This window comes from Perognathus longimembris, chromosome 3, assembly GCF_023159225.1.
Source record: "Perognathus longimembris pacificus isolate PPM17 chromosome 3, ASM2315922v1, whole genome shotgun sequence".
Lineage (NCBI taxonomy): Eukaryota > Metazoa > Chordata > Mammalia > Rodentia > Heteromyidae > Perognathus > Perognathus longimembris.
In genome coordinates this window covers 96,085,778-96,156,237 of record NC_063163.1, presented here as the reverse complement: position 1 = coordinate 96,156,237, position 70,460 = coordinate 96,085,778, and the positions used below count along the sequence as shown (strand labels likewise).

At 53.2% G+C, this 70,460-nt stretch overlaps 1 protein-coding gene across 1 annotated transcript; it reads left to right on the top strand.

Moving 5' to 3' along the window:
• The first annotated feature begins 22,791 nt into the window (after positions 1–22,791).
• On the top strand, positions 22,792–51,994 carry Rtn4r (reticulon 4 receptor). The gene is made up of 2 exons (XM_048343509.1): positions 22,792–22,978; positions 50,022–51,994. The coding sequence occupies exons 1-2, from the start codon at positions 22,957–22,959 to the stop codon at positions 51,407–51,409; spliced, it is 1,410 nt and encodes a 469-aa protein (XP_048199466.1). The 5' UTR covers positions 22,792–22,956; the 3' UTR covers positions 51,410–51,994.
• The last annotated feature ends 18,466 nt before the right edge of the window (positions 51,995–70,460 follow it).

The following is a 70,460-nucleotide window of genomic DNA, read 5'->3' as shown; positions in this document are numbered from 1 at the left end:
AAGCCCAGGGGTTCCATCTTTGAAGCCCTAAGGAAGTGAATGGGGAGGGGTTGGGGAGACAGAGTTCACCCCGAGGCTGAACCGTGTCTGTGGAGATGCATCGCATACAAATGCACAATTCTGGAACAGAGCCCTGGAAATCCCCTATCTTCCAGCACATTTATTGAAAAGGTTTTCCTTTTTCCCAACACATGTTCTTGGCAAGTTTGTCAAAACTCGGTTGGCTGTAGAGGTGTGGGTTTATTTTGGGGCTGTCAATTCGGTTCTGTTGGTCTATGTGTCTGTTTTTATGCCAGCACTGTGCTGTTTTGGCTATCATAGCTTTGTAGTTTATTTTGAAATCAAACAGTGAGATGGCTCCAGCTTTGTTCTTGGGTGTGTATGTGTGTGCTGGAACTGAGGCTTGAATTCAGGGCTTTGTTTTTTTTCTTCAAGATTGCTTTGGCTAGTCTAGATCTTTCATGGTTCCATAGGAATTTTGGATGCTGTCGTCTTACTATTGAACCTATACCCAAAAGAAATGAAATCAGTATGTCACCAAACATCTGCACTACCATGCTTACTACAACACTACTCATAACAGCCGAATACACAACCAGTCTAGATGTCCATTAACAGATGAATGAAGGAAAATGTGCAGTGTGTACACAATGGCTGAATTATTATTCAGCCATAAAAAGAATGCAATACTGTCATTAGCAACAATTTAGATGACCCCAGAGCCAGACACAAAATGACAAATACCACAGGGCCTCACATGTGGAAGCCTAGAAAATAAAAGCTCTCTTATAATTAGAGAATAGACTACTAGTTACCAGAAGAGGGCAAGAACAGAGACTTGGGGGGTTGGAGAGAAGTTGATCGACAGATATTAGTTATAGTTAGTTAAGAGGAGTAAGTTCTGGTGTTCTGTTGTCCAGTAAGATGACTGTGGTTAATTTATAGTGTGTATCTGAAAATAACAAGATGATTTTGGATGTTTTCAAGTAAAATGATAAATGAGGTGATAAATAACACTAATTACCCTGACTTGATCATTACACAAAGTAGACATGTATCAAAACATCACATTATACCTCATAAGTATGTACAATTAGTATGTGTCAATTAAAACTAAAGTAAGCCAGGCACTGGTGACTCACACCTGTAATCCTAGCTACTCAGGAGGCTAAGATCTGAGGATCACACATTGAAGCCCAAGTCCATGAGATTCTTATCTCCAGTGAACCACCAAACGTCTGGAAATGGAACAGTGGCTCGGGAGGTAGAGAGCCTTGAGGGGAAAAGCTCAGGTACACTGCTCAGTCCCTGAGGTAAAACCTCAGTACTGTCATAAGGAAATAAAAATAAAATAATTAACAAAATAAGTAAACAACAAGAGTCCTGAAGTTGGTCTCTCAACCCCAATGTACCTACCACCCTTGACCTTAACCCCTCTTCCAAGGTTTCAGAAATCCCACACCAGACTGCCTGGCCCCTATTCGGCTTCCCAGAGGCCTTTGTGGGCTCTGAACATTGCCTGATGGTTTTTTTTGTTGTTGTTGTTGTTGTTGCCAGTCCTGGGGTTTGAACTCAGGCCTTGAGTTCACTGTCCCTGGCTTCTTTTGCTCAAGGCTAGCACTCTACCACTTGAGCCACAGTGCCACTTCTGGCTTTTTCTGTATATGTGTGTACTGAGGAATCGAACTCAGGGCTTCATGTATGCTAGGCAAGCACTCTACCACTAGGCCACATTCCTAGCTCCTGCCAGATGCTTTAAAGATACTTCTCTCTCCCTCCCTCCCTTCCTCCCTTCCTCCTTCCCTCCCTCCCTCCCTCCCTTCCTTCCCTCCTTCCTGTCCCTCCCTACTTCTCTCCCTCCCTTTCTTCCTTTCTTCTTTCTCTTCCTTCCTATTTTCCTTTTCTTCTTCCTGCTAATACTTGGGCTTGAACTCAGGGTTGCATGCTTTCCCTTGGCTTTTTTGCTCAAGTCTACCACACGAGCCATGCCTCCACTTCTGTCTTTTTGCTTGTGAATTGGAGATAGATGGTTGTTGAAGAGGGTTTCAGTGTAACATGTCAGTGTTTGAATACAATGCCTCGTGACCAATGTCACCCCTTTCATCATTCTCTCCTACGTAGTTTCTTTTGTTTGGGGTAATGCACGTTTGCACACACGTTGTGCATCTGCACAGTTATGCGCATGCTCATATTGACCACAAGCTCATATAAGTTTGAGGCATTTTGCCTGCCTCAAGTGTATATGTGTGATATGTCCATATTCACTGCCCCACGTGGAAGACAGGCACAATTTACACAAGGGTTTCCATCTGAGATCACGTGTCACTACCTGGGCAGTGCCCTATGTTTCATTAAAACCTTCCTGAGAATCACAGAATGGTGACACAAAGTGTAAACAAATGCAGCAGTGATACTCACTAGACTCTTTGTTGGAAGTGAACTATACAACCTTGGGGGTGGGGGGAGTGGGGAGGGAGTGAGGGGGGAGTGGGGGGGGAGTGTTAGGGAAGTGAAAAAAAACAACTGGGCCACAACCAGAGAGAGGGTGAGGCAGTTCAAAAAGAAATGTACTCAATACCTGACCAATACAGCTGTAACCCCTCTGTACCTCAACTTTACAATAAAAAAATAAAAACAAACTCTCCATGAAGCTGGGTGCTGGTGGCTCACGCCTGTCATCCTAGTTATTCAGGAGGCTGAGATCTGAGGATCACAGTTCAAAGCCAGCCCAGGCAGGAAAGTCTGTGAGACTCTAGTCTTCAATTAATCACAAGAAAACCGGAAGTGGAGCTGTGGCTCAAGTGGTAGAGCCTTTAGCAGAAGAGCTCAGGGACAGCAACCAGGCCCAGAGTTCAAGCCCCACAACCAAGTTTAAAAAAAAAAAAAGCAGAGGGAGAGAGCTGGGGTTGGGGAGAAGGGGGGGATGGAGAAAGGCTCAGCACAGAGGTTCCCTTCCAATCCTGGGCCCACAGGGTTCTTCTCCAGAGCCTTTTGAGGCCTCCTGGTGAGGAGAGGCCCATAGGTAGGAGCCCAGCCTCGGCTCCACTCCAGCCCCTGTTCTCTGCGTACAGCAGGTCATCCACAGGCACTGAGATGGCCAGAGGTAGATGGTCAGCCCCCATCATGGCTGTACAGTGAGGACAGGGCAGCCTGCAAGAGGCATCAAGCCCCCAGAGACATGGATTGAGAATGTGGCCACCATTCCATTCACAGTACTTTCCAGAGTGGTATCAGGGTCGGCGCCCATGGGAATCACCAGAGCACTCGTTTATCCCTCTATGGAAGGCGCAAGCTCAGGGAGTGCACAGAGCTCACTCAAGCCCAGCAAGGCCAGTCACAGGGCCGGTGGGAGAAGGGGTGGGAGGGAACTCAGGCCTATGCCAGATCAGTACTGGGGCCTGAACTCAGGGTTTCATATTCTCACTTGGCTTTTTCCACTCAAGGATGGCACTCTATCACTTGAACTACACTTCCACTTACTAGCTTTTGTGCTGGTTAATTGGAGATAAAGCATCTCACAGACTTTTCTGCCCAGGCTGGCTTTCAACAGTCATCTTCAGACCTCAGCCTCCTGAGAAGCTGTAATTACAAGCACAAGCCACCAGCACCCAACCAGAGCTTTATTTCTAACCTCCGCTTTCCCGCATCCTACTTGTTTTAGTCCCAGCCTCCCTACTCCCAGCCTGGCCAAATTCTGGCCTCCTCATATTCCAGTCTCCTCAGTCTGAGCCTCCCAAAAGCCTTGGTCTCCTATTCCCTGGGCTCAGGTCTCTAAGTCCCTTCCTCCTCACATCCTTTGTTCTAGGTCTGGTCTTCTTGAGATCCCTGTTATCCCAGCCGAGCCTTGTTTCAAGGCCTCCATATCTGTTGAGGGACTAAAAAAATCCCTAGGTGGGCTTGAGTCTTGGTGAGGGCGGAACTCCCACGGAGTGTGACAGATGCAGGTGGGCCTTGTTCAGGCTGCAGTTGTGGCACACAAGGCCAGAGCAGGAGGAGACCCTTCCCTAAGCACAGGGCTCAGCATGGACACTTTGTTTCCTTCAAATACCCTCACAAAGGATTCCAACCCATCCTGCCTCCTGCCTGAATAGCTTCTGTGTGGGGCTAGGCAGATGGCTGCGCCTGCAGTGACAGAGGCGGCTGGCAGAGGGCAGCAGAGAGCCATGGAACCTCAGAGCTGAAGAACCAGTTTTTGTTAGGTACCAACTGCATAAAGCGCATGCTGTGTACAAACACACACACACACACACACACACACACACACACACACACACACACACACACACACACCCCTCTACTGCCTGTCCTGTGGGTCACTCTCGTGGCCAGCCAGAGCCGGGTATGGGTCTCCCTCTGCATGTGAGTGTCAGACCTAATGTTCCCTGATATCATGTTTCCCCAAAGCACCTTCCACAGCATAGGGTGTGGAGACCCCCGTTTTGGCACATGGGTCAGCAAGATCATCGGTGATATCCATAGATATTCATGACACAGTCCCTGCAGGGCGGTGATCTGTGCAAGCCTGTAGCCATTAGCCAGGAGCCAATATCTCCCTGGAGGGGCCTCCCTACAAAGGTAGCTGGGATGGGGATCACATGAAGCTGCCTCGAGCCCAGCCCTTTAAGGGTCTCATGGCATCAACTAGTGGTTGGTTGGTCCCTTGAGGTTGTCCAGTGATTAGGAATTCATATCTCAAGGTTCTAGTTCTAATTTCTTCCCATCAACTCAGGCTCTGCTCTGCCAAATCTCTCTCTCTCTCTCTCTCTCTCTCTCTCTCTCTCTCTCTCTCACACACACACACACACACACACACACCCCGAGATGAGAGGTTTCTTTAGAATCTGTCTTTGAGACTTTCCCAAAGCCATTGCCATTCTTTCTCTGGTGATCACATCCCATGTCTCAGCTGGGTACCCACACTGGCTACTAGTGAGGCAACCCCCTCCCCCCCATTCCTTTTCCAGATCAGCCAGTTCACAGACCTCCTCTCTGCCCAGACCCTCCACCAGACGCCACACCTGGCCCTCTGCCTTTCACCTGTCTGAGGACATAATTACCTGTGTTCCTTCATGGCCCTGCTCCTACACTCTCTCAGCTTCCCCACCCATCCACTGGGCTTCCGGTGAAGAAGCCCCTATGGCCAGGCTCTGGTGGCTCCCATCTGTCATCCTTGAGGATCACAGTTCTAAGGTATCCTGAGTAGGAAAGTCCATGAGACTCTTATCTCCAATTAACCACCAAAAAGCCAGAAGTAGAGCTGTGATTCAAGTAGTAGAATGCTGGCATTGATCAAAAGAAGCTCAGGGACAGTGCCTAAACCCAGAATTCAAGTCCCAGGATTGGCGCAAGGAAGAAAAGGATAGAAAGAGAGGGAGGGAGGGAGGGAGGGAGGGGAGGGGAGAGGGGAGGGAGGAAGAGAAAGCCATCTTGGCCTCCTTGCTCACTCACTTCTGTGGAACCCCCTAGGACACCTGCCACACAGAGGATCAGCCCTGCCCCCATTCACATCTGTCTCTGCCACCTGGTGGCTGTGTCTGGTGTGAGAACCCTACTGAGGCCTGGGGCCCGGGCAGATCTTCCTGTCAGCACAGACTGAATCCTACCACAGGGTGGAGGGAACCAAATAGAAGCCAAGCCAGCCAGGCTGCTATGGCCTACCATAGCGTGGGATCCACCCAAGTTGGTAAAATGAGACTCAAGCCTACAGTGGCGGATGAGCAGCTGGAGCGAGGGGGCAGTTGAGGCTGCCCAGAGGGTTAGGTGGCCCCCAGGGCTGCATGGACAAGGGATCCCCAAGGAGCGGAGCTGAGCCCAATGCAAAGCCCGCCCCGGGTGTCTTCTCGTGAGTGAGTCTCCTTGCCTAGCTCGCTCCATTTGTGGTGGTCTTCCATCTCCCACAGCCCCGACTCACTCTGTGTCATACCTACTGCTCCTCTGATTCCTGCTCATTTGCAAAACTTCCTGTTCCCATAGGGTAGCAAGCAAGCACCACCCCACCTACCTCAGCCTGAAGTGTACCCCAAGACCCCACCAGGCCTGAGTCATCATCACTCTTCCCTGTCACAAATAGCCAGGATCTTTGCTGAATGCTGGTCGTTGGTTATTTATCCCTCACATCTGCCTTGCCCTGAGGGCGGATGATACTTACCTTTCTTTTGGCAAGAGGCCTAGCCAATCTTCCTGACCCATCCCCCTGGATCTCCTTTGGACACCCTACCTCCGGGGACCTTGTACAAGGAGGCTAAACTAACCCGTGAGCCTTCCTCTCCCCAGAGGAAGGGCCATCTGGGGCATAGGTCTCCTGAGCTGGAGCCCAAAGTTTGAACTCAGAGGTTCCCATGTACCCCATCCCTACCCATGCCAGTCCCCAGCCCAGGACTGGGGCAAAATTTCAACATGGAGTTTGCCTACTCCATGTCCAGATAGGGCAGAACTCGCTGGTTATAAGTTCCTCCCTGTTCCCTACTTTTTTGTGCCAGTCCTGGAGTTTAAATTCAAGGCCTCACTCTCTCACTTGGCTTTTTCTCTCAAGGCTGGAGCTCAACCACTTGAGCTACAGCTCTACTTTTGGTGGTTAATTGGAGATAAGTGTCTCACACACTCTTCTGCCTGGGCTGACTTTGAACCATGATCCTCAGATCTCAGCGTCCCAAGTAGCTAGGGTTCCAGCTGTGAGCCAACAGCGAGGGGCTCGCTCTCCTTTATCTCAAGTCTGGGTTGTGTTGTGATTAGCCCTGGAGAATTCTGACTTTTGAAAAGAAAGTACTTACATTGTCTTTCTTTCTCTTCCTTTTTCTCTGCCCAATTAGGAGGAAAGCGATTTGGGAGAGAGTGTGGTTGCTGCCTCATGCCTGTAGAATGGATTGCAAATATCCCTATTGAGGAAAGGGCTGCTAGGCCACAGTAAACCAAAGCTTAAGCATGAGTGGTTTCCTGAGAAAGAAGAGAGAAGAGGCTCCTGGGAAGTTAGGGCACAGATCTCACTTCCGGGGTCCCTGAGGCATGTATGGGTCTGCCCCTTGGTGCCTGGCTCCCTCATTCTGTCACTGGGGAACATGCTACCATCACAGGCAGGCAGCAACACAAGGGGCTCCCAATTAGACACAGATTCAGGGGGCCACCTAGTCTCAAAGTCCTGGCATGCTGAATGCACCTCAGCGCTTGGCTCCACATTGAAAGCCTAGCTTCCCAATTATGTGCAATCGCCCTGCCTTCAGAATAATTGGCTTCCTGCAGCTCAGAGAAAGATTTCGAGGAAGATGGTAGGCATCAGGCTGGAGAGTGAATGATAAACCCAGACCTGCCCAGTGCCACCAAAATCCCTGTGCTGGCTCACGATAGGGCTCATCAAGAGGGGCAGGCTGGTAGGAGTACACCGCCACCCTTGAGGTGCTCTTTGAAGGTCATTGTACCCCCAGAATAACCTGCTTTCAAACCTAATCCCCAGCTCAGGACTCTGGAGAGACATGAGCCGGAGACACTGCAGACCCCTCCCCCCAATCCATCACCTAGGCCAAGCAGCAAGTCCCCACAGGTTCCCTTGCCCAGGGGGCTCCGGGAGGTACCAGCCATGCCCACATCTTCACTAGGTTGCATAGCCCTGTCTTCAGTGCCTGAAAGTCTCCAGGAGCCCACACCAACCATCTGCAGCAGATGCTACTCCAGGAAGGCAGGGCAAGCCCTGACACGCCCCATGTGAGGCACTGGTCCAAGGCCAGGATGCATCTTAGATGACTGAGAAGCTGCCAAAATGGACTTGATAGCTTCCTTCTAGAAAGCAGCATCCATCCTCTGTGGAGCCTGCCTCTTTTCTCAGGGCTAGGGCACTCACCCTAGCCACTGGGGTGCCCACACCTACTGCCCATCCAATGACTGTCAGTCTGACTCAGGAAGCAGCCTGCACCTCCCTGTGTTCCTTGGTCATTGCAGGTATCAGTGCGCGTGCCACACGTGTGTGTGTGTGTGTGTGTGTGTGTGTGTGTGTGTGTGCTGGTACTGTGGCTTGAACTCAGGGCCTGTTCCTTAGCTCTGTTTGCTCAAGGCTGGTGTTCTACCTTTTGAGCCATACCTCTACTTCTGGCTTTTTGCTAGTTCACCAGAGATAAGAATCTCACAGACTTTTCTGCCTGGGCTAGCTTCAAACTGTGATCCTCAGACTTCAGCCTCCCGAAAAACTAGGATGACAGGCATGAATCTCAGGCCCCCAGCCTAGGCCCTGGCATTTCCGGGCCATGTTGATTCTGGGCACCCTCCCCAGGAGCAGAAGGGTGAGGGCAGGCCAGGATGGCATCACAAACAAACTCTGCAGGGACCATCTCAGTGAATTCTTCTTGCTGCTTCCAGATGCAATGTTTTCAAGGATGAGACATTTTTCTAATAAAAGAGAGATGATGAAAAGAAGCATTTTTTTCCTATCACTTTCAAAAAGTTAGAGCCACTACCACGTGCTGCAGCCCGCAGAACCACAGCCTCACTCCCTCACCCCTTTTCCACCACCCACACCCACAGGCTGCTCTGGCCCTCCTGATCTCCCCCGTCCTGGGGAGCAGCCCCTACGACACCCTCTATTTGAAGTACAAGAGATCATTGATGCTTTTTTGTCCCCTTCCTTTGGGGGCCACTCCTATCTCCAGCCATTGGGAATGTCCTAGGCAGAGAGACTGCAGGGAGTTCGGGGAAGAGATCAGAGCAGGTGCTGAACCACTGTCTCTATCAGCATCCACTCAGGGAGACACCTTCCAGAAGGTTCCTACAGGATGTAGTAGCTTGAGGCCACATTTGTGCCAGGGAACAGTCTATCTGCACAAAGGCTAATGGGGCATGGCAGGCCCTAGGTGGCTTAGAGAGTGCCTCTGTGTTTGGAAACTGAGTCATGAGTGTGAGGAGAGATCAAGAAGACGAAAGGAGACAAAGAAGGCAGAGAGCTCAGCTGAGCAGGAACAGCTTTAATCATGGCTGCAGGGAGACTCCAGGTAACACCGAGCAGGGTTGGAGAAACAAAGAGTGAGGAGTGTAAAGGCTTTTAGGTTTTTGTACATTCTGGGGTAAGACTCTTCTTCGGCATTTCTTTGTCCTGTCTTGTTGGGGATTTATTGTCCGAACAGTCTCATTTGGGATCTGCAGTGCAAACAGTCCGCGCGGGGTCTTCTGGTAGGGGAGTCCTCTGGACATAGATGCAGATAAGGTGCTGTCAGATAAGGGCAGGGGTGAGGCTCTCCTGAGAATCCAGAGGGGCCCCCGGGGGAGGGTGGTCAGTGGGCCATGGGAGCCACATGGAGTGATGAGAACAAAGAAGATTCCCATTGCTCTGACTGTATTTGTGGGTGAGCAGAATCTGGGTGTCAGCCATGATGTGGACACTTTCACAGTCAAGGTGGCCTGACCCGAGTTCTGCCTGGGCCTCTGCAACTCCCAGATGTTGGACCTCGAACTTTTTTTTTTCTTCTCTGGAATGCAGTTGAGGTAGGGTAAAATGAGAGCTCCCCCCCTCCCCCCCCCACCCAGAGCACTGTATAAGAAAAGGCTTAAGGGTGTGAAAAGGGTCAGTGGCCCCCCAAGAAGAGCAGAGCACATGTCTAAGCTGGAGCCCCAAAGCAGGGAGGAGGATCAGGAAGGGAAGAAGCCAGAGGCAGCCTGCATCCTGTGTTACTGATGATGTGAACTGTGCGGGTACCTTGGGAATATCATCTGGGCTCCCTAGGCTGGAAATCACCCATCTTTGGAATAGAGGGGCCACAACCATTCCACAACAGAACCCACAAGAGGAACGGCTGCCCTGCCTGCCTCCACCAGCCGCTTCTTGCCATGAGCAGCTCTGTCTGTCAGACTGTCTCTCCCTCCCTTTCCTCTCAGCCCTCCCTCAGAACCCCAAGTTGAGCATGTCAAACTTCAAACTGACCCCAGTAGACAGTCACAGGGAGAGAAGCAGAGGTGGTTGTGAACTTTCTTTCTGTCGGTCGTGCGGCGGTCTCTGAGCTCTTGTGTTGCTCAAGGCTAGTGCTCTACCTCTTGGGCCACAGCACCACTTTCAGTTCTCTGGTGGTTAATTGGAGATAAGAGTCTCACTGACTTTCTGGAAAACCCCAATCCTCAGATCTCAGTCTCCTGAATAGCTAGGATTACAGGCGTAAGCCACGAGTGCCTAACAGGGTATGAATTTTCCACTCATGCTTAGCCAGCTGATGACTTGGAGGCGTCCCCAAAGGTTTGGGGATCCTTAGGCCACCTAGTCTAGGGGATGAGATGGAGGAGATTGGGGATTTCCTATAAGCCACCTCAGCCGTGGGCTTTGGGTCTGAGGAGCTTGGAAGTGAGTAGCCTCTAGCAGTCCCCAGGCCTCCCTCAGCTTGGAGGCAGAGGATGCTGAGCTGGGTGGACCCGTGTTTAACCAGAAATGGCTCCCTGCTATACATTTCCAAGGACAGGAGGTGGATATACTGAAGGAGGGCCAAGGACTCTGTAGATAGGTCTAGGAATCTTGTTTCTTTTTCCTTTCTCTCTCCCTCCCTACCTCCCTTTCTCCATTCCTTCCTTCCTTCTTTCCTTCCTTTTTCTCTTTCTTTCAGTGTGTGCCACAATTAGGGTTTAAACTCAGGGCCTGGGCACTCTCTCTTCACCTTTTGCTCAAGGCTGACATTTAACCACTTGAGCCACACACAGCTCCACTTCTGGATTTTTGGTGGTTAATTGGAGACAATAGTCTTATAAACTTTCTTGTCCCAACTGGCTTTGAATCATGATTCCTAGATCTCAGCCTCCTGAGTTGTTGGGACTAGGGGTATGAGGCACCACAGTACACAGGGTGTGTGTGTGTGTGTGTGTGTGTGTGTGTGTGTGTGTTTCGTCTTTAAGGCTCTTCCTTAGGACATACTGCCTCAGCATCCCAACAGACTTCTATTTTCTTAGTATCTTCTTGGGCCCACATTGTGACACTTAATCCTAAGCCATAGAAATCGGGGTGTGGTAGGGGCTCCCTCACTCTGGGGAGGATTCTGGGGTCACTTCTCAGCCTGGGTACATGTTGAACCCACCCAGCCTTGCCATTTACTTGCCTACATTCTGTCTAGGTGGGTTAGTGGTGGGATTGGTGGGTACCTGCTTAGGGCGGGGCCTAGGCTACAGGATGGTGTGGGGGGGGCGGGGGGTAAACACACAGTCAAGACCTTGGCCGGGCCCTGGATGTGGATTCAGCTCAGCTTCCCAGTTGCTCCCTCCCCATAAATAAAAGGTTCCTTTCCTCCTTCCAGCCTTGTTCACACAGCTTACTGGCCCAACCCTTTATGCCCACACGTTGTCATGGAGATGAGCCATTCAAAGGCCTGGTACTTCAAGGCTTCCCTCCTCTCCTGGCAGGCCAGGGCAAGAGTAACTGGGCTGATTGCCAGTGCCCAAGCAGGTTCTGCCTCCTCTCTCCATCTAGTTAAATGCCTCCCTCTGCCAGGGTTAGTGTAATACACTCACTAATTCTCACTCTGGTGTGGATGGCTGCTTTTGAGCCCTAGCCTGAGGATGGATGAGCTTTTACAAGTCTCTCACACAAAGTTGAATATAATAAGGAAAAACAGGAAGCATTCAGTCCATGCAGGAAGTCCATGGATTCCCTGGCTTATCTTGGAGGGGAGTGGACAGAGGCCACCAATGAGTGACCATCAGGTGTCCAGCTGACCTAGAGATCCCAGAGCTCCATGTGCCATTTCTACACAGGTCAGCTTCCTGCTGGTACCTAAGCTCCAGGATGTGGCCTATTCCACCCTTCTTTCAGGGCCCCTGTATGGGCCATCCAGGGGAGGCAGAGAGATTTGGGGTGATCTGTGCTTGCAAGGTGTTCCTAATCAAGCCACACAGTCCTCCATCTCCACCGCTCCATGTGCCTAAAAGGCAGGAGCTGCCTGAGTCACCCATCTGAAGCCTACTGGGGTCTTTGAGGCTCTTCCGCTTCCTCTCCATCCTGTGTGCCACTCACACTGTCTATCTCCCCACCCTAGCTTTAATCATCACCTCAACTCACATAACTAGAAAAATCTACAGCAGGATTTCCTGGGTACAGCCAGCCCCCTCTCCTCGGCTCCAGGGTAGGAGAAGAAGAGGCAGGCATTTGGGATGCGTCACCCATGAGGATGTGTCACCCACTCGTGGAGGCCCTTGGGCCAAGTCTAGGGCCACTTCTCTCACACAATGAAAGAAACTGACAGTGTGTGTGTGTGTGTGTGTGTGTGTGTGTGTGTGTGTGTTAATGGGAACTGAACTCAGGTCTCACACTTGCTAGGGAAATGCTCTACCACTGGAGCCACATCCCTTGTCTTTTGGCTTTTTGTTTGTTTCTCAGATAAAGTCTCTTACTTTTGCCAATGTCAGCCTTGAAACTCAATCTTCCTACCATCATCACTGAACTACCATATTTGGCCTTAAATGCCTCCTCTCTCTCTCTCTCTCTCTCTCTCTCTCTCTCTCTCTCTCTCTCTCTCTCTCTCTCTCTCTCTCTCTCTCTCTCTCTCTCTCTCTCTCTCTTTTGCTGGTACTAGGGCTTGAACTCGGGGCCTTACACTCTTGGTTGGATTTTTTCTGGCTCAATGCTGGTACTCTACCACTTGAACCACACCTCCACTTCTAGCTTAATTCTAGCTTGATTAATTGGATATAAAGATCTCTCCAATTTTTCTGCCTGGACTGGCTTCAAACCATGACTCTCTTGAGTAGTTAATATGATTTCAGACATGAGCCAGCAGTGCCCGGCACCTTATTGCCCGTGTGTGTGTGTGCATGAACACGCACATACGTTTGCATGCATGCACACGTATGCCTGTCCTGGGTCTTGAACTCAAGGCCTGGGTTCTGTCCCTTAGTTTTTTCACTCAAGGCTGGTGCTTTACCACATGACCTATGCCTCTACTTCCAGCTTTGGGGTGGTTAATCCTATGCCTCTACTTCCAGCTTTGGGGTGGTTAATTGGAAATAAGAATCTCACAGACTTTTCTGAAGTGACTGGCTTTGAACCTGTATTCTCAGATCTCAGCCTCTTGAGTAGCTAGGATTGTAGTGGCCCAGCTTACTGTTCCTACACTTAATCAGTGCCCACAGATACCTGGGAAACTGACCTCTATCCTGGGCCCAGGAATAAGACATTTGTTTGGGGGCTGGGGATATGACCTAGTGGCAAGAGTGCTTGCCTCATATACATGAGGCCCTGGGCTCAATTCCCCAGCACCACATATACAGAAAATGGCCAGAAGTGGCGCTGTGGCTCAAGTGGCAGAGTGCTAGCTTTGAGCAAAAAGAAGCCAGGGACAGTGCTCAGGCCCTGAGTCCAAGCCCCAGGACTGGCAAAAACAAACAAACAAAAAACAAACAAGACATTTGTTTGGAGAGAGCCTGCTTTTTCTTGCTTCACCCAGGAACTCTGGTGAAGGTGGCTTCCGGGTCCCATGGCAGGCCTGTCACTCATGTGGGTCCATCTGGGACTTCGCAGAAAGTTCACAGGACAGAGGAGAGGGAGCCAGGTGGCAGAGCTGGCTATGTCTCAGACTGGCCTCTTAGAGCCTGAGTCCTGTGCCTCGTGGGCAGCGAGGCCCAGGGCAGCCCTCACTGTCACCCTCTGCACAGAGGTTGCTAACATTCTGGAGTGAGGAATACCCAGGACTCAAACAGATCGGGAGATACAAGTACAGCCAGCAGACAATGTAGGCTATGGGCTGTTCAAAGCCCAGATTTGCTGTTTCCATTCGACTTTCCAGTGGTGGATCCTCATTTCTGGCAGGGGGCTGGGGACAGATCGGGCTCTCTTTTTAGCAGGAGGGAGATCCATCACTAGGCAGCGTTGTGAGACTCCAGGCTAGGCTGTAAAACCCAGGAAGTTTTAGTGGATGTGTGGGTCTCAGTGCTCCCCGTGCAAGGGGAAATGGTACACATTGGCAGCCTCAGCCGAGTCCTTGGGGCCCCTGCTCATCTGCCTACGTGCTTCTTCTCTGCTACAGTAGCCTCCAGCAGGCCTGCTCCAGACCCAGAGCACATCTGGAAGCTGGAAGGCAGGCACTGACTAGGAAGTCCTGGCAGCCTGCATGGCAGGGCCTCACACGTAGCAGATTAGCCGTGCAAGAGAATGAATGACCCTCCCTGCTCACCTTTCTCTGGACTCCTGAAGATGAGTTCCAGGGACCAGGCCTAGTAGAAGCACCCCTGTAACCGAGGGGCCCTGCCTAGCCCCTCTTCAGATGAGAGCAACTGGCCAGGTACCATTGCCCACCTGGCCCCTTCTCCCCCATCCTGCAAGGGAATTGGATGGCCAGTCTCTTGTTGCCCACAGTGAGAGCAAAGAAGCCGAGAAGGACTCTGGCTATGGAAGGCGTGTGAATCTGGCCTATCTGACCTTAAGATCCCACCACACAGGGATCTGTGAAAAATAAAATGGAATAAAACCAGAGGCCAAGGGGTTACACCACAGTCACATTGGAAAGGACTCAGGTGTGAGGCTGGGTCCTGCCTATCCCTGAGCTTTACAAATGCATCTTTCAAGGCCAGCTGGGAGCTGTGTCTCACACCTGCAATTTCAGCTACATGGGAGACATAGGTAGGAGGATTGCAGTCTGAGGCTGGCACCAAGCAAAAAGGTAAGACTCTAACATAAGCAAAACAAAACAAAAAACACCTAAAGTGGAAAAGGACTGGAGGCATTGCCAAAGTGGTAGGACAATTGCCTATCAAGTGTAAGGCCCTGAGTTCCTCCTCTAATCTCTGCCAGGAAGGCCTAGGAACTAGGGGGCTGAGGGGAAGGGAAGTGTGTGTGTGTGTGTGTGTGTGTGAGAGAGAGAGAGAGAGAGAGAGAGAGAGAGAGAGAGAGAGAGAGAGAGAGAGAGAGAGAATGTGAAGCAGAACTGGTTGACTGGAACCTTGAGGAGAGGAGAGGAAGCTCAGAGTCAGACGCTGGGGCTGGGGGGAGAGCAGGGCAGGGAGGCCTCCACATACCCCCTGCTGAACTTGGCAATGAGAAGCAAGACAAGAGATTAAGGGACTAATTAATTACGGCAGGATTCTGCTAACAGGGCTCTAATGAAGACAGAGGGTGAGCAGGCTACTGTCCACACTTGGTGTGGACTTTTGAGCAGATGGGACAACAAGGGGAGCCCCTTCCACTGTGGCATCCCTAGTGGCAGCAAGAGGGACAGGGTGTCCCTCCCCCCTCCCTCCCTCCTCCCTCCTCCCTCCTCCCCTCTCATCATCCCTCCCCCTCCCCGCCCCGCTTAAACTCAAGGCACAGCCAGGCATTGGCCCTGAGCTTTTTTGCTCAAGGTTAGTGCTCTACCAGTTGAGTGATAGATCCAGTTTCTCCTCCTCCTCCTCCTCCTCCTCCTCCTCCTCCTCCTCCTCCTCCTCCTCTCCTCCTCCTCCTCCTCCTCCTCCTCCTCCTCCTCCTCCTCCTCCTCCTCCTCCTCCTCCTCCTCCTCCTTCTCTTCCTCCTCCTCCTCCTCCTCCTCCTTCTCTTCCTCCTCCTCCTCTTCCTCCTCCGTCTTCTTCATCTTCCTCGTGTTTAATTGGATATCAGAGTCTCATGGACTTTTCTGCCCAGGTAGGCTTTGAATCATAATCCTCGAATCTCAGTGTCCTAAGGATCACAGGTATGAGCCACCAGTGCCAGTTTTTATTTTTTCCCTTTTTTTTTTTTTTTTTGCCAGTCCTGGGCCTTGGACTCAGGGCCTGAGCACTGTCCCTGGCTTCTTCCCGCTCAAGGCTAGCACTCTGCCACTTGAGCCACAGCGCCGCTTCTGGCCGTTTTCCGTATATGTGGTGCTGGGGAATCGAACCTAGGGCCTCGTGTATCCGAGGCAGGCACTCTTGCCGCTAGGCTATATCCCCAGCCCGCCAGTTTTTATTTTTATTTATAACATATACATATATTGTACCAGTACTGGAGCTTGAACTCAGGGTCTTGTGCTCTTGATTGACGATTTTGCTCAACGCTAGCACTCTACCACCTAAGCCACACTTTCACTTTTGGCTTTTTGCTAGTTAACTAGACATAAGTGTCTCTTTGATTTGCCTGCCTGGGCTGGCTTCAAACTTTAATATTTGGATCTCAGGCTCCTGAGTAGCTGTGATTACAGCCCTGAGCCACAGGTTTGTCCGTTTTGTTTAAGTTCATTCCTGTTTCGAATGACTGCTGTCCCCACATCCATTCCCAGCCACAGGACTCTGTAGCAGTACCTGCAGAGGGCACCTCCCTACCCTGTCGTTGTGTGTCGTTACCCGCCCCCCCCCCCCCACCTGTGGTTTCTTTTCTTTCTGCACCAGTTTCCATCAGAACCTCTACCCCCCAACCAGCCACTAGAGGGAGCCCCCACCATGATGAGTCCTGTGACTCTAGTGCTTGCGCTTGCTGGCTTGCACTAGACCTCTCTCTCTCTCTCTCTCTCTCTCTCTCTCTCTCTCTCTCTCTCTCTCTCTCCATCTGTCTCATGTGAAAGCACTTGGTGGGATGTGCTGCATCTCATTATAAATGTGCATCTTTCTTATTTTGAGTGAGGTTCAGCACCTATTGCAGGAGTCATTTCATGTCTTTGCCCATTTTTCTTTTGGATTGTTGTTCTTTCTCTTACTGATCTCTTTGCATAACTCCAAAAGGCCCTTTGTGAAATGAATTGCCGATATTTTCATGTTTTATCGTTTATCTTTTTTAGTTTGTTTTCCTCTCCATGTATCTACTTTTTATTTTTATGAGGTTGGATAGATCCATCTTTTACTTTATGCTTCTCAGTTTTGTATACGTCTTTAGAAGGACACAAGATTATAGTTTTTTATTCTATACTTGGTTCTGATAATTTTATGGCTCCATTTGGAACGTCTTTTAATATGAAGGATTGAGGAGGAACCCAAAAGTTTCTCCTAACAACTTAGTCGTCCCTATCTTGATTGTACATTTAGAATTATTTATTGAATAACCCATGTCTTCTTCCCATATTTGACCTGTCCTTCACTCATATTTGTATTTTATCCACCTTCTAGATTTTCTTTCCCATCCACTGACTGACCATGTTAACGATTGTGGTCTTGGAATATAAGATCCAATACGGCCAATCTCTCTCCTTATGCTTATTCTTTCATGTGAACTTCAGAATTTCCTTGCACAGGGTTTGTCATTCATTTAAAGACCAAGCGGTCAGACTTCTTTCATGTAGCTTCCAGCATTGACCTCTCACTTGGCTCCACGGTGTAGAACACACAGATGTGATACTGTCCAAGATTCTGGACTCTGCCTCTATGCCCACCCTTAGGATAAAGGAGTGGTTCAAGGCAGTGCCTAGGTGGAGAAGGGCCTTCTCTCTGAAGGTTCTCTGCTATTCTCTCCTGGGAGACACCTGCTAGGAAGATGGCTGTAGCTGCCAACCCTAGATCGGGACTCTTGGTGGGTGGGAAGGGCCTATGGACCCTTAGAATATAGAGCCTGAGCATCAACCAGAACATCTTAGAACCGCAGCCCTCATTCAGGGTGGTTGAGAATGGCATCTGGGATCTCAGGGTTCAGGACACGGACAGCCCATAGCTCCGAGTCCAGGATTCCCCTTGCCTCTTCTCAGCCGTACCTCAGGGCCCAGGCTCGGTCCCTACAGTGGCCAATGTCTTGGGAGAGAGTTGCCTGAGCTAAGCCTGCCACCTGGGCAGAAAGAGCTGAGGCTGGAAAGCGTGTAGGATGCCGACGAGGAGTGGGGTGGGCAGGGTAGGCGGGCTCTGGATGTCCCAACTTGCTGGGCAAAGCACCTCCGAGACTGGCAGCAAACCTCAGCCGTCCTGGGTTGTCAGCAGGAATCCTGGCTAAAAATACCCCCGACTCAGAGGCCTGCCTGCTGCAGCAGCCTCCTCAGACCCCTCCTCACATGAAGCGCCGCCCATGTGCCTGCCAGCCTTCCTTGGCAGGCTGACAACAGGGCGCAATGGCCATAAGAAAACTCAGGCCCTGTGCTTAGTGCATCTCAGCTCCAGAACCCAAGCCCAGGAGCAGCCCCAGGGGCCTCTGAATCACCTCCAGGCCTGGTCTGACTCCCACTTGTGACCAGAGCAGGGTCCATGTGGGCAGGAAGTAAAGGCTCTTCCGGCCCCACTCTTTCCCATGGCTGTCATGGGGCAGAACTACTGAGTGGGGAAACAAGCCTGAAGGCTTGGTCTGAGTTACCCTGGAAGAATATGGGGTACTCTATTCTTTGAACAATGACGAAGCATGGAGCTAGTGCTTACTCAGACTCAGTTTCCTCATTTATATCCTGCAGGAATGAGGGGAATCAATGCTGGACTGACTAAATGACTGGGGAAGAGGGCAGATAAGGGTGATGGAAGAAGGGTGCACGTGTCTTCCAAGGTCATCCTCTGGGTTATGCTGTCCCTTCTGTGTCCTCAGCAGTCAGTATACACTGAGGACAAGCTTTGGCCTCTTCTGCTGAAAAAAATGGAACCGTCTGCATGCTCCGTGGGTGGTGGTAGCCCAAGTAGAGGGCTCTAGGGCGCAGGGCGCCTAGAGTGGCCCAATCTTATCCCAAAGTGTGGAAGCCCAGGGGATTCTCCAGCCCCACTGGAAACAGAAGGGGCAGACCCAGCCTCGTAGTGCAGCAGTGTTGTCCCACCTGGCCTTCATCCCCTGTTGCTCTCTGCTCAGGTCCTCATTCCAGAGGCAGGCCACAGGGGCCACAGGGGAGGACTGACACAAGGCCAGGGGGTGTGGCCTGGCAGGGCACACCCCGCACTGCAGAGCCCACCCTATGGAAGAAGGCCCTTGCTTAGTGAAAAGGTCAGAGCACTTAGAATGGGTGGACACAGAGGGATTCTTGGGGACGCTGCTAGAAGTCGGGCAGATGGCCCCTTCCCTGCACTCACTCCAGTTGCTGCTATGTGTAGCTTTGATGAATAAGAGATGAAGATGCTGATTAGTTATGGCTTAATATGCACCAAAGTTGGGCAAAGGCACTCATCAGGGTGGGATTCCTTAGGGAGTACAAAGCTGATAATGGCTAAAGGCCAGGACTCTCTACAGCCCCAAGGTGGGAGCAAAGGTAAGAGGTTACAGGAGGGAGTAAAGTCTGCAAGTGGCCAGAGAGGGGTTTCTAGAATGTTCCCCTGTCTAAACCCCCCTAGACTTCTCTGTCCTGTCTATAAAATGGGTGGCAGTTGAGATGTCTCCATTGCAGGACCAGTGGGACCACGCACTTAGCAGGCCTGGCACAGAGTCTTCTCAGGTCTTGGGCACACTGCCACCCTCCATGGTGAGAACAGATGGCGGCTGGCGCCCCCCAGATCTCTGGCACCGAGACCACATCCCCAGCCACCCACTCAGGTAGGTCACATTGGCACAGCTTTGCTGATTGACTTTCCAGCTTTCTTCCTGGTTTCTCCTTGTGCTTTCCCACTGTGGCCCAGATAGTATGCAGCCAAGAGCAAGTTCCTTTGCTTCTGCGCCCCTCCTGGAGGGCGTCCCTCTCCATAGGAATATCCAAGAACAAACAAACAAACAAAACTATGGCACTACGGCAGGCTTGTGACCCCTGGACCCTTGAAAGAGGCAACCTCCCGAAGGTCAAATCATGCTGCTGTCAGCCCAAGCTGGTCACATCGAGATGTTTTCTTATGCCAGGCTGGATTCTGAGTTAAGCTGGAGGTGTGGGCTAAAAACCATGTAATCCCTGTCAGTGTTCCACATAGTCCTTGCAAGGGGAAAAGAAAGTGGATAAAGAAGGGATCCACTGGCCATGCCCAGAGGTCTTAAATGCTGCCCTGGCCCGCAAGCATTATTGAGCTCAGAGTGGCAAAAGGGGTGGACTGAGATCACACAACCAGGCAGGGTCCTTTCATTCTTAACATGCTGGCTTCTGGGCTGAATCTTGGGGTAGGGATGAGAGGTGAGGGAGCCCCTCACTACAGGGGAGCTGGGGAAGGGGACTGGGCAAAATGGCGGGAGTCCATGCCCCAGGGGAGTGGGGAGTGATTCAGAGAGGTGCCAGTGTGGCCCCACAGACCCAGCCCTGGCGGGGTATGACAAGCGTCCTCAACTCTGAGGGCAAAGCTGTCTTCAGGCTCCAGAGTCTGCCCTCTCCTGATCCCCAGGGCCACATGTCCAGAGAGCTTGGAGAACTCAGACTTGCACAGTCCGAATGGTCTGTCATTTCAGTAACCCTGCTGGGCTTCCCAGACGCAGAGCGTGTAGAGTTTGTCAAAGGGACAGCGCATGGCCAGACTCCCCTGAATAGGTTTCTGGTGCGTTCCCCTAGGAATTGCTTCCTAGGGCTGGCTGAGCTGCTGTCAAGCCCTCCCCACTGGCCCTCACTAGCTGTCAGCTGCCCTCCCTTCCTTGTTTCTGGGAGGAGGAATGGTGCTATAGCTGTGGGGGGGAGGGGGTGTCTCCATTCCCCTTGTTGCCCAGCACCTGCCCACCTGATAAATGTACTTCGACAAACCCTCCCACATCCTCAGCCCTAGAAGCTGTCCTGCAGGCAGGCTACCCAGACACTCAGCCCTCTTCAGCTTTCCCTTTGCTGCCCCCCCACTCCCCCATCTCCCTTCAGTGCTGGCCCCACCCACCTACCTCAGCCCCTACCCACTTCAATCCATACCCGGGCATTGGCTCAGGGGCTGAGCCTCCAGAGAAGAGGGTTCTGGCCAAGGTGCTAAGTACAGTGAGAACTAGGAAAACTGCCTACAGCCCATTGCAGGTGCAAGCCTCAGCCCCGTTCCCACAGCATAGACCTGTAGGCAGGTGCAGGGGGTGGGGTGGGGAGGAGAGTGTAAGGCCCTAGCCCAGAACTGATAGGAACATCCAGGCTTGGTGACTAGAGAGAGAGATCCCTTGCCAGAGCGTCCATACTAGCACTGGCTCTCTATTACTTCCCGTGCCCACTCCATGCCCCAGAATGGCTGCCCCAGCTCCTACAGGTAATGGGGGTGGGGTTATGAACCTGTGCAGGTAGAATCACCATCTTAGGTCATGGTAGGTAGTCTGGTAATAGATAATTTTAAAGCCACTGTGCAGGCTCTGAGTTTGACCTTGGAATCTCTGTCTAGAAAAGCTGACAACCCTCCATGTGATAGGGAGAGAATTCAATCAACCACTGTGGTGGCTAGGTAGCACTAAGTGACCAGCACTCATTGGAGAGGGGGCTGTGAATGCCCACTTGGCCTTTGAGGGGACCATGAAAAGAAACTCTGGGATGTCTGGGATCCACCTCCTCTCCTATGTGGCTGGGAGTTACATGCATGCCAGTGACCTGGAAATCCAAGGCTAAGCTGAGGACAACAGGAACAAAGCAAGCAGAGGTGTGGTGAGGGCCACAGAGCAGGAGCCAGGATGGTCTAGGCAGTGCAGCGTGCACATCAGATGAGAGGACCAATGCATCACAGGCACCACCACTGGTCCCTAGCTCACAAAGCTGCCTACCAGCTGTTGGGGGTGAAAGTGCTGGATTTGTGGAAGGTCTCTCCTTCTCCTGGTGAGAAAGGGTGATGTGCCTGTCTCCCCCAGGGCCACCTCAGGTCATGGGGCTGGGCCTAAGGGAGGTACAGTGCATTGGCTGTCCAGTCCCCAGGTCTCTCTGCTTCATAGCACCAGTTCCCAGGCCGCCCCCTCCACCCCTCCACCCCCTCAGCCAGGATTCTCCAGCTGTAGGGAAGGACTGGGCCCTAGCTTGGGCAACGAGTCTGGCAGACTGGCTTGGCTGGCAAGGTCTCTATCCAGATCATCCCCTCACCTATAAGGCTGGCTCCAAGAGATCCAGACCCTGGAGAGGATCCAGGCCTAACTAACCCATCTTCTTCTGCTCCTGTGTGTGCAGGCACTAGCCTGGCAAACAGCTGCTGATTGCAGGACACTCTCAGAAGCTCATCTGTGTGTCCAGGTAGATCCCCAAGCAGAATCCAGACTTGAGACACCTGTGCATGTATCTGGGGAGGATGTCATTCGTTTTCTGGCTCCACGTCTGAGGCGGGCTTAGCCCAGGGTGGGAGAAACGAAGCAGGTGGGTTTGGAGGACGTCTTCAGACTTTGGAGACCCCATTCCAAGGAGGGGAGAGACGAGGGGCACCCGCAGAGAGTGGGGAGCAGGATCGGGACTGTGTCCCCTGCCTGGGGTGGTACAGAGAGCTGCAAAGGCGGACGGAGGGACTCCGGCACTCTTTTAAACGCTATGCCTCAGTTTCTTACTGAATGGGGGCGGGGGGGGGGCGAGTCTTGCAGCAAAGGGCTTGTGGGAGCAGTGATCCAGAATTTTGTGGGAACAAGGCAGGGGTCGGCTGCGCAGAGGCCTAGTGCGCACCCTCCTACCTCCAGAATTCGGAACAAAGGTCTGGCCGGATCGGACCAGGCCAGCCTGGGCCGCCACGCCCTCCAGCCCGCGCCCACGACAGGTTGCGGGCCGCCATGCCCGTGGCCGCCTGCAGGGGCCGCCGCCTCTTCAGGAATGCGCCGCCTTTGTCTGGGGCCGCGCGGTGCGGGAGCGCCGGGTGACTGAGCGCCTCCTGCGGTCCGGCCCGGGCGTCCCGGCCGGCCGCGACGCCCAGGCCCCGCGGGCGGGCTCGCCCTCCAGCCTCCGCCCGGCCCCGGCCGGCGCCCAGGTGAGCGCCCCGCCCGCCGCGAGGCCCCGCCCCGGCCCGCCCCGGCCCCGCCCCGCCCCGGCCGCGGGGAGCTCGGGCGGATTCCTCGCGCGTCAAACCACATGATCCCATAAAACATTCATCCGCTCCCGGCCCGCGCCGCGAGCGCCCCGCCAGTCCGCGCCGCCGCCCTCGCCCCGCGCGCCCGCGGCCCGCCAGCCCAGCCCCAGCCCGGCGGAGCGGAGCGCAGCGCAGCGCAGCGGAGCGCGCCGAGCCTCGTCCCGCGGCCGGGCCGGGACCGGGCCGGAGCGGCGGCGCCTGGATGCGGACCCGGCCGCGGGGAGACGGGCGCCCGCCCCGACGCGACTTTCGGTCCCCGACGCGCCCCGCCCGACCCCTAAGATGAAGAGGGCGTCCGCCGGAGGTGAGTGTCCGCGCTGCACCCGAGCCGGGCTGCAAGCGGGGTCACCGTGCGGGGACTCCGCGGCCCTCTCCGGGGGGGTGCGGGACACGTCCCGGGCTGCCGGCGCCGAGGGAAGGGTCGCCGGCCGCCGGGAGGGGCCACCGCAGTGCCGCGCCGGGCTCGGGCCGCCGGCGCCCCGGCCCCGGGAGGGCGGAGCCGGCGGCGGCAGAAAAAGTTGCCGCTTTCCGGGGAAAGTTGACGGCGACAGCGGGGCCGAGGGCGGCGGGTCGGGGGGGTCCCAGAGGTTAGAGCAGGTCCGGGGTGGGAGCGGCCAGTTGGAAGGGCGGGGTCGGGCCTCGGAGCGCCCCAGCCGCGAAAGGGTTAACGAACGGGGTTTGCAGAAACGTGGGTACCGAGCGGAGGTGGAGGGATCTCGTCCACCCCGCGGTCTCGGCTCACAGCCTTCCATTTCCCGGGGGTCAGGCCCAAGAGGGACGAACGGGGGCGTCGGCAGCAGTAGAGGGCGTGGGGGACAGGGCAGCCCCAAGTGCAGCCCCCATAGGGCGGGTGTTGAGAACAGGCAGCCAAGCTTACCTGTATCTGCAACCTGAGGGTCCCTGCGGGGCTCAGTTAAAAGGAGGGAGGGGTGTTGGGGTCGGGGTTCGCAGCACCCTCTTCTTGGCCTTCCTGTGGGACCCTTCCCCGCCCCCACAGTGCGAAGTCCCCGCAGGGAAGACAAGGGAAGGTGTTCTTCATGTGGGCTGGGCATGCCCCGCCTGGAGAATCTGGGGTGGGTACATGGCCCGTCCTGGGTGCCCACCCAGCTGCCCTGATGCTGTCCACCGTGCTGCAGGCTGCACACACGTTTCCTTGCACGTGCACGTGTCTACGTGGGCTGCACACTTGCACACCTCGCATGCATAGGCATGCCAAAGCTGCCCCAGTGTGCATATGCACGAACACGACGGGTGCACACACCGACTCTGAGCGTGCACATCCGTGTCCTCACCCCCACTGCACGCCCACATCCATACATGCATGCACGCACGCAGCATGCCTGCTGTGATCTCCATGCTTGGCACATGCCCGGGCCCCTTTGGTGGGACCCACTCCCACTCCCGCAGGCTCATGTTTTGGGGGAGAAGGCTGTCTATGGGCAGTCTGGACCCACAGACAGAAGGAATCTTGGACCCTACTTCCCTCTGGGTGTCCTGGGAGTGTTCCTTTCACAGCCCAGTGTGTGTGTGTGTGTGTGTGAGTGTGTGTGTGCGCACTCACGTGTATGACACCATATGGGTGTGCACATGTGTCTATGTGCATGCCTGTGTGCCTGTGAGCACACCCGCATGTGTCATTTGCCTCTGGGTGTGGATGGCCCCCCTATGCGCCCAGAAGGCTTGTGTCCGCATTCTGCTCAAATCTGGAACAGAAGCCCTGGGAATGTATTTTGGGGGCTTGTTTAATGCTCTCCCACTCCCAGCAGCTGTAAGGTCCAGTCTCCCAACAGCTCCTCCATCCACCAGTGCAATGGTGGCCAGTGGTAGGCTGAGATCCCCCTGGGCCAAGAAAACCCACTTCAGAATTTGAGGTCAGCATCATGACAAGCGGGTCAGATCCCGGGCACACTTAGCTCCTGCTTTAGCTCCACCAGCTAGGACAGGCAACAACCTAACATTACCTTCAGGGGGTCCTGCCTTCAGCACCTCTATTTGTGATGGGGTCCATCTGGTGAAGGGTCCTGTGGTGATCACTTGCCTTGGGGTGTTGTGTAGGGTGCTACGGCTGGCACCAAGAGGCAGGGAAGGTTGTTGGTAACCCACTCACATGGCAGAGAGGACCCAGAGCTGGGACTCAGAGGTTATGCCTATCCTCAGCCATAGCCAGTGTCCTCTTTTGTAGAACAGAGAAAGTGCTATTGTGGGTGTAGGGTGTAAAATAAGCTCACTGAGGTGAGCAGTGCGTTTGCCACTCCCATCCCCTTTGTGTATGGGCGGTGGTAGTGGGAGGGAGGAGGGATACTGGGGTTTGAACTCAGGGCCTGGGCTCTATCCCTGAGATCCTTTTACACTCTACCACTTGAGCCCCAGGGCCACTTCCACCTTTTCTTCTGTGATTAATTGGTGATAAGAGACATGGATTTTCTTGCCCAGGCTGGCTATGAACCTTGATCCTCAGATCTCAGCCTCCTGAGTACCCCCTCAGGCCTCAGTATTTCCATCTAGAAAGCAGGTACCAGCTCCTGTCTTACACCAGCCAAAGTGAGGAAGAAGAGTTCCCAGGACGGGGGGGGGGGGGGGGGGTTAGCACTCAGGTGTTGACTGGCAGAGTGAGGGGGGTTGCTCAGGAGCCTGAGTGTGGCATGGCAGGGGAGCAATGGCCTGGATTTGGGATCAGGTTCAGTGTGGAGTCATCACCAGCATGACCTTGGGTGAGAGGTCACTTCCCTGCCCCTCAGTCTTCCTCAGCTGAGCCATGGGCCGCTAATCAAAGATGTTTGGGGGATGAAGCTGATTCCCAGTGTGATTGGCTTGGCTTTTCTAAGGGGTTTTGTTTTTGTTTAGAGACAGAGACTATGTAGCCTGAGCTCCCCTTAAAATTCCTAATCCCTCTGCCTCAGCCTCTCTGAGTGCTAGGATTATAGGTATGAGCCACCATGCCTATTTTCCTCAGGATTTTGACCCCTGTGCTTCTGCCTTCAAAATTCTCCCCAAATACCTCCAGAATTCCCAGTCAGCGGGGTTCCTCTTGGAAGCCCCCACCCTCCTCCCTAGTTGCAGATGGGGGCCCCAAGAGATTATCTTCCCTGAAGGCTACAGGTAAGTGGGGGTGTTGGAGGGAGTGGCAGGCAGGGAGGGAGCGAAGGCACTGAGGGAGGCATTTCCCTTGCCGGGCAGCAGCTGCACTCTGCTCCTCAGTTAGCCAGGGCCCTGAGGAGGCCCTCCCCACACCCGCACACCGCACACAGGGCTAGGCGGGAGCCCTGGACAGTGGGGACCTGGGAGGGAGGAGAGGGCAGGCCCAGGAGAGGTGGGACTTGTGAGGCCATAAGCTAGTCCTGGATTCACACTCCCTCTGCTGCCCATGGGCAGAACAGCCCTCTGGCGCTGCCCTCCTCTTTGTTTCCTGCCTCAGGCTTCAATTCTTGGCCTTGTGACACAGACCGGACATCTATGGCAGCTGATAAGCACCAGAAGGAGCCCAGCTGGCAAGGCTGGGACAGGAGAGGAGGCAAAGGGAACCCTCCTGTGGTCCTGGGCCTGTGGCCCGGAAAGTCTCCCTGGAGCCTCCGTCTGTGCCTCCAGGAAAGGGGTCAGGAGAAGGAAGGGATTAGACAAGTGTGTACCCATAATGGAAGGTATACATCAGCAGATCTCCACACTGGCCCTCTCAGGGTTATAGAAGCTGCTAGCACCTGGCTGTGCCTGGTCAGTGAAGTTCATGTACCCTGCACCCATCCTGGTGAACCCTGACCTGTGACCTCCCCCTCTTCCCAGGTAGAGCTGCCCAACTTCTATTGCCAAACAGAGAGACCAGCCAGCCTGGCTGCCCCTACCTGCTTTCCCAGGCCCCATGTGTGTTCCCAGGGCCCAGCACCCTCTATACCCCTCAGTGTCCCTGCCCTGTGGCTCAGCTGCCCCTACACCCTGGCTAAGATCACCAAGGCCCTCCCTGTGGCCAAATCTCCACTGCTGAGTGTGCTCACCAGGACCCATTCATTCTCAGCCTGCCGACCCTGAGCCAGGCAAGGAAAGGGGAGTGATTCTTGTCTCACTGTTTTCAGGGTTAAATGTGTTAGAGGATAGAGCCCACCAGTGGAAGCCCAGCCAGAGGGGTGGGTGGGCACACAACCTCAGCAACACCCCCCCCCAATCTCCTTGCACCATCCCCTGAGCGTGTGGGCCCCCCCAATGTCCCACTGCACCGGGTATTTTGTATTGCAGTTTCTTCTTTTGTCACTGTATTTTAAACATTTTGCACATTGAGAACTATTCTTGTGCATCATGCTTTACTGGTGTGTGTGGAATCCCTTCCTGAGAACTGCACCATAATTTATTTATCTAAACCTGCCTTGGCCTCTCACACAGCCTGCAGTCATGTAGCGGGAGGGACCCTGGAGATTCGACTCCCCACTCACCCACCTCAGCCGATGTGGGGGAGGGGCCAACACTTGGGCCAACTCCAGGCCCAGGCCTGTTTCCCCGTCTTCCCCCTACCCCCCATTCCCAGCTCCAACATCAGGTGGCAAGGTGGTGAGTTAAATATGCTCCCAGCCATGGGACCAGGATTCAGCTTTGAGGATGGTCATCTTTGCCGGCACTGATTCCGGGCCCTCTCTCTCCTGACCCCGCCTCGCACAGCCTCCATTCTCTCTGTTGTGTGTGTCCTGATTGTCTCCTTTCTCTGCCTTCCCCTGTGGTGGGAGGATGGTGGCTGAGGAGTTGGTGATACTGTCCTTCAGCTAGAGGTGGCCTGTGGACCCTGATGACTCTCTCCAGGGGAGCCAGACCCCAAATCCAAGAAGCAAGGGCTGTTAGCAGACCTTCCAAAGTGGCCTTGGGGTAGACTGAGTAGCCCAAGTGGGCCTGGCAGACAGTGAGCCCCATCCAGCACCTTGGCACATGGAGCTGGGCTGATGGGAGATGTAGAGGTGTCAGGAGCAGCCTGCCCCTTGCGGGGGGGGGGGGGGGCGGTAGGTGGGACGTGCGCTGGAGTCCTTTGGTCAGCACCCTGCCATTCTCAGCGGGCTGTCATGGATCATGCTCTGTGGGAATTGAAGTTTGTGGGTGTCAGACAGGGTTTTGCAGTCAAACTTGGGTCCGGCTGGGTTAAATGGTGCTGACAGAGCTTCTTTCCTGCAGGGCATGGCGGGGCCTTGGTTTCAGGCTAGCAGTGCTGGCTCTGACAAGCAGCTCTATGCAGCCCACATCAAGGCCTGTGTGCTGAGGAACCCATATGAGCAAGTTGTGACTGGGGGGCGGAGGGGCGGGTCACCTGGGGGGGGTAGAGGGGTTCACCAGGATGGGTGGGTGGGCTGTCCCACACAAACCACCACTCACAGGGCACATGGTAGGTAAGAGGGACCACGGTTTCCCCCAACTGTACAAGGCAATGTGCAAATTTAACCTTTGGATTTATGACTCTATTTCTTTGCAGCAAATGTCACGGGAAATGTCAGGCCAAGGCTGAAACTGGGTGAGGGGCCCATGGAGGTAGGGGGGAGGTGGGATTGAGTAGGTTGGAGTGCCTAGAGACTTCAGAAAGGGTGGGGCTCCAGTTCCTTCACTGCCTCCATAGAGCCCTCTCGGATTGCCCCCTGGCTTGGCTGGGTCCCCATCACTGTATCCTCGATTTGTCCCAGCCATTGTGACCTTGTTAAGATGTTGGCTTTGTTCACCCTCCTGCCAGGGCCCAGATGGGGCCAGCTCAGGGACCTGCCAGAAGTTTCCCCCTCCCCCAAGTCTGGGCAGCTATAGGATCAGCTCATGCAGTGCTGGCTTGCTGTGTGACCTTGAGCAGCACTGCCCTTCCCTGGTCACTGGAGGCCTCATCTGTAATCCACGGCTGTTGACTAGAGGCTCAGTGCCTGCATGGGTGGAAAACAGGGTGTCCTCAGTGTGTGAGGTGTAGGGCTCTAGGGGAGATGGGTGGGCTCTGGGGCAGCCTGGGTAGCAATCTGTAGCAGCCGCCGGGCCTGCAGCAGGCTCTGCATACTGTAAGTGCATAGTAAAGAGAGAAGAGCCAGGTAGTGATGATTCACACCTGCTATCTTAGCTACTCAGGAGGCTGGGATCTGGGGATCACAGTTGGAGACCAGCCTGGGCAGGAATGTCTGAGAGACATATCTTCATCAGTTAACCACCAAAAAGCTGGAAGTGGAAGTATAGCTCCAATGGCAGAACAGCAGCCATGAGCAAAAAAAGCTGAAGGACAGCACCCAGGCCCTGGGTTTAGCCCCAGGAACTAGCAGAGGAGGTTAGGGGAAGATTGGAACATGGAAAAGGCAGAAAAGGACATAAGGCCAGCCCCCATGTTTTTGTAGGCCCTGTACCCTTCCTCTGGGCTCATGGCCTGCCACAGGGCTCTGCACTGACTCTCAGGTCTGGGTGGTTGACCAATGAATGATACACATCTCTTGCCATCTACTGGACCTGTGCAGCTAGCAATGGTCTCCAACTCCCTAAGCTGCCCTCCTCCTACCCCAGCAGCTCTGCGTCGCACCTGAAATGTGGTGGAGCTCCACCCCCATATTCACCTTGTCTGATGGAATAACATACAGTACTCTGTACCCAACATCCAAACCCACTGACCTGGACTCTCTATCTGTCCCCGCAGATAAATCCAGTGTCCGAAGTCTGACCCCCTCCCTATCTTTCCTCACTTTTCTCCCTCCCTTTAGGCCTGCCTCAGATCTGCCCCTTCCCAGGCCATGGCCACCAGCCCTGACATCTTGTCTTTCTTTCTTTCTTTCTTTTTTTTGCCAGTCGTGGGGCTTGAGCTCAGGGCTTGAGCACTGTCCCTGGCTTCTTTTTGCTCAAGGCTAGTACTCTGCCACTTGAGCCACAGTGCCACTTCTGGCTGTTTTCTATATATGTGGTGCTGAGGAATCGAACCCAGGGCTTCATGTATATGAGGCAAGCACTCTTGCCACTAGGCCATATCCCCAGCCCTTGTCTTTCTTTCTTTTTTTCTTTTTTTTCTTTTTTTTTTTTGCCAGTCCTGGGCTTTGAACTCAGGGCTTGAGCACTGTCCCCTAGCTACTTTTTGCTCAAGGCTAGCACTCTGCCACTTGAGCCACAGTGCCACTTCTGGCCATTTTCTGTATATGTGGTGCTGGGGAATCGAACCCAGGGCTTCATGTATATGAGGCAAGCACTCTTGCCACTAGGCTATATTCCCAGCACCAGACATCTTGTCTTTCATCCAAGACCTGGGCCAGCCTGAACTCTGCCATAGCCATCCCTAGGCACCACTCTTGCACCTTTTCCCTCCCTCAGGGCCTAGGCTAGAAGGTCTCTCGTGGGGAACCCTTTGCTCCAGCCCCAGCTCCCCATCTCATGTTCCTCAGACATCCCAGACCTGGCATGAGGGTGCAGCAAACTATGAGTAATGGTGGCCACACCAGCATGGCCCTGTAGAGGGGGGAGGCAGCCAGGCCCCTGGTCACAACACCAACCATTTGCACCAGTGTGAGCAAGGCATGGTTGCCTGCCTGCTCCTAGGCCTGCTGGGGGCCCTGGGGGCTGGCTAGCAGGTGCAGCTTAGTTGGTCAAGACAGCTACAAATGAAGGCTCCAGAGCCAGCAGGCAGCAGCTCCTGCCGAGCCTCCCTGTTGGCACGTGGATGGTCTAACAGTGAGGAAGTGTTGCCCACAGAGCTGGGCCTGTGCTAGGCGATGGACTCAGGCACATTGGCCAACTCCTGATCATTCAACGCCAAGGGCCCCTTCCCACCCTGGCCAAACCACTTCTATACCACCTGCCCCAAACACAGGAACTGGATGTGGAAACTGAGGTTGCTGGTGGGTCTCTGGGGCCCTTGATGGGAAGTGAGGGCCTCTACCACCCAGCACTTCCCCAGACTTTCAGTTCCCTAGGGAGATCCCTAGGTAGAACCTCGGTAGGCCGGGATTGGGGACAGAACCGTGTGGCTCTGCTGAGATCCTCAGAGTAGGAACTCTGCTGAGACAGGAGGACACAGAGGAGGGAATTCTGTCTGGGGCTGTCCCTCCCCTATCAGTCCTTCCCTGAGGTCTTTGCTAGCCACCCACGGGGGCATTGGTTTATTGCTTCTGGGAGCCCAGGGATCAGAGGGGATGAGGGATGGGGATGTCCATGCTCCAGGCAGATCCAGCTGCTGAGGAGTCCTGAGGACTGGCTGGGGTTTGGGTTAGGGAAACGGAGGCCCAGTTTGGGTTTCTGGGGAAGAGCCTGTCCGAGGGAACTTGCGGCTGCCTAGAAGGATGCGTGAGACCCTCTGCCTTTGTCACTCCTCTCACTTGGAGCCAGTTTGCAGTGCTATGGACATGGCTTCCTGTGCCTGGTCCTTGAAGGGGTATGGGCATTGGAAGGCTGGGCCACCTGCCCCCCCCCCAAGTTTGGTTTCTTCCTTATAAGCACCTTACACCTGTGAAACTGGGGCTAGAAGCAGAATTCCATGGAAAGGCCAGTTGACAGGAAATGGAGTAGCTGCTCCCCCAGGCCTGGCTGGCCACTGGGGAAGGCAGTGGCCAGACCAAGGTCACACAGGACCCACTGCTCCTCCCTCTCTAGGCCCCACTTGCCTCCATGCTGCATTTGACAGAAACCCGGGGAGTCATCTCCCCCTTCCTAGAGCCTGGCCAAGTGTCTCCCATGTGTTTTCAACTCCCCCACTTCCCTTGTCTGCCCTAGTTGAGGCTTCTCAGTTCTTCTGGGATCCATCCAGCCCCCTCATCCTCAGAGAACACTGAGCTGGTGGTCCCTGCCCCCCATTACTCCTTGGGGCCTCTGAAGGTTGAAGCTTTAGCAGTGCTTGCTATTTCTGGTGTCCCCCTGATGGTCAGGAGTGTCCCCTGACCCACTCGGAGGGGCTTTGAGAGCCGTGGCCATGGATGTGGATTGACAGGGAGCACCCTCAGCGTTCCCCGGGGCCCCTTCAGCCCTCGGCAGGGCTGATAGGAACCAGGAAGCCCACCCAGTGAAGAGGCCTGGGCCTCGGTGGACTCTCCCAGTGCCTCAGGAGAGGCCCCAGTGGTCACTGACTTCTCCCTCCTTTCAGTTCCAAACCAACCCTGTGCTAGGCAGCAGGGACCCTGAGTTCTTTGTAATAAACTGTCGCCAAAGTATTCTAGGTTTCAAGAGATACTCTCCCCCCAAATCCACAAGGTCCTCAGAACAAAGAAGTGCTAGTATAGCTGCTCATAGGAGTGTAGTGAGGACCCTGAGACCTGTCCTCCCACCTGCGGTCCCCAACAGCTCATCAAAGAGAAGCTGGAGCTGCTGGCCAAAGGGCAGGGCGTGCTGGGTGCTGGACTTCCCAGAAAAGAAGACCTCTTGCTCCACAGGAAGCACAGGGGTGCCCAGGGGGGCCAGGCTGCCCCTGGACAGGGAGAAGGTGAGGGGGTGGGGAAGGAGCTCACCCTCGCTGGCCCCAGCAGGAAGCCCGACACATCTCCGTGTGCTTCGCAGCCTGACACGTGGCCCTTGCACACTGGGCCGTGTCCAGGCTGTCTTTTATCTCCCTGCCTCGGCCCCAATTTATGTCAGGCAGAGGCTGACACGGGGACAGGTGTGACAAGTGTCTGGCTTCCTGTTCGAAAATTGGCAAAAGAAAAACTCTCCCCATAAAGATATTCCATCTACATACCTCGTGGATGTCACCAGGAGGACCCGTCACAGCCAAGACAGATGGTGGCCCTAATGGATTCCATTCTTCACCTGCCGCTGGAGCCGCCAGCCTGGCCCCTGCCCCAGGGGGCCGGAGGCAGGTGGGTGGCAATGGGTGTCAGTTCCTCTTGGGAGTCCTCTCTAGCACTAGGGCCTGCCCCCATTCTCTTCCTGCCCACAGGGACTTCATCACAGCTGGAGATGCCAACCCCTCCTCCTTCCTGGCTGTGGGATAATGCGCTCAGGACCTCTCAGCCTTGGCACACAGGAAGAACATCTCTTCCAGGAAGCCACCCAGGCCACCCCACATGAGACTGCCATCACTGTGTCCCCTGTAGGTAGTCAGGTCTAGGAGATGGCATGCCCAGAGAGCCTGGGGAGGCATGACCATCTTTACTGCAGCCTCCAGCTCTCTCAGCTGGGGCATGGTGGAGACCTGCTTTTGCCTGGCATTTACCTCAACCTAGCTTGAGTGTCTAGCTGTCTAGCCCACCACTATCCAAGTATGCTATGGGTGGGGCTCCCATGGTGTCCCTGTTGGGTCTGAGGACACACTCCCAGGTTGAGGCCAAGGGATAAAGAAGGAATTGGAAGGATCTAGATCCCTTAGGAGTGGTCGGGGGTGGTGCTCAGAAGAGCCCCTGGTGAACCTGGGAATAGGGCAGCCTTCCTGGGAGTGAGCTGACTGACCCCAAGCCTGCAGGGCAGCAAGCTAACTCCTTAGAGCCCAGTGCATGGTGTCAGTGGGGGCCCGTCCAGCTTGCACTTGGGACCTGGGCTTTCTCTGCTATAGGGTAAGGATGATAGTTGCTCCTATGGACAGGAAGAGTAGTTCCCCAGGAAAAGGCCCTGGCATAAGGGGCCTATCCGGAGCTGATGAGATAGCAAGGAACCTTACAGCACAAGATTGGTGACTGACCACCCCCTTGCACCTTATCTGGCATCAGTGCATGAGACCAAATGGAATGTGCAAAATACACTTTTCATTTTACCAGTTTATGAGTGAAAACCTGGGAAAATACATCAAAACTTGTTTTTTGTTTGTTTGTTTGTTTTAATTTTTGTTTTGTTTTGTTGCCAGTCCTGGGGCTTGAACTCAGAGCCTGGGCTCTGTTCCTAAGCTTCTTTTTTGCTCAAGGCTAACACTCTACCACTTGAGCCACAGCGCCATTTCTGGCTTTTTCTATTGATGTGGTACTGAGGAATCAAACCCAGGGCTTTGTGCATGCAAGGTGAGCACTCTACCACTAAGCCACATTCCCAGCCCCTACACCAAAGTTTTAAGAAAGTAGTTCTATTCCAGCTGCTGGTGGCTCTTCCTGCCTATAATCCTAGCAAGTCAAGAGGCTGAGATCTGAGGATCAAGGTTCAAGGCCAGCCCAGACAGGAAAGTTCATACATGAGATTCATCTTCAATTAACTACCAAAAAGCCAGAAGTGGAGCTGTGGCTCAAGTGGTAGAGCACCATCCTTGAGCAAAAAATGCTAAAGGACAATACCCAGACCCTTAGTCCCAACACTGGTCAAAAAAAAAAAGAATAGCGAGAGAGAACAATAGTTGTATTAGTCAACTCAAGTGGCCACAGCAAAATATAAACTGGGTGTCTTAAACAGCAGCAATTTATCGTCTCACAATTGTAAGTGTAAGATCAAGGTGCCAATCTACGTAGGATTTGGGTAAAGACCCTCTTCCTGGCCTGCCCATGGCCATCTTTCAGCATCCTGATTTTCAGGGTTGGAAGAGTAATCTCTCCAAGATTTCTCCTTCTAGGCCACTAATCCCATCATGGGGCCCCACCCTCATGACTGATCATCTCCCATAGGCCCCATCTTCAAATATCACACTGAAGGCAAGAATGCTATACATCTGTAATCTAAGTACTCTGGAGATTGAAGTGAGATCATGAGCTTGAAGTCAACTTGGACTACACACAAAGAGACTTTGTCTCAAAGAAAAAAATAAGACATATACTGTCACATTACTTTTGAAGTGGACACAGATACTTAGGAATGGCAGAAGTGAAGCTTCTCTAAGAACCCAACCTTAGCACTGAGTGGTCTCTCCACAGACAGGGTCAGAGCCCTCCCAGAACCAAACATTCTTAGGGAATGCCATCTCCACAACCACACTCCCGCCATTTGTCTCTACTGGGACACATTTATTGCATTCATGGGACAAACATTTGTAGTGTACCTACTGTGTACTGTTTACCTTGCCAGGGAGCCTCTGTTTGGTCTACAACCTGGGAACAGATGGCATAAGCAAGCCACACAGAGAAGAGACCTGTTAAATTGGACCAGCCAAAGAATAGCATACAGTGGGTACCCGCCAGTGGATGGAAGGAGTGGGGTGGTATGAGGGAGACGCTGGGATCTAGTCCATAGATAAGGAAGCCAAGCCTGAGAGGCACTCACTGTGCCTGAGCTGGGCCATGCTGCTGGGCTTTGGGCTGACCCTTTCATTGGCCTGCAGCAGCCACAGTGAGGCAGCAGGAGGCTGCTCTCGAGCAGGTGGGCAGGGTCTTGCCCTTGAGGCCTGGCCTGGCAGGGAAGTGTCTGGCTTGGCTGCCTGGTGGGTTGCAGAAATGTAAATATGCACTGGGCAGAGGTCTACAGGACTGCCAGGGGCACCAGCCTAGGGCTCTAGTGTTGGGCTGGGAAGAAGAGGAAGAGAATAGAAGCAAGATGTTTAAGACAAGTACTAGGAAAAAAGCAAGTTGTGTATGTGTTGGTACCAGGGCTTGAACTCAGGGTCTCATGCTCTCATTTAACTGCTTTCACTCAAGACTTGTGCTCCACCACTTGGTCTATACAAACCACTTCTGTCTTTCTCCTGGTTAGTTGGAAATAAGAGTCTCACAGCTATCTGCCTGGGCTGGATTGGAACTGCAGCCCTCTGACTTCAACGTTCTTTTGTTTTCTTTGCTGTTCCTGGAGTTTGAATTCAGGGCCTGGGCACTGCCCCTGAGCCTCTATGTGCTCGAGGCTAGTGCTCTACCACTTGAGCTACAGTGCCATTTCCAGCCTTTTCTGTTTATGTGGTACTGAGGAATCAAACTCAGGGCTTTGTACTTGCTAGGCAAGCACTCTACCACTAAGCCACATTCCCAGCTATAGATCTCAACCTTCTAAGTAGCTAGGATTACATCCACCAACACCTAGTTACTCCCCTCCCCCCATCATAGCTCTGCTTCCTACAAATATTTTATGAATGAGATCCATGGGAGGGGGGCAGCTGGACACTGTATGTGTCCTCTGTGGGGTAAAAAGGTCATGCTGCCCAGGTCCTCAGGGGTCACTTGGAAGAGATGAAAGCAGCTAGACCTAGGGGTGGCCATTGACTCCTGCTGGCCCTGCTATGGTCACTGATGTCTGTGATGGTCTCCAGTGGGCCTTGGGCTTGAGGGGATCCTCTTTCAGCCTGGTCTTAACTCAGCTCCAGGGGAGTCTGTGCCTTGAGCCAGTAGGGTAGATCAGGCCATCTTGGGAGCTGCAGATGGGTAACCCCTCCTATGCAAACCCTCACCCCAGTGGTGATAAGGAGATGAGGCTGGAGGTACCTGACCTCCCCAGCTCCACAGCCCAGGACAGCCCACCCTTTCCTGCTGCCTTTGGGAGTCCCGCGTGAGCCTCAGGATGCAGCCGAAATACACTGACCTCCTTTTCCAGAAGGCAACGGCGCCTGAGCTCCCACCCGAGCAGGTGAGAAGCCACCAACGATTTCCATCCCAAATTGATTTCAAATAAGCAGGAGTTATCACATACAATCATATAGGAATAATTTATCACTCGTTAATAAAAGAGCAATTACTTATTCACATTGCCCCTGCCTGCGCGCCATGGGCTCAGTAGCAGGGACTCATCAGGGGTGCTCACAGAGGCGGACAGAAGCCTGTTTGTGCCCAGCCAAGTTCAGGGCTGAGGCCCAAGGTTTGCAGACCTGACTTCAAAGCAAAGGGGCCCTGCCGGGTTGTCAGTGCCCCTCCCCCGCCATCCTGTGATGGAGGCTCAAAAGTCCATGGGGGGCTGGGGATATAGCCTAGTGGCAAGAGTGCCTGCCTCGGATACACGAGGCCCTAGGTTCGATTCCCCAGCACCACCACATATACAGAAAACGGCCAGAAGCGGCGCTGTGGCTCAAGAGGCAGAGTGCTAGCCTTGAGCGGGAAGAAGCCAGGGACAGTGCTCAGGCCCTGAGTTCAAGGCCCAGGACTGGCCAAAAAAAAAAAAAAAAAGTCCATGAACAACAACGGGGAGGTGGTTGGTGCCTGTAACAGTGAGGGGACAGGAACAAGCGCAGGTGTGGAGGGAACAAGGATGGGGCTTTGCCAGGGTATTAGGGAATGGGCCAGATAGAGGTGGAGGGGCATCAAGGCTGGTGGAATTGCCTGGTTATCTGCAGAAGGCCTGAGCACAGCATTGCAATTTTAGACCAAAAGCTTGTCCTTTCAAGTATTGGGATTGCAGAAGCAATCCAGAGTGTCCTTGGAGACCCAGATGTATTCTCTGCCACCCTTAGCAGAATGAGTCCTGGGTGGTTCCCCGCAAGACTCCTAGGCTTTACATGTTCCAGAGTTCTCCCAGCTCCGCTTTCTTCTCCTGTATCTCAGGGATAACTATTTCTAATTCACATTTATCTTTACCTTGGAAGATACTTTCTCACTTAAAAATTCTGTATTTCTAAGATTTCAATTACATACAAAGATGCAGTTTAGAAAGATTGTTAGCCCTGATTAATGGCTCATTCCTGTAATCCTAGCTACTCAGGAAGCTGAGCTCTGAGGATCATGTTTCCAAGCCAGCCAGGGTAGAAAATCTATGAAACTCTTATCCCCCAATCAACCATCAACAAGCTGGAAGTGGAGCTGTGGCTCAAGTGGTAATAGCCTTGAGCAAAAAATGCTCAGGGATAGTACCTAGGCCCTGAGTGCAAGCCCTAGGACTGACACACACAAACACACACACAATCATTTTGTTCTCAATATTCTGCACAAGGTTAAAACCTGTTTTCAAATCTTGGAGGTAGTCTATAGAATCAGTTGGCTGTATTTCTGCCTCAATCTTCCCTGTAGGCAGATGGCTGTTCTTCAGTTTCCTGGCTTTGTTAAAATTATCTTCATCTTTCAAAGCTCCTATTGTAGCCCCTCTTGCATGTGTCCTTTTGTTTCTTCAGGAGTTTATAGTTGATCAGTTTTTGTGAAGAGTCTGTCATTTTCCTAGGCCTTTGTCCTGTTACTTCATTACTCCTCTTTAACCACCATTAGGATTGCATCCATCTTTCATGGAATGTACATCCATTTCGATGGATGTACATCCTTGTTTTGGCCAAAGCACAATCCCAACTACCTCTAAGGAAGGCATGGTCTTTGGAAGTCATCCTGAATCCTCCCACATTTGCAAGTTTATTCAACCTGGATAGTCTGGGTCCAGAACTCCATACTAAAAATTCTATCCCCTCAAAGTTTTGAAGCTGTTTCAGTTTCGCTGTCCTCTGGCATACAATGTGCTCTGAAATCCAGTTCCACCTTGCATTGTTCATTATCAGATTTTCTTCTCAGCGCTTCAAGCTTCTCTTGATCTCTAGGGACTTGAGATAGTGCTGCAAATGCCCAGTGACTGACCAGGTTCTTGGCTCTGGGAAATTTCTCTGGTATTATTTCTTTACTAACTTTTTCCCCCCAGTCCTGGGGCTTGAACTCAGGGCTTGGGCACTGTCTCTGAGTTTCTTTTACTCAGGGCTAGCACTCTACCACTTGAGCCACAGCACCACTTCTGGCTTTTTCTGTTTATGTGGTACTGAGGAATCGAACCCAGGGCTTCGTGCATGCTAGGCAAGCACTCTACCACTAAACCACATCCCCAGCCCCTGTTAGCTTTTTTTAAATCCTATATTTTCCCTGTTGTCTCTTTGTGGAACTACCTGAAGACCAATGTTTGACCTGTATTTGTCTATTGAATCTCATTCATTTTTTTTCTCTTTCTCTTTTTGTTTTTCTTCTGGAAGATTTCTTTGACCTTGTTTTCCAACTCTTCTATTGATTTTTTTTTAATTTTAGCAATTCTATTTTTAATTTCTAGACACTCTTGCTATCTGATGGCTCCTTGGTCATAGCACCCTGTTCTTGTTTTAAACCCCCTTCTATCCCTAGGAGGACACTAATTAGATTTTTCTGCTAATTTCTGACTATTCTACACACTGTCTCTGTTTCCTCAAAAGTCATCTTCCACACAGATATCTTTTCTAGATGCTTAGTGGTTACTGGATTTCTGGTTGCTTTTTCATGATACTGCGACTTAAACTCCGGGCCTTGTATTTGTCTCACAGGTACTCTGCCACTTGAGCCGCACCCGCAGCCCTTTTTTGTTTTGTGGGGGGCGGGGGGTGGAACAGGGGCCTGAACTCAGGCACTGTTCCTTAGTGTTCCTTAGCTTTCGTGCCCAAGACTAGGTAGGGCTCTACCACTTGAGCCACAGCTCCACTTCTGGCTTTTTTGGTGGTTAGAGATAAGAGTCTCATGAACTTTCCTGCCTGAGCTGACTTTGAACTGCAATCCTCAGATAACAGACTTTTAAATAGCTAGGATAATAGGCAGGAACCACCAGTGCTCAGCTTTCATTATTTAAAAAAGAATCTCATGTTTATGCCCTGGCCAGCCTGGACCACAATAATTGGGATGACAGACACATGTCACCTCACCCAGCTTTATTGGTTGAAATGGGGCCATACAAACTTGTTGTTTGGAAAGGCCTTGGACCACAATTCACTCCGCCTCTGGAGTAGCTAGGATTACAGGCATGAGCCATCAAACCCTGCTTTTGGTCACTTTCATAAAGGAAGCCAATTGAAGCTCTGTTGAGATGAGGCTTGTCAACCGTCAGGTTGCAGGACATGAGGCAGAAGCTGCCCTTGCTAGCCCCAGATGCCAATGGTAAGGACCCGTTCTTGTGGTATTTCTCGAGGGGAGTAGCCCATCTCCTGCACCCTAGCCCCTACAGGATGTGTTCCATGTCAGTCCTCTTGAGAGGGAGATGTACACGTGTATTTAATGCAGATTACTATGTGTAACATGGAGCTGGGAGGCAGAAGAGAAGGACCAGCTGAATTGTGTGGAAAGCAGCCTTGACTTGATGCTGAGGGTGGATATGGCTCTGACAGAGGTGAGGCAGGTTTCACCAGGCTGCAGGCCTATCTGCAAGTCTTCATTCTCTGCCAAGATTGAGATCTTTGAGGTGGTAGGGAAGCAGCTCCAGGCATGTTTGCAGCTCATCCCAGCTCCTGCTGTGCCTTCCTCCAGCCCAGATACAGCAGGGCTCTGGCTTGCTGGATCTACTGCACAATGCAGGGGCAGCTGTCAGGCTGTGATGGCCTTGAGGCAACTGCAACAGTCCTTCAGGCTTCAACATGAGGCCTCTAAGCTGTAACTCAGCTCTTCCCTTGAGATGAGGCTGACCCAGGTCAGACCTGGTCTTGGGTGCCAGGCCCCAGGCTAACCTCTGTGAGGCAGGATGTTACACACAGAGCCCAGGCCTGGGCTGGGGGAATCATTGAGGTTTCCAGGCTAGAGGTATTGCTGCAGTCCTGGGAAGGTAAGTGCTGGCCACTGTGATGCTCACATTGAAGGTTTGATGACAGGCTGAGAGGACCCTAGCAGCTTCTCTGGGTCCTCAGAGAGGGTGTAGATCCCACCTGTGGGCTCCATAGTGCTCAAGATCTGCTCTGATCACCTTGGATGAAGTTATGTGTCCTGTCCCCTGACCTCATTGGTGCCCTACGGAGGATCTTGGTGTGTCTCAGGGCCTTTACCTGAGGAGTTGGAGGTGATTGTCATGCCCCTCACTGTGCAATGAGAGGATGAGCCATAGGGCTATTATGAAACCATCAGGAACAACCAATACTCTCACAATGGACTGCCGCCCTAGGGAGGCCAAGGACAACCTTATTTCCCTATCTTTCTCCCCTTCCCTGCCCCCACTCTGCTACTGAGCCCCATGTAAGACTGGAGTTATGGTGGACTGACAGGGCCTCCCCAGGAGACAGATACTCATCAAAGAAGCCCCTGTGTGTCCTAAGGCTCCAATTCTAGAATGTAACATTCTTTGGCTGATCTTGCCCAAAGATGTCTGGTGTTCACAAAGCTTTGGCCCTCCGGTCTTCATTTCCCTATCCTTGAGTGATGCTGATTTCCCTCCTTGTGGGCTCCAGGTCTTCCCCCAGCTGCCCTCAATCTAAGTGCTCTGCTCACAGCTCATGTGCTAAGATGATAATGGTGGCAGTGATGGTGATATTGAATATGATAGGTGATTGATAGTGGTGATGGTGGTGATGGTGATTGCTATAGATTGGGTCTTGAATGTCCTCCAAAGACTAGTGTGTTAAAGGCTTGGGCCCTATCCCATGGCACTGTTAGGAATGTCAGAATTTTGGAAAGTGGGAACTAGTAGAGGAAGTTAGGCCATTGAGGGTGTGCCCTTGAAGGGGCTATGGGATGCTAGCCCCGCCCCTTTCTCGCTCCTTGTTTCCTGGCTGCCATGAAGTGAGCAGCTTCCTCCACTGTGAATTCTCATCATGAGTTCTGCCTTGCCACAGGCCCAAAGGCAATACGGCCAAATGACTCCAATCTGAAACCCCTGAAACCATGAGCCAAAATAAGCCTTTCCTTCTTGGAAGCAAATTATCTCACATATTTTGACAGAGTGACAGAAAGATGACTAACGGTGATAAGGATAATGATGGTGACTGAGGAATGACAGTGGTGATGGTGGTGATGATGACAGTGTTGATGACGGGGGAGGGGGTGATGATGGTGATGGTAGTGGTAGTGATGATGATGGTGTTGATGGGGGTGGTAGAAGTGATGGAGATGATGATGACAAGAATGGTGGTGATAATGGTGATGGTGATGATAGAGGCAATGATGGTGGTGGTAGTAGTTATGATAAGGACAAAAGGTGTCTTGGAGCCTCCTTCCCCTGGTGATCCTGGCCAGTGGTCTGCAGAAGCAGCTGGTCTGAGGTCACTGAAGCTGGTTCAGGACAGCCCTTTTGTCCTTTCCTGGACTGAGTTCTCATATCTTTAATATTTCCTTGAACTTAGTTGTGAAGATTATGTCAGGAATAATTGCTTCCTCTCACTTTAGCGAGAGCAGATGCTCTGCCAGGTCCTAGGTCTGCATAGCCCAGGACAGAAACCCTCTACTGCCTACTTGAGGCCCCAAACCACCCCTAGCCCAGCAGCCCAAGCCTCAGGGTTTCTATTGTATATTCCAGTGTTTGGTCCTATCCTGACATCCTAGGAAGTATATCAGTGCTGACCTGTCTGTGTCTCCTCTCTCCAAGTCCTTCCCAGTCCAAGGGCTCATTTGATCTTCATGGATCCTTGAGTCATCATCCTTTCCTCCCAAGTGGAAACTGTGTCGCTTAGCACTTCCTCCCAGCCTCTGGGGACTGTTCATATGCTCTTTGCCATCAAGGTTTATATTTTCTCTCTCTCTCTCTCTCTCTCTCTCTCTCTCTCTCTCTCTCTCTCTCTCTCTCTCTCTCTCTCTCTCTCTCTCTCTCTCCCTCTCTCCCTTCCCCTTTCTCCTTCCCTCCCTTTTCCAGTACTGGAGCTTGAACTCAGATCCTAGATGCTGTCTCTTAGGTTTTTGTTGTTGTTGTTTTTTTACTCAAGGTTGGCATTCTACCACTTAAGCTACATGCCCCCTTCCAGCTTTTTTGCTAGTTAACTGGAGATAATAATCTCATGGACTTTCCTACCCAGGCTGGCCTGAAACCATTACCTTCAGATCTCAGCCTCCTTAGTAGCGAGAATTAACAGGTATAAGCCACCAATACCCAGGTTTTTAGTTTTTTGTGTTTTGTTTTTATTTTTGTTTTTTTAGTTCAGGCTGTTTTCTAACTCATGATCTTCCTGCTTCAGTCTCCCTCTTTGTATTTTTAAGTTGTCTGCTTTTACGCATGTTTGATTTGCAACCTCTTTAAACAAAATAATTGCTTTTCCTTGAACCTACACCAGATTCAGCGTCCAGTATTTCTCCCTTGCACTTCTCCCTCCAGCCCCTTCAAGATGCTGGCCTTGATGAGGGCTTCTTGGCACTCACCGTGCCCCAAGGTGGAAAGCCACTGAGCCTCATCCATCCAATCACAGGGCCTCAGCGGGATGGTAGTGGCTGACCCCTAGTTTCTTTTTCTTTCTTTTTATTTTTGTCTGAGACAGACTCAAACTCACTATCTTATGATTGCTTTCACTCATTGGCTGGCACTCTACCACCTTAGCCACACCTCCAACCCCTCTGATTTCCTTTTCACGAGGCGGAGGTGAAGCAGCCTCTGCTGTGTTGTTTGTGAGGGCAATGATGGCAATACTCACGTGTGGCAGGTGCTCAGTCACAAACCATATCGACAAACTGTTTCTGTAAAGGTCTGATGTTAGATCATTCCCGCGTTGTGGGCCACATGGCGTGTTGTAACAATTCAACTCGGCGGGAGCAGCTGCGGACAATGTGTGAACATATAGGTGTGTCTGTGCTCTCATAACACATTGTTTACTAAAGCAGGGCTAGCCCCTGAGCCAGTCTGCTGACACCAATAGAGCACAAGGTAAGAGGGCCCCTCCATCTCTGACGAGGGCTTTCTTACTGCCTCTCCTGGGCTCGGTGCTCCAGCCTCACCTTAGGGAAGGAGACTCCAGTGGTATCTCAGGCTGAGGAGAGATAGTGTGATACCTCTAGGGTCCCTTGTCCCCTGGAAAGTGCCAGATCTCCTGGCTCTCCCTGCCTATCCCTGGCCAGACATGATTACCACTCCTGCCTGGTCCCTTTGTGTGCTCCAAGATGCCTTGGGCTACTGCTAGTTCCAGAACCACAGCTCAATTACAGAGGCCTCTGGGACGCCAGAGCGGCCTCCTTCCTCTAGGAGGAAGGTGTTCTGGGGCCTGGCAATACTGGCATGGTTTAAGGCCCTGTCCAACTGTATTCTTCCTGACAGACAGCAGAGCCAGGGAGGCAGGATAGGCTGATCCCACAGGGCAAGCAGACAATGGCCTCCAGACCTATGCATGTCTTCATAGTGTAAATCCTACCTGGGCAGAGGCCATCTACCTGCCTGATTGTTCATGTTTTACAATGGGCCTAGGGCCCAAGAACACGTCGGAGCACGTGCCTGCTCATTTCCTCCCACTGCACAGGTTTGCCAGGTTTCCATATCTTCTGCACAGTCCAGGCCAGCAGCCCTCTACTGCCCCTGGCCCACCCCTAGGGTTGGCAGTGCAAGGCACAGGGCTTCTATTGTGTGTTCCCAGTGTGCGATCTCGTTTTGTATACTGTGCTAACGATGCATTCATTGGTGTCCTGCCCCCTACTCTCCTATGGTACTCTTCCCTCCCTTCTGAGATCAGGAGTTTGTGCTCCCATCACATGTTCTCTTAGTGTACACCCCAAGTGTGCAGCCCTGTGAGAGGCTGTTCCTCTCTGCCTCACAGACAATGGTAGGGGTAGAGTGGGGAGGGTTGTGGCTCAGGTTAGGTTGTTAGCCCTTGGAGTGGGTGTGGGGCATAATAGAGCAGGACCCAGGCTCGTGGATCCTGCCAGACTGAATACTCATCCTGGGCAGGCGCATTCAGGACAGGTGAGTGCTAGGTCCCAGGTGGTGGCTCAGAGAATCCGCTTTCCTAAGACCTCCAGAGCAGGGATGTGTGAGCCACTGGCTGAGTTCCTCATTAGTTTCCCTGGGATCCAGAGCTCTGCTGGTCTGATTAAATTAGCTGCAGGACCACAATGAGCTTCCTTGGAGACAGAATTCTCCAGGTAATTAGGCGACGGTGTTGGTTAGCCACCTGAAGCGGGGCGGAGCACCAGCCTTGTGAATGAGAGGATACCGACTAAGTTCCTGGAGCCAGGGCGCCCTGTACTGGCTGGCTGTTTTTGTCCTATGGCTAGGCAAAACTTCAGCCAGACAAGCCTCTAAGTACTCAGCATTATGAGCCCCCAGGACACAGCTCAGGAGGGGTAAGGGGGGGTGGGCATTAGATGGGAGCATATGAGTGGCCTCGTGAGGCCCCAGAGCCCTTGGCAGACAGGTTGATCTTAGCTAAGAATGAATTTTCCACGCCTGGGCACTTGTGCTTCACATCCGTTAATCGCAGCTTCTCAAGGGGCTGAGATTTGAGGATTACAGTTTGAAGCCAGTTTGGGCACAAACAAGACTCTTATCTCCAATCACTAGCAAAGGCAGCAGTGGACAATATGGCTCAAGTGGTAAGAGTGTGAGCCTTAAGCAAAAGTGCCACGTGAATGTGCATGTCCTTGAGTTCAAGCCCCCGTATAGGAGGCACAAAGAAAAAAAGAAAAGATTCTCCAGGCCAGATGCTGGCTGGTGCTAGCTCAAGCCATTGTGGTCCTAACTCTCCCACAGGGCAGGTGCCACCAAGTAGAGCTCCTTCCTCTTGCTAGCCTGACCACAAGGGTCAAGAGCCCAGGTGCTGTGTCTCACCCCGCATCTGTGGCACTTGGCACCGTGCCTGGGCTGGGATCCCCCAGTGAACATGGTGCTGAGGGATGGAGAGAAGGCCAAAGGAGTGAATGGCTCCTGCTTGGGTGTGGCCTTCCTGAATGTACCTTCAGACCGGGTCTCTCCCCCACCAAGCCTTAGTGTCCTGTGGCCAGAGGGGTGGAGAGGTTTCCCTTTGTAGTATAATCCCAACAGCTTTGCCTTAGGCACAGGGTAACCTCAGATAACCTCTGTATACATTGAGACTCAGTTTCCCCACTGCATGTGACCAGACCTGAAGCACATCAGCACATCAGGTACCCTCCCATTGTGGTGAGTGACCTTGCCCATTATCGACCTGGCCTGCCTGCCCAAAGCCAAGATCAATGAGGCACAGGGCCTCCAGGGGCTCAAAGACAGCAGAGGCTGGCAGCCACACTCCCCCTGGGAGACACAAGGTGGGCTGCCTCTCAGGGGAGCCACTGGCATCCCTCCACCTTCAGTCCTCTGGCCCCAGAAGGGTAGAGAAGTGCCATGGGGGAATTGAGCTATCTCTGCACATGTCTGTGTGTCCAAGGGTAGATGGAGGGTGGGCAGTGTGTGTGTGAGAAGTGAGTGAGGATGAGGGGGACAGATGGCCAGTGGGGGGTGGTGAGTCAGTGATGGGGGGCTGGTTGGAATAGGAAGCAGCCACAAGGAGGGGTGCCCTGACCCTCTAAGTGCTAGGATGACACTGGCCCCTCCACCTCCGCCCAGAGCTATTTCTAGTCCCTGTGCTGAGCTGTTCTGCCTCATAACTGTTGTCTGTGCTACGATTGCTTCACGGGGCTGTCATTGGTGTTTGAGAGGCCCCTCTGCAGCCTTCTGACCCTAACCTCTAGGGCAGGGGCCAGCAGCTCAGAGCCTCAAAAGAGGTCCTATGGTTTGGCATGTAGCTCAGTGGCATAGTGTTTGCAAGTACAATGTCCTGGCTTCGATCCCCAGTACCCCCCCCCCCCAAAAAAATACATGTCATGTCCCTTCCCAGCCACAGAGAGCCCTGTGCCCCTCAGCCCCTGCCCAACAGGCTGGCAGCCCAGCCCCCCCCCCAACACCTTTGCAGCCTCTGCCCAGGCCCCACATGTGGCCATCTCTCATGTGCCCAACACCCCCAGAGTCCTCTCCAGGCGGCACTGGCTCCTTTCCCCCACTCCCAGCCACCTTTCTTCCCCGGCAAGTCTCAAGGTGTGAGGGAGGCCAGGCTTCACCACTCACTGCCTCAGTTTCCTGCTCTGCAAAAGGGGTTGATATTGATAAGGAAACTAACTCTTACGTCACATTGACACATTTTCTTATGCCCAGCCATAGCTTGTCAATCCCCCTCCTCGACAGTCCATGGGGTGGGATATTTCTGTTTGTGGGGGACGCACGGAGATTGAGCGTGCTGGGAAGATAGAGAGAGCAGAGAGCCCAGGAAAGACACTAAAGAAAGCAATTTGGCTCAGCTGCTCCGGCTCCTCAGGCTGCTGAGGTGGGCTGCTGACCTCAGCAGCCGCCCGCCTGCTGGCTCCTGCAACTGCCTGCAGGGTTTGTCCCCAGAACCCTCCCCTTACCTGGCTCCTCCCCCCCCACACCATCCTTCAGTCCCTCTTGCCTCCTCCCACTGGCTCCTTGCACTTCTCTCCCCCCTCCTCCCTCCTCTCCTCTCCTTCATCCCTCCTTCCATCACTGTCCTTCATCTTTTCTCTCCACTTCTCTCTCCCTCCTTCCCTCCACCCCTGCAGTGACTGTGAACTTGAGTTCTTTGTTCATGAGAGCTAGTGGTGCATAATGAATTGCTCATGTAGCTCGGTGGTTGTATCTTGTCTTGTCTGGCTGTCCTAGTGGGGCCAGTATCTACTTCCTGTCCTCCATGAGAAATCTTCTAGGCAGCGAGGCCAGTCTCTCTACCTCTGCCTTCATACATGCATGTCTCCTGAGCCAGACTTGGGCTCAGACAGGAGGAGCCCCTTGCTGGTAACCCTGCACCCACAAGCCAGCAGGGCTGTCTGTGGGAAGAGCCCCGGCCGAGGCCTCCCCTGGCAGGCCAGGGGACAGTGGGAGTTTGTACACAGTTTATAAGGCAGGTAGGTGTAGGTGGCTGCAAAGGTGTCTGTGGTTCTGTGGGTGAAAGCTGCGGCCACACCGCCCCCACGCAGGGCCATTTTTCCTCCATATGTACCTAGAGCACCACTTTCTCTGAGTGCCATTAAGGATGGGGATCCACATGAGACAGGGTGGCAGGTGGGACTGAAGGGGACAGGAAGCCCGGCCAGTGGAAGGTGGTCTCCTGTGAGAATCTAGGAATCAGTAGGCAGGTTGGGGAAAAAGAAAGGAGAGACTCTATAGAGAAGGGACCCGACCTGGAGTTCAGAGGCCTTGAGATCAAGCTGCAGAGACCAGGGGCGGGCCAGGAAGGCCTTTGTGGGAGGGAGAAGCGAGTGGAGGCAGGGTAAGGTCAAGTGAGGCAGCTCCAGAGCAGGGTCAGAGTCGTCCTTCATCTGCCTGGCCAGGTCTCGGGTATTTCCCTGGGCCCCTGCTGTGAACCCAAACCCATGCTTGCAAAGTTGGGTTTGATTATCTCATAAAAAGATGCCCCCTCATGCTTGCTCAGCGGCAGAGTTGCCATGGAGACCAGCGGGCAGGCCCCAAGGGGGTCCAGGCTGGAGCCAATTACCGTGGCTGCAGCAGAAGAGAGCCCACCCCAGCCGCACTGACAGCAGGGCCGGTGCGGAGGGCCGACTCTCAGAAGTTAGTTTCCAAAAAAGCAGTTGTCTTGGCAGGAAGGCAGCTGTATCTCTGTGCCCAATACCAGCTTCTGGCAGGGCTGATGTCACAGGGCTGCTCCCCCGCTTGCCTACCTCCTTGGCATGGCGCAATCCTGGAGCCACTCTGGGTCTTGACCCTAGCCAAGCTCTCACACTACAGTCTCAGGCCTGGAGGTCACAGTGGAGACCTGACTGGATCACTGTGGTGATGGCCGTGGTCACCCTACGTGCTCGGTGGCATAGCCCAGGCTTGGTGAGTCCGTCAGTGGCATGGTGCAGTGGGTTGTGCAGTTTGTGGCACGATGTGGATGCCAAGATGGCCTGCCTGTGGCAGGGAGGTCCCTAGCTTGGTGTGGTGGGGCGGAGGTCCCAGGCCAGGAAGCGCACTGTTCACAAAGCTCAGTGGCCCCCATGACAGTGGATGAGACGCCGTGGGGGAGCTGGCATGCTCCGGCCCCGCTTGCCCAGAAGAGGGTATGGAGAAGATGTCAGTTTCTTAAATAGAACACCAGGCCCAAATATGTCCCACACAAAGCCAGCTCTGGGAGGGGTGCCCAGGCCTTGGGGGTTTCAGGGCTGGGCCTGCTCCTCTAGACTCCACCGCCAACCCAATTCTGGGCCTGCCATCACCCTAGAGACCAACAAATCACCCCAGCAGACAGAGCTCAGCCAGAAAGCCTTTGGGGGCCATGGGGAGGGGGCTCCAGGATCCAGGGGTATGCCTTGTGTCGTGCCGGTTACACTTGCCTGGCTTACTGGGGCTCTAGATTTAGGACAGTTGTCAGCTCAGCTCCAGGCAAAAGAGGACCTTAGTGTAATAGTGGGCTCAGTGTGGTCACATTCACAGTTCTGGGTGGAGGAAGCTAGCCCTTGGTTCTCTCCCTCGTGGGTTCCTGCCTCGTGGCTGCAGAATCCTGCTCTTAGCTAGCTGCCAAGGAAGGTGTTAGCTGTCAACATAGGTGTTAGCTGTCAACCAAGGTGTTAGCTGATAACTCAAGTGTTGGCTGATAAGCTATAACCCTCCCTGGGGGATTCACATTTTAATAGACTCACTCCTGAAGGCAGAAAAGAGGAAAAAAAGAAAAGAACCCTTCAGCACTTCCGGGAGGGAGGGGGGTGCTCGTGACAGGCAGTGAAGCTTCGGCTGGGGACGGCCTGCTGGTAGGGCCAGGTCTGGAGGAGGTCGCCAGCCCCAGGAGGGGTCCAGTGCTGGAGAAGCCCCAAGCTTGTCTGGCTTTTTGATCTTGGAGGGGCACAGTGCCCTGGGGCTGAGAGAGAACACTGTATCCTGGTGGAGGGTGAGTCTGGGTGGGAGGGTTTAGGACAGCTGGGATCATACAGGGATTGGCTGGGCAGAAAAGTGAGCTCCTCCCTCAGAGGGGATGGAGCAAAGAATGAAGCCAGGGGAGGAGGCTGCAGGAGCCAAGTCAGGAAGTGCTTAAAAGGGAGGATGTGTGGAGGAGGGAGAAGCCTGCCTAAGAGGGGGAGCTAAGGTGGGGGGGGCTCCCCAGGGCAAGGTTGCACCCTCATTTCCCACCCCTCACCCTCTGCAACCCAAGCAACTATGATAGCAAAGGTGCTATTGAGGGACACGGGGGGGGGGGGGGCCGGGGGGGGGAGGAGGGGGGAGGGGGAAGCAGACAGAGAAACTCATATATCTGTAGTTCCTTCCTGAAAGCAGAGCTCACCAGTAAGGCATGAGTGTCCCTTCCCCCCCCCCTCCCACCCCCCTGTTGTTTATGGAGCTTCAGAGACCTGGACAGGACATGGAGGGCCAAGTCACAATCCCTCACCTTCTGCAGCTTAGGAAAGGGGCTACTGCAGAGCCCATCTGAAGCTCAGTAGCCGGCTACCTGGAAGCTGGGGACACAAGTCTCTGCCTAGAGATCTCTCAGTCTTCCTTCTGAATCCACTTTTCTTAGCAGATCGAAAGTTTGGCCTGCCTGGCCCTCTGGCCTCTCTCCTGGTATGGCCTGTGGGATGATCAGATTGGCTAGGATAAGCCAGGTATAATACTGGGACCCTAGGAGACATAACCAAGCTCTGGGAGGTCTGTGTTCGCCAGAGTCCTGAGAAGGTGGTTACAGGTTTGAGTAGCCACCCCCAGGAGGCCTTCCAAGGGGACATTGTAAGGTGATGAGGAAGGTTAACCCTGGGGAGAGGAGAATGGCAATCACGCGAGCATCAGGTAAGGTGGCACAGGGTGTCCCTATTTTCCCAGTGTGACTGGCGCAGGTTATAGCCCAGCATCATCTTAGTGACAGGTGACATAGTCCCCAAACACCCCATTTCCAGGGTTGGCAAGACACCTCTTAGACTCTGCCTCATCCCTTCCTGAGGTCTAACCCAAGGACTGACCTGGCTCCAGCATACCCCTTACCTCCCAGGAGACCCCTGCCTGCTGACTGCCCTTTCCTCTACCCACAGGGAGCCGGCTGCTGGCTTGGGTGCTGTGGCTACAGGCCTGGAGGGTGGCGGCGCCATGCCCGGGCGCTTGCGTGTGCTACAATGAGCCCAAGGTGACAACGAGCTGCCCCCAGCAAGGCCTGCAGGCTGTGCCTGCTGGCATCCCCGCCGCCAGCCAGCGCATCTTCCTGCATGGCAACCGCATCTCCCACGTGTCGGCCGCAAGCTTCCACGCCTGCCGCAATCTCACCATCCTGTGGCTGCACTCCAACGCCCTGGCCAGGATCGACGCCACTGCCTTCGCCGGCCTGACCCTCCTGGAGCAGCTGGACCTCAGCGACAATGCGCAGCTCCGCGCCGTGGACCCCGCCACATTCCAAGGCCTGGGCCGCCTACACACACTGCACCTGGACCGCTGTGGCTTGCGGGAACTGGGCCCTGGCCTGTTCCGTGGCCTGGCCGCCCTGCAGTACCTCTACCTGCAAGACAATGGGCTGCAGGCACTGCCTGATGACGCCTTCCGCGACCTGGGCAACCTCACACACCTCTTCCTGCACGGCAACCATATCCCTAGTGTGCCCGAGCGAGCCTTCCGCGGCTTGCACAGCCTGGACCGCCTCCTCCTCCACCAGAACCACGTGGCCCGCGTGCACCCGCACGCCTTCCGTGACCTGGGCCGCCTCATGACGCTCTACCTGTTTGCCAACAACCTCTCCATGCTCCCTGCAGAGGCCCTGGCACCCCTGCGGGCCCTGCAATACCTGAGGCTCAATGACAACCCCTGGGTCTGCGACTGTCGGGCACGCCCTCTCTGGGCCTGGCTGCAGAAGTTCCGAGGGTCATCGTCGGAGGTGCCCTGCAGCCTGCCCCCACGCCTGGCTGGCCGCGACCTCAAGCGCCTGGCAGCCAATGACCTGGAGGGCTGCGCCATGGCCGCCGGGCCCTTCCGTCCCGGGCTCACTGACGAAGAGCTTCTGGGTCTGCCCAAGTGCTGCCAGCCCGATGCCGCAGACAAAGCCTCAGTCCTGGAGCCCGGGAGGCCGGCCTCTGCCGGCAATGCACTCAAGGGGCGCGTGCCGCCTGGCGACGCCCCGCCGGGCAACAGCTCTGGCCCACGGCATATCAATGACTCCCCATTTGGGACCCTGCCCAGCTCCGCAGAGCCCCCACTCACTGGGCTGCGGCCTGAGGGCTCTGAACCACCAGGGTTACCCACCACGGGCCCTCGCCGGAGGCCCGGCTGTTCCCGCAAGAACCGCACCCGTAGCCAGTGCCGTCTGGGCCAGGCAGGCAGTGGGGGCAGTGGGGCTGGTGACGCCGAGGGCTCGGGCGCCCTGCCAGTCCTGGCCTACAGCCTCGCGCCCCTGGGCCTCGTGCTGGCGCTGTGGTCAGTGCTAGGGCCCTGCTGACCAGCCATCAGCGCCTCTCTGCAGCCAGGTGTGTACATATGGGGTCTCTCTCCACGCCGCCAGCCAGAGTGGGGACAGGCCCCGGTGGGGCCTCCCCACTAGCCCACCCCATCTCCACCCCATCATGTTTACAGGGTTCCGGAGGCGACGTTTGTTCCAGAACGCCGCCTCCCACCCGGATCGCGGTATATAGAGATATGCATTTTATTTTACTTGTGTAAAAATATCGGATGACGTGGAATAAAGAGCTCTTTTCTTAAGCTATGGCCTCTCCGGCTGGCGGGAGGGGGGGGGGTGCTGTGGGTGGTGAGAGGCAGGGGTGAGGCCAGGCCCAGCACCTCCCCCAGACAGGAGGCCCTCGAGAGAAAATGGAATGGACACCCAGACACCAGGCAGGAGGTGCCATCCCCGCACCCTCCAGCAGCACCCACTAAGCTTGCCCCACAGCTGACAACCCTGAGCCCAGCTGGCTTCCTGGAGAACTGGGCTAACAGAGCACATGCCGGGCCCACGGGACTGGACAAGGCTGCCTTTGTAGGGACATCTGCTCTAGCACCTTCCAGCTCAGACTGGGGGGGGGGGGGAATAAGACAGTGTCCCTACTGATGGGCAGGGACAAGGACAGTTGGCTGGGTAAGGCCCAGGCTGCAGGATGAGCAGGGGCCGTGTGTACTTGTGTTCCACCACCCAAGGCCACAGTCCAGATGCCTGTGCCCCTCACACCACACCCACAGCCCAGAAGCAAGCCTTTAAGAATACACACACACACACACACACACACACGTACATGTAACACCACAGCAGGGCAGGAACCACACGTGTACACACGTGTGCAGCATGCATATGCTCCAAAACAGCGCATAGCACAGATAAAAATACACACTTGCACCTTCCTAAGCCTGGGCTAGGAAGGTCTTAGCAAAATAAAGGGAGGGGGTAGAGTGTCTAGAAAAGGGCAGGAGACCTACCAGGGAAGGGCCCCCTCCTTCATCACATAGTGGGGCTGAGAGAGGAGAAAAACACAGACTTGGGGGCGGAGTGGGGGAGCAGTGCTGGTGGAGCCAGATGGCCGTGGGGGTGGCTGGGGCTCCAGAAACTCAGGGGAGGAGGAGAGAGTGGGGGACGGGCTCAGCAACCACCACCTAAGGTTTGGGGGCCCAGGGTTGATTCCTGAATCAGCCATCTACCATGAACCCTTGCCCCCCCCACCCCCGCCACCCCATGCTATCCCTTCTTCCAGGAAACCCTAGTGCCTGTGCCCATTGGTGCTTCCTGCTTCTGCAGGACTGCCCCCAACTCCACCTGAAGTTTGCCTCTCTGCAGAGAGGACACTGGCACACCTGAGCTGCTCAACCTGGTCATCTTCTTTGCCCCCTGTGGTTAGGGAAGGGGCAGCTCAAGCAGGTTGTACCAGGCAGAACACTGTTTGCTCCAGCTCTTGTCTGCCCCAGGAGATCCCATTGCTCCCCTAAGCAGTCTCTGCATGGGCAGTACTGAGGACAGCCCAGTGATGAGATACTGGGCCGTATCTGCCCTGCCCTAAGTCCCCACCTAAAGCACTCCCTGGCATCCTGGTAGTCTGCCAACCTACACCCAGAGGACAGAAGGAGCATGGTCAAAAGTTTCTTCAGTATTTTCTCAAGTACCCCCTGGCACGCCTGAATAGACAAGGCCAGCAGCAGATGTGGGGCAGGGGCAGGTTGGGGACTCCTTCAGGACCTAAAAACCCCTCCTTTAGCTGGGCACTGATGGCTCATGCCTGTAGTCCTAGCTACTGGGGAGGCTGAGATCTGAGGATCACGGTTTGGAGCCAGCCTGGGCAGAAAACTCCATGAGATTCTTGTTTCCAGTGAACCAGCAAAAAGCTGATAGTGGAGCTGTGGCTCAAGTGGTAGAGTACCAACCTTGAAAGGAAAAAAAAAAAAGTGAAATCTACAGGCCCAAGTTCAAACCCTAGTACCAGAGGCGGAGAAAATGCATTTGCATAAAATCCTCTTGAGACGTACCTGAGCTGGCTGCCCACAGCAAGGTGCTGGCTTCTGCGGTGCTTACAGATTTGCTGTGCCCCCCTCAGCTTGGGTGTCTCCCAGAATACAGCACTCACTACCTACATTGGGCCCACTCCTCCCTGACAGGCACCTGTCTGGCCTCAGGCCACTTCCTGTGTCTGTCACCAAAAGCTGGCCTTCAGTTGGGAGCTGGGAGCTAACCCACAGTGTTTGAGCCGTGACCAGAGTGACAGCACCAAACACCTCGCGTTGGCCCTGTCTCCACCGTCCCCTTCCCTGTTCTTCCTCCTACAGTCAGAGATTCTGCCTGTCCCTCAGAACTGTGCACCCCCCCTTAGAGAAACTGAGTCATATTATAGAGTGGGACAAAGGGCAGAAGCCAAAAGTGAAGCAGGGGGACAGGATGGCCAGGAACCCTAGGAACTTCATTGCAAGGCAGGGGTGGGGCAGGATTACTTCCGGAGCAGGTCATCTGTCAGATGTGTACACACAATGGTGAACACACTATGCACTGGCAGGGATTGGGGGTGAGGAGGGGGGCGTATCATAATGTGGCCAGGCCTGAGCAGGGGGCAAGAAGATCCAGAAGGCAGTGGATGGATATGTTTCTAGTTAGGTTCCGACAGGATGGGCGGAGGCGGCAGGCAGGGCTCCCAGGCATCTGCCCTAAGCAGCCAGCATGGGGCGCTTGTCTCAAGGTGGGGGTGCCGGGAAGAGCGGACGCCTTGTCGAGGCCTAGGAGACATCTGGGCCGGGGGTGTCGCGTGGGCTGTGCAGGCTGAGCTCAGGAGAGGGGCCCGGCTGTAGGACACATTTGGGAGTCGTGAGCGTTTGGGTGATATTTACAGCCCAGGAAGAGATGAGATCACCGGCCGGCAATGACGAGGGGCCTGGAGTCGGGTGGGGTGCTGGGCTAGAGCCCAGGGGCTCAGCTGCTGCCCATTGTAACCCTTCCTTGTCCCCACCGACCGAGGCCTGGCCCAGCTGATTTTCTGAGTTAAGATACTGGACCAGATGTAGGCCACCAGCTAATGTCCAGCCTGAATCTCGGGGACCATAAAGCCTGTGCAGGAAGCTAATTAAAGCCATGTGAAGCTCCCCCCAAATGCCCACTGCTGTTTCCCGTGGATACTCTTGGCTCTAAGCCAGAAGACCAAGCCAGCCACAGGACTCCCTGTGGACAGAATCCTTCACAGTTCACAGGCCTGCCTTTGTGTCCTAGGCCCTTCCAGGCCTGTGCCACCAAGCACAATGACGGAAGTTGACATATGGCCTGGGACTCCCATTAAGTGCAGCTGCCAGGGTGAATGAATCAGGAGCAAACAGCCCTCAGGACCCTGGGTTGCTCTTGAAGGTGGGGGTGGGAGGTCACTCTCAGGCAGCCATGATCCATTCCCAAGGCCCTGGGAAGTCAGTGAGGCACCATTGCAAACCCTGTGGGGGCTTTGTTATCATTGGAGCCCCCTGAGGGCCACAGGGTCAGGCTCAGACAGGAGCACCTGCCTCTTGTTTATCTGGCTGCCCGGGGCTTTGCACAGTAATTGGGAGAATTATTTTTTAATCCTTAAATTAGTTCTGAAATAATAGAAGCAGCAGAATGTGCAGCAGCTGATGGTCGACTGATGTCCAGTGAGACCAAGAACATGCCAGAAACATGTTTGGAGGAAAACGAGAGTTTATTTGTCAGATGAGCTGGGGCCTCGGGGCCGGTTCCAGCAGCAGCAAGCTGGGAGCCTGTCCACACACCAGGGGACATGGGTCAGGGACACAGATCCCGACTCCCCTCTACAGAGTGGGGCAGGCAGGTGCTTTGCACCGTCACAGGAGCACACTACTCCTGCCCCTAGCGTGCAGAGAAGGAAACTGAGGCTCAGAGATGAGAAGGAACCTCTCCAGGCAGGACTGGACCTGAGGCCATGCTTGTTTACATGCCTGACTGTGAACCCAGGTTCTTTCTCAGAGCTCTACGTGGTCTCTTCTCCCTGGCAGCAAGGGATGCCACAGGGATCTGGGCCTGGATCGCTCTGCTTATGCCATTCCACCTGGGGTTGTCATTTTAGGAGGGAAACTGTACTCCAGGCAGCGGTGAACAGGGGATCATATCAAGTCCATGTCTATCAGGTAGCCCCCAGGCCTGGCCAGAGCTAAGGCCTGACGCCAATGTCTGCTCCTGTAGTAGTGGGGCTCCTAAAGAGGCGTGCCTTGCAGGAGTCCCTCACAAATAGTGTGTACCCCCAAACACACCTCTGGGTGGCAGTGGGTGGCTCTTGCCCCCAAGTTGTCCTGCCTTTGGTAAGGAATGAATAAACTATTGTGGAAGGGGAGGTGCATACTGCTTTGGCCATACTGGAGGGATAATCATACTGCTACAATGGCTGACCCTCCTCCCTTGGGGTGGGTTGGGGGGATCAGGGTCCTTCTGACACACCTCATGGCAGACCTCTACCCAGCAACCTGTCTTCTTGGCCATTGGACCACAATACCAAGCTTAGACCTGCATTCTAGGCCTTAGCAGGCCAAAGGGACCCCCAAGGCCATGTTGCAAATAGTGAAACCAGGTTGGGCTGGGCCTGACCCTCTGAGCATGCCTCAACCTTGTGGGACTCATTTGCTTGTTTGTTGTTTGTTTGTTTTTTTCTGTCATGGGGCTTGAATTCAGGCCTAGGCACTGTCCCTGAGCTTTTTCACTCAAGGCCAGTGTTCTACTTCTTTGAGCCGCAACACCACTTCCATTTTCTGGTGGTTAATTGGAGATAAGAGTCTCACAGACTTTCCTACCTGGGTTGGCTTCGAACCGGGATCATCCCATCTTAACCTCCTGGGTACCTAGAATTATAGGCATAAGCCACTGGAGCCTGGCCTGGAATTCTATTTTTTGTTTTGTTTTGTTTTGTTTTGTTTTGTTTCGTGCCAGTTCTGGGGCTTGAACTCAGGGCCTGGGTGCTGTCCCTGGGTTTTGGTGCCCAAGGCTAGCACTCTGCCACTTGACCCCCAGCTCCACTCGCAGCTTTTGGGTGGTTAATTGGAGAGAAGAATCTCACAGCCTTTTCCTGTCCAGGCTAGCTTTGAACTGTGATTCTCATATGTCAGCCTCCTGAGTGGCAAGGATTACAGATGGAAGCCGCCAGCATTCTGCTCATATACTGCCTTCCTAAGGGCTGGCAGAGGTGAGGCTGAGGCTGCTTGGCATCACACCCCAGCCCACCTGGGTAGGCATGGGCCTGAGCTGCTGCCCAGCGACGTGGCCAAGGGAAAGTCACATTCCAGAGCCTGGCACGTGGAATCCACAAAGATGGATGCATGCAGGAGGAGTGACACGTTGTTCTCTCACATGGCTCAGCCTCAGTCCCTCTAGATAAAGCGAGAGGGCAGAGGACAGCCCCCTCTGCAGATACCGTGTGGTGCCAGCCTGCACCTTGCCTTCTCCAGAGCTTCTCCTACCAGCGCCGAGGGCTAATTAAACCCACCACCGACCGGCCCTGACAAACACTGGGGAACAGGAGGCCTCTGATTTGTCTTCACAAAGGGCTGTGCAGAGATTTATAGGCAATAAAAGAACATCCATCTCAGGGATGCAGCGGCGGGGACAGCCCCCCCAACAAAGGAGCACGGAAGCTGCATTAATGATGCCATCAAGGCTTATAGGGGCTGTTCACTAAGGAAGGGGAGAAATAAATGCAAACAATTAGGGAATGATGAAGACCTTGCTGGGAGAGCATGTCCATACACACAACAGCCAGCGAAGCCAGATTGGGAGGGCCTGGGGACATATAGTCAGCGACCTGGGGCAGGGCGCGGCCTGTGGGGAAGGGTACAGCCACAATCGGATGCAGCCACAGCACAATTATTTTTGAAAAATGATGGAGCAGAGGAGAGGAGAGAGAGAAAGAAAGAAAGAGGGGGGTAGGCAGGAGCCTGCAGTCACTGCATTAGGTATGGTGGAAGAGAATAAAATGCCCCAATGCCCTCCCTGGAGCACCTTTGCCAGCCGCCCCCCCCCCCCCCGCCAAGGCTATCTCTTGCCAGATCACTCTGGCTTCTAGTCCTATCCACCCCACCCCCAGGAGCCCACTGCTGTTACTCTGCCAGCTAGATCACAACTGAACACTCCTTCTGCTTCTCCTAACTAGGGGATGTGAACTCGTAGCCTGTCCCTCTGTCCCTAGCTGCTTGTCCATCTGTCTACTCACCTCTACTCCATGTCATGGTCCTCTCCCACTGCTCCCCTCCCAAGTCCTACTCGGTGAGAAGTTCACAGCCTTCCCGTCTTCTGCTCTTTGGTCAAATACCATCCAGGACTACTCCCCCCAGATCAATCAAGGACGCCTCTAGATCTGCCAAGGGACAAATTGACCACAAGGCCACAGCCAAGTTTGACTTGATGGGGAACCCTACACCAGGCACCCCTGCTGTAGCCCCCAAGCCTGCTCCGCTTACACAGCCTGTGCCACTAACTCCCTGAATCTCTCCTGGCCCCACAACTAGGTCGTGTTTATACAGGGGCCCAAGTTGGGGCTTCAGATAGTGTCAATCCTCCCACCTCTCCCCCGTCCTACCTGCCTCCCTGCCATGAGGCCCAGATGTGCAGGCCTCACCTTCAGGTCCAGCTGAACACTCCCTTAATACAACTGTCACCATTGTATCAGGTTTGTGCTACCAAGATTGGTCCCAAGGAACACTGCCACAGAGAAGGGTTTCAGGAAAAGTGGGGCAAACTTATCCTGGTGAGGAGTGTCTGTGAAAGCCTCAAATGGACTCCAATAGTAGAGAGCTAACCTTGAGTGAAAAAGCGCAGGGACAGTGACTAGTCACTGAGTTCAAGCCCCAATACCAGCACCAAAGAAAGGAATTATAAATTATAGGAGCCATTGTGGCCCTGGAACAGCATGGGACCATGAGACCAGACAGAGTCACAGCGGATAGATGGCTCCGCTGAGGGACAGCCTCCTCCAGCCAAAGCCTGATCCTCTGCAGAAGGTCACCTTAGCCGCCTGCCATGGAGTCCAGCCTGTCCATCAGGCTATGTATTTCCTAGGACCCTTGTGCTAGGGTCACACTGTCCCTGGTGTAAGAAGGAAAATGGGACTTTGAGAAAGAGAAAAGATGTGAGTGGCCATGATGCCAGGAGCTCTCAGCTAGGTATCTAGCTCCACAGTCCCTCCTCACCATCCTCCCCAATGCCATGGTGGCCTCGGCACGTGAGGGGATTCCCCAGCCTCAGAGAGGCTAAAAATATGCTCAGCTCTAAGAAAAGCCAGAGTGCGGTGGATGACGTCCTTTCCTGCTCTGGATGTCAGTGGCACATCTGGACAGCTCCTCAGTCCCTGGGGATCCCCTGAAGAAGAGAATTAGCCTTCTCCTCTACTGGGCTGGAACAGCCTGTGAAAGAGCCCTGAGGCAGCTTATCCCTTGGTAAGGATGGGGCAAGGCAGGGTTCTGCCCCCAGGGTGTGGCTATAGGCTAGGTCAATAGGCAGGGTGGATGCTTATGGAAGAGCTGCAGGGTTCCCCCCACCCCCAATGCCTGTAAAGCCCCCAGGTCCTCTTGCTGGGCAGCTGCTGCCCCAGAAGCGCAACGCCTTCCCTGCTCCCCGCTGGCCCCCAGCTCACTGTACATCAAACTAGAGACAGAACAGGAGCTCAATAATGCAAGATTTGACTTGCAAAATCGGCGAGAAGCAGAAGCTCTAATAAGGATGGGCTCACAGGGGCCTGGGGGTGGGGCTGCTATTCAAGCACTGGAACCTGAGAACAACCTGCACTAGCCAGGCATGGGGTGGGTGGGAAAGGTGATATTCAGGGGAGCCTGGACCTGCCATTTTGATCCCTGGCCACCCATAGCTACAGAACAAAGGGCCTTGTGAGGCATCCAGCCCAAACTAGGAAGGAACAGTGCCTCCACCACCACCACCACTATCACACACATATCTGCTGGTCCCAGAGCCTTAGGTAGGCAAAACCAAGGCCAGGTTTCCCAATGCAGGACATAGAGTACCCTACCTGTCCCTAAGCCCCAGTGAAGAGGGGAGCTTGAATGCCTTGTGCTGCCAGCCTCTAACCTCCAGCCTACAGATCCCATGGGAACCTGGGTGCTGGTGGAAGCTGAGCCGGGCTCCGGGGTAGAGCAGCCCTAAGGATGGGGGGGACATGAAGGAAGATAGTGCTACATCAGGGTGTGACAGAGCCAATTCACTGGCTAGTCCATGGCTGCAGTATGGGGTCAGGGGCAAGGTGCCACCTCAAGGTATGGTGTGCCACCATCTGCATAGTAGCTACGTGCCATGTGGGCCTCCTTGGTGGGTCCTCCAGCCTGTGAGATCTGTACTCACTGCCTTGGGCTTGAATGAGGATAGGAATGGGAAGAGTAAGGAGAAGAGTCCCTAAGTCCTCAGGGAGCCCCCGCATCCTTCCCCCTCTAACACACTGGGAGTATATTTTGCCCAAAGTGCCTGCTGGGGAGGCCCAGTCCCGGCTGGATATTTGGCCAACTGTCTATTTAGGTAGCAAATTCCCAGCTATGGCTCTATCATATACAGTACAGATATATTGCTGAGGAACTTAAGGGGTTCCTGACCCCCAACTACAGCTGCCCATAGCAGGTACTCAGAACCTTAGTCCTACTACCATAGCCCATCAGTGGCCAGATACAGTCCAGGCTGCCCAAGTATGCAGCAATCTGTCAGACTCTGCCAGGGGCCCTTGGGAGCCACCTTCTCTAAGCCCCCATGTCCTCTCCAGACTCATCCCAAGCCATTCCTCCAGCCCCATAGCCAGCACCGGGCCTGAAGAGGCAGGACCCAGGGATAGATGTTGACCCTCAGGAATGGGGGACTGGAAGATTCACAAGGTCTCATGGCTCCACCTATTTCTGCTAGACTCTGCAACCTGCTCCCGGTACCTACTCACCAGACCCTGAGGCCCCAGGGGGGAGGGGAGCCAGCCCAAGCAGGAAGGATCCAGCAAGGACTGGGTAGCATCTAACTCTTGGATTTTCAGACTGTTCTAACTACACTGGCAGGAGGGAGGAGCTCAGTTATTGGGGGAAGACCTCCTGGAAGCCTCTCCAGAGGCTCCTCCCCCACCTACTCTGAGTGGAAAGCAAAGCATATGCTTCTGTATGCAGAACCAGTGATTGGGGAAAACTTTGGCCTGACCTAGAGCATCATGGTAGCATCCCATGCCTACGTTCCTGGAGGGCAGGAGATACCAGGCCCAGGAGTGGGCCTAGACCCAGAACCGTAATGGGGTCTCTGCTTGCATTTATTTACTTACCTGTGTGCTGTATCTTGAGACCCAGAAGGGGAACCTGGCTAGGGGGCACTTCTGGTGGCCTCCGATGTCTCTGGATGGCATTATGGGGCCAAGTCCCTACGTGCTAAGTCCTTCCCCCACACATGGTGGCTGAGGGAGCCTGCAAGCTTAACTCCTCCAAGGCCAACTCACATTATCATTATTGTGCGGTGCAGTCCAAGCGCTGGGGCTCACGGCTGAAAGCTGTGCTTGGCTTCCCTGGGTGGGCTGGGTCTGAGGCCCCTCTGTGTACTCGACTGAGTCTGCCCTGCCCCCATCCTTCCCCTTCTAATTGGGCCTTCTCTCCACCGAGTGCCACGCAGGCGGCTTGTTACCCGTTCTGTCGACGTCGGCACAATCTGCTCGTTGAAGCCTGGCAGGAGTAGAGAGGCTGGTACAGCCAAAATAGCTCCAGGCCCCTGGGAGCCTTGCTGCAGGAGCAGGGAGGGGTACGACTCCTAGCGTGGGAAGGGTAACCTCCCCATAGCTTGGTTCAAGGCTGACAGCGCCCCCAGAGACCCAGAGAGCCCAGCTACAGGCCCTGTATGGGGCCAAGCAAATGTTTACTGTTAGCATCAGGCAGGGCCAGTCCTGGCAGCAAGACTAGAGGGGACTCAAGATCTGGTCACACAGATTGTGTGACAACCAGGGGGAGCCATAAGTGACTCCAGGGTGTGTGTGTGTGCACGTGTGAATACTGGGGCTTACATTCAGGGCCTAGGCACTGTCCCTCGGCCTTTTCTGCTTCAGGCTAGCACTCTATCACTTGAGCCACCACTCCACTTGTGGCTTTTTAGTGATTAATTGGAGATAAGAGTCTTAGAGACGTTTCTGCCTGGGCTGGCTTCAAACCACAATCCTCAGATCTCAGCCTCCTGAGCTAGGATTACAAGTGTGAGCCATGGGTGCCTGCTAGATTTCAGGGTCTTCTCCCTCCAACCCAAACTGCCTGATACCTGGAATCTCTGGGTTCTTGATAAGAATTTTCATCCAGGGGTTAGAGGCATGGTTCACTTGGTAGAGGGCTAGCCAATGAGCGAAAGCAGCAGGTACCAAGTTCAAGCCCCCATTTTAGACCTAAAAAAAATTGCATCCTACTCCCTTTGTTAGCAGTTGGTTGGCACCTCTAGAGCTGAGCCAGTGCCCTGGGTGACTCCTATGCTGTATACATTTGAGACCAGCCAGAAAATGCTGTCTTTGCATGAAAAAAAATTTTTTTTCAAGGACAGCCAAGAATAAATGTGATATTTTCCTGGGTGCCGTGGCTCACGCCTCTAATCTTAGTTATTTCAAGGAGGCTAAGATCTGGAGGATTGTGGTTCAGAGCCAGGCCAGACAGAAAACTGTGTTAGATTCTATTCTGAAAATAATCAGCAAAAGGCCAGGCTGCAGGTGTTGCTCAAATAGTAGAGTGCCAGCTACGAGCAAGCAAGAGACCCTGAGTTTAAGCCCTAGTACTGGAAAAAAGAAAAAGGATGATTTTTTTTGTTTTTTTCAATGTATTTATTGTTATTGTAAAGATGACATACAGAAGGGTTACATTTACATAAGTTAGATAAAGAGTACATTTCTTTTTGAACAATGTCACCCCTTCCTTTGCTCTCTCCCAGTTTTCCCCTCCTGTCCCCACCCACAAGTTATGTAGTTCATTTTCAACATAGTGTCTAGTAAGTATCACTGCTGCCTTTGTTCACCCTTTGTCCCACCATTTCTGTGCCCTTTACCTTCCCAAAGACAGATAAACCAAAGAAATAAGACAAATGGAAATGAAAACAAAAACAGAAAAAGACCAACAGTCCTCTTGTTTCCACTTCCTAGAGTTCATTTGAATAAATATTATTTTATATGGTCAGATGCACATAGCTATTGAGCCTTTGTGATCCACTCCTACGAATAGCCTCCTTTGGTCTTACTGTGTGACTGTCTAGAGACCTGTGTAATTTATCATGTCCCAGCATATTTTTTAAACCACCCTTTGTGTTTACTTATAGATTGATAAACTCAAACCACAAATGAGGGAAAATATGCACCCTGTGCTTCTTTGGATCTGGCTTACTTCACTTAATATTATTTTTTCCAAGTCTTTCCATTTCCTTATGAATGTTACAATATCATTCTTTCTGATGGATGAATAGAATTCCATTGTGTGTATATATACTACACTTTCTGGATTCATTCATTCACTGAAGGGCATCTGGGTTGGTTCCATATGCTTCAATGAACATAGGTGTGCTGGTAGCTTTGGTGTTTGTTGGTAGCTATGGCCTGGTTTGTGTTTTATTGGATGAATGCCCAGGAGTAGCATTGCTGGGTCATAGGGAAGCTCTATGTTTAGTCTTTTGAGGAACTGCCACACTGCTTTCCAGAGTGGTTGAACATCTTTACATTCCCACCAACAGTGTAGTAGCATTCCTTTTGGCCACATCCCCACCAGCATCTGTTATTGTTAATTTTTTTTGATAATGACCATTCTAACTGGTGGAGGGGGGAGATCTCAATGTTGCATTTCTCTATGACCAGAGATGTTGAACATCTCTCCATGTGTCTATTGGCCATTCTTCTTCTCCTGAGAAGTCTCTCTTTAAGTCTTTAGCCCATTTATTAATTGGGTTGTTGTTTCTTTGAGAGTTTATTAAGGGGGGATAATTTTTTGAGTTTTAAGTATTTTTGTAGATATGAGGCCCTTGTCTGATGCATAGCTTGTAAAAGTATTCTCTCATTCTGTGGGCCTTCTATTTGTCTTGTTAGCTATGTCAAAAGAAGGATGAATGTTTAATCAAATGAATCCCAGGAAGCTGGAGTATGTGTTGTCAAGAGAGAGGTGAGGTCAAGGGGAGGGAGAGCAGATGAATGGAGAGAGGAAGTATAGGCAAATGAAGTCATAATATTTAATGTACATACGTGGAAAGGGAGCCAGGCAAATTGAGAGGAAGGGTGGGGTTGGGAGAGATGGGAAAGAATAACAAGAGGGGTGACATTGATAAAGATGTATTTCACTCACAAATTGACAGTTGAATTGAAACCCTTTTGTGCAAATGCTTAAAGGTAATTTTTAAAAGATAACCTAGAACAGCACATCAAAGTAGGAAAAAAAACCCAAAAGTATAAATACATGAGTTTGGGGTTTTTGTTTGTGGGTTTGTTTGTTTGTTTCTGATCCTGGGGCTTGAACTCAGGGCGTGGGTGCTGTCCCTGAGTCTCTTTGTGCTCAAGGCTAATGCTCTACCACTTGAGCCACAGCACCACTTCCAGCTTCCTTGAGTAGTTTATTGGAGATAAGAGTCTCACAGGGACTTTTCTACCCAGGCTGGCTTTGAACCATAATCCTCACATCTCAGCCCCCCTGATTAGCTAGGATTACAAGCATAAGCCACTGGTGCTTGGCTGTTTGGGTTTGTTTTGTTTTTGTTTAACTCAAAGAAATCACAGGTAGAAGCAGAGCCCAGGAAAAGCCAGGGCAGGGCTCTGGGACTTGCCACTTGCTACTGGGGTCTTTGGTGGTCATGCCACTTCCCCAAGCCTTGGCTGTCCCTTTGGTGATCTCAGATAATATGTAGGACTGCAGCAACCCAAGCAAGGAGAAGAACCCTGTGGTTGAGAAATTCACACCAGACCCCTTATTCTCCACCAGAAATGGGGCTCCACTCAGCCCAGCACTGAGGGCAGAATGAAGCAGGGAGGTCACATAATTTATTGCGCATGCATACAGGTGCACAGTGCAGTGACACGAGATTTTAGCACAGCACCTACATATTACCTAGCCTATCATCCCGTGGGGCTAGGATTTCAACAGACGTGTTTTCTTTAGGGGTTCTTTCATTTGTTGGACCTGTTTCTTGCCTCAGACCACATAATCCACACTGAGTCCAGCTCAGATGCCACAGCCCAGGCACCCTTATGCCACGTCCGGCTTTGGTCCCCATGGTGGGTTCCCAGCTCCTGAGACTCCAGTCTCTTTCATGAGCACCTGCTGTCTGAGATCCAGAAAGTCCCCTTGAGCCTGTATGTGTTGTCACCTCAGATAGTATTGTTGTTCAGCTCTAGGGACATAAAGATGGGCAATAAGGCCCCCACCTTGAGCATATGTCCGGGTGACACCTAAGCTGCTGGGCATAGGGCAGCCCTGATTCTCAGTACTGCCCGGCCTGGTTCTGGGACCCTTGTGCAAAATTCAGAGCCTTTTATAGAAGGTTTTGGAGGCAGAGACCCCAGAGCCCTAGTCCCACTTCAAAAGCTCCTACAGCCCTTTATTGTCATGTGCTAGTGTTGCTCATATTCACTTGGCATTAGAGTTTGAAGCTGCTGCAGAAACTGGTCTCACCAGGCAGCAACACAGTGGACTTCAGAGGAGCGGCTGGCCTGGCCTAGAAAAGCAGCCATGCCAGGGCTGGCAAGGAGCAAGGGTAGCAGGGCCCACACTACGCTGAGATGAAGTCCTGGGAGCTCTGTGGAGATGTAAGATGGCAGAACCTAGGAACAGCCAAGAAGCAAAAAAAAAAAGCAGCTGTGCTCACTAGAAATATTCCCCAGCATAGCTTCTCCACGGGGCCCTGGAGAGACCACCTTCTTTCTAGCCCCTTGGGTGCCTCCTGTGAGTAGCTATGATGCAAAGCTCATGTGTACAAAGGCAGAGGCCTAGGCTCAGCTTTGTTTCCCCCTTAGGGGAATTTCTCTGACCTCCTTTGCTAGAAGTCCTTTTTAAATTTTTTAAATGATAATTACTTATTTATTGTCAAGAAGTCCTTTTTGTTTGTTTACTTATATTGTGCTGGTACTGGGGCTTGAACTCAAGGCCTGGGCATTGTCCTGTAGTTTTTTCTGCTCGAAGCTGGTGCTCTACTGCTTGAGTCACACCTCCACTACCAGCTGTTTAGTAGTTAGAGACTAGAGTCCTATGGATTTCCCTACTTGGGCTGGCTTCAGACTGTGATCCTCAGGTCTCAGCCTCCAGGGTGGCTAGGATTACAGGCATGAGCTTCTTACAGTGCTCAGCTTATAGAAGTCATTTTTTCTAATTGAGTAAGCATTTATTGAGTTGGTGGAGTTGCTGCATTGCCCTCATGGAGAGCTGGACTTGCCTAAAGGTGTCAAGACACTGACCTTTGTGCCACCCGTGCTCATCCCTGAGGCTCTGTGCTGGTTGATTCCTGCCTCCCACCTTTGGGCCTGTTCGAATTCACTGCAGGGCTTCCCTGACAGCCCCTGTGGCCCTCATCAGCCTTATAGGGTGATACTATCTCTCTCCAACTACTGCACTCACCAAGGGTGGTACCCGGAGCCCTAGTGGCAGAGATGGATGGGACGTGGAGGTGCCTGAGAGCATCGTGGCCTGGCTCCAATGGCCTGTTCTGCCTATCTTGCCTGGCGGGAGATAGTGCTTCCTCACTGAAAGCCAAGGGATGGCTGGATCCATCACCCCGGGGCAGCTCCTACACGCTGACTATAAACAGCTGTTCGTTTCTTGGACAGCAAAATAAATTGTTTTAACAGCAGAGACGTTTCCTTCTCTGTGCATCTGAGAGCTCTGCCCTGAACACTCCCACACCCTGGCCCAAGGTTCCTGACCTGGTCCAGCCTGGGTAACTGAAGAGGAACACAGGCCTTGGGTCCTTGGTGCCCCTGAATATTGGATTGAGTTTCTCCCCCAGGGGGTGATGGGTCCCTCAGGCCTCACCTGGAATCTCTGGGATCATCGCAGAGCATTGAGCCTGGCCCTACGAGATGTATCTGGAGGGATTTGGGGATCATCCTACCCCAAGTGCCCTCACTTTCCACATTCGTCTCCACCCCCATTCCATCACTGTTGTACTGGGGGGTGCGAGAGGCCTACAAGCCTGGGCACATCCAGCAGAGCTGCAGCCTTGGGACCCACACTTCAGAGCCCTGCCATACCCAGAGCTCCTGCTCAGTTCTCCCAGTAATTCCCACAACCATGTCAAGACAGATATGGGGGCCTCTCAGACCTCTCCCACAAACCAGGGGACTGGCAGCCACCCCTCAGCTTTAAAGAAGGCAAGTCAGGCCTGTCTACCAGGAACCAATTATCACTATAGCAGACAGCTCCTCCTGGCTGGCAGGCCTTCTGTCCTTGCCACAGGTCCCATGGCTAGTTCTGCACATAGTGTGTGAGCATGCTGCCACACATGCATGTGTGCACCTATGTGCACATAATCTGGTTATACATGTGCACATGGTAGATCTGTGAGAATGCTGTACACACGGTATCTGTGCTGCCCAAGAGTACAAGTTCATGCGTGCCTGCCATGCCGTAACATTGGCCCTCTCAAACTTATGCCTTGATTTCCCTGTCTCTCTCCCTGTCAAATGTCTTCTCCTCCCTATCTAGAGGTCTCCCTGTCCTTCCTCAGCCAATCCAGTGTCAGCAAGGGATCACAAAGCAATGTGGGTGCCTCCTCCAGCCAATACCCCCTTCTGAGCCCGCTGGCACTGCACTGTCTCCCAAGTGAGATCATTTGTGCCTGACACACAGAAGCTCAGGGAGCGCATCTCTGTTACACTGGGTGTGTAAAGACCCCCAGAATGTCGTTAGGGCCCTAGAGTCCAGGCCTGAGATAGGCAGAAGGTCCAAGCCTTAGTAAAGGGCACGATCTGGCCTGGATAGCTGCCTGTAGGGCAGGACCAGCCCCCATATGGGATGAGGAGCCAGCAACAGGAACTACAAGGGGACAGTCAGAAAGAGGAGTTCTAGCTGTGGGAGGTTGGGGTCCACATATCCTCTACTTCCCACCATTACAGAAAAACATCCCCAGGCCTAGCTATTTCCCTGAGCACTGCACCCGGCTGGCGCAGCCGCCTCAGTGAAGACAGGAAATCCATACTGGGCTGAGGGATGCTTCCAGCGAGGTCAGAGCAGCCGGCAGGCGGGGGAGCAAGGGGAGAGCCTTGGCTACAGGCCAGGCGCCTCCCCCCAGCCACTCACAGGCTGAAATCAAGCCATGTCCTGGCCAGCTTCCCACACAAGTTCTGAGTGAGCTACGTTGGGGCCTGGGGAGGTACTTGCCAAGACCTGAGCCCAGGTCCTGACAGGAGACACACAAGCCCCTTTAGAAGTCCCAGCACAGAGGCCAGGACAGGAAAGTGAGAGCTGTGCTGACCAAGAAGGGGTGGTAATGCTGGGGTCACAGATAAGGGGCTTCTTGGCATACAGGTTCCCTGCAACCCCTCCTTTCTCCTTCACCTGCTGGCAGGGCTTCAAAGGCCCCTGGCTGGGGTCCCCCACAGCTGCTGCTGCCTGAGGGCATAGCTCATCTCCCTCTCAGGGGATCTGTTGCCCTGGATACCACATTCGCCTCCGCCCCCATCTGTCAGTGCAGCTCAGAGAGGCTTCCTCTGGTCCCCCCAGGCCCCTCAGCCTACAGAGGACTGATGGGCTCAGCATCCTCCCTCCCCAGGAAACCTTCCTGCCAGAATGTGTGCCTGGAGAGGCTTAGAGTGTTTGTGAATGAGTGGATGAATGGATTGGATGGATGAATTGATGAATGAATGAATGAACAAATGGCCCGATTCATTCAGTCATTTAGAACAGGACCAGCTTAGTCTGAAAACCCTCCTCTGCTGCTTTAAACAGTCCCTGAGACTGGGGGACTGTTTGTTATCTGTGCACATCCTGCCCATCCTGACTGATCCAGGAGACAGGAACCAGGCTGGTTCTTTTACTGGACGCCAAAATGAGTCATAGGGTCTAAGGCTGCCTGGAAGAAGTATGTGTGGAAAGACCTCTCTCCATCAGATGTCCAAAGGTCCAGCCAATCTCTGTAGACTTGAACCCCATGAAAGTGACCCCCAAAGGCGGGACTGGTTAGAGGGGTCAGCAACTCTGCAGGACAGGAAAGTTCTTGGGCCAAGGGCTCCAGTGAGTTGGGCCCCTCCCTTGGGAGCTGTAGCCCTCTTTATCCAGGCAGGCTACTGAGAGGTGTTTGGGCCAATCCTTGGGTTGAATCAGGCAATCAAAAGTGAGTTCCCAGACTTTGTCTCCTTTTTTGTCTCTAGGCCAGTCCCTCACGTCCTGTCTGGGAAGGGAGTGGATTCGCCACCGGTACCCAACTGGCGCCCACTGCCCACTGGTCCCTCTCCAGACCATGCTGCCCCCTTTATTCCCATTGAATCCCAGTCCTGAAGCAGCCCTTCTCGGGCACACATGCCCACTCCTGTACCCACATCCACCTAATATCCACAGGGCACCCCCATTTTCCTCATAGGACACTCATGTTCAGAGTTACCTGCCTGCCTCCTGGGGGCTGCTGTACAGAGGCCCCTTGCCCCAGCCTCTCCAACCATCAGCTCTCAAACCAGACTTCCCAGGAATCCCGAAACCCCCACGAGAAAGGGGGGCTGCCTTCTGCAAAGGCATGTTTTCATTAGTGAACGATGAATAATTAATGCTATGGCGCCTTTGAAAACTGTTTTGGTTTTTTATTTTAAACATTTTTTTCTATGTATAGAAGCAACACTTCCGTTAGGCACAAAATTTATTTTTTAATAAACATGGCTGTTATTTATTTGATCCCACATGCTCCCCAGGGTGGGCCTGGTATAGGGGCGGCAAGGACTTGTCGGGGCACTGTCATCGGCTCCTCTGCACCCCGCCCCCTGGAACACCAGCCCAGTCACACACACAAACGGCAGGAGTAGGGGACAGATACACAGGAGAGGCCTAGGCCCAGTCAGAGGTCAGAGATGGGACACACATGTAAGGTGACCGCCTGGCTCTTTTTCACCTCCCTGGTCATTGTCACCTGGGATGGGGGAACAAGTTCCAGAATTTAGGGAGCCTCCTTTACAGAGACCATGGGAGAGAATGGTAGGGCACCTGTCCCAGAAAGGCAGGCTGAACCACCTGTGGAGTTCAAGCCCACTAGCCCTGGTAGGTAACCCCACTTCATAACACCCACAAAGCCCATTGTCCTCCACACACCAAGCTGGGATCTGAACCTGCGAGGAGTGGGGGCTGGAGAATCCATGGGCTCCAAAATTCTCTGGGCTGAGAGTTGTTGTCTGTTGATTTCTTGGCTGTGTGAGTCTGTCCACAAACCTCATAACTCAACACTGTCTCAGAAGTTAAGTCTGAGACACTTATTTTTAAATTACAAGCAATGGAGAGCTTGAAGAAGAAAATAGGTTGCCACTTTCCAAAATGCCTTCCCAAGCTGGAGTAGAGAGGTTGGCTGGGAGCCATGACACCCAAGACCCTCCAGCTAGTCCATGGCTACGGCCAAGGAAACAATGTCCTAAGGTCCAGCAGTTCTTCTTGGGGATTGGGCTTGGTATTATACAGGAAAACTAAGAGGTAGAGTATTTTTTTCATCTTGCAGAAATTCATCGTTAATTTTTTAAAATGCGCAATATTGTCCTCGACAAAACACATAAAAAATGAGTTGTCTGTTCCTAATAAATATTTTCTAGATTAAGTATTTGTAATGCTATCAATTATTTATCTTCATATATGGAGAACGCATAATTTGTAATAAAATGCGGAAAGGGTTTTAATTTTTCCGCACAATATATGAAATTGAGTTTTTGACTAATACATGAATAAATTGACTCTAATCCCTCCCTGTCACCATATACGATATTGTTTTAGGTATAAATCTCTTATTTTATAGATGTTTTCAAAAAATTAATCTCTAATATTTAAGGCTCGATGTAAATCTCCATAACGGGGCATTTCGGCGGGTTCTCATTTGTAAGGCTGTCTTCTCCTCAAATGCCTCCTGAATCACCAGCCACACATGC

Excerpts from the sequence above, each read along its gene's own strand:
- Rtn4r (XM_048343509.1), top strand. The coding sequence starts at position 22,957 with ATGAAGAGGGCGTCCGCCGGAG. Across the intron at positions 22,979-50,021 it reads GAAGAGGGCGTCCGCCGGAG|GGAGCCGGCTGCTGGCTTGG; the intron begins GTGAGTGTCCGC and ends CTCTACCCACAG.